The sequence below is a fragment of the Talpa europaea genome (assembly GCF_964194135.1).
Source record: "Talpa europaea genome assembly, chromosome: 11".
Classification (NCBI taxonomy): domain Eukaryota; kingdom Metazoa; phylum Chordata; class Mammalia; order Eulipotyphla; family Talpidae; genus Talpa; species Talpa europaea.
In genome coordinates this window covers 63969778-64041119 of record NC_140078.1, presented here as the reverse complement: position 1 = coordinate 64041119, position 71342 = coordinate 63969778, and the positions used below count along the sequence as shown (strand labels likewise).

Genomic DNA, 71342 nt, shown 5'->3' with positions numbered 1-71342 from the left:
AGTACGGAACCCCAATCACAGGGGGATGTGTGCATCGCTGGCCCAATGGCAGATGGCTTTTAAAAAGTCACTGATAGCAGAGAGGGCGAACTGCCCCCAAAGAGCTAACAAATCTAGCAGCGACTTGCCAAAAGCATTGTGAAATAAGCAAACTTCCCACCCTCATCCTCAAAAGCCTATTAGTGAATTATTCTGCCACCCACCTAATAATAATAATGAATACAGATAATTACCATTTATCAAAATCTAGGTGGTGCCAGACCCTGTGATGGAACTTTCTGATTTTTGCAAGGCAAGTATGATGAGTCTAGTATTCCAGATAAGGAAACTGAGGCTCACAGAAGGCAGTGATGTTCAAGGTCCCTGGCCTGGAGGGTACAGAGCTGGGATTTGAGCCCTGCCTGATTTCCAAGGCTGACTTCTTTTCTCTGCAGTTTTGACGGCAGTGATCATTCTCTCGGCTCCTCTTTCTTTTCTCTGTCTCAATCTCTCTCCCTCTCCCTGCTTATTTCTCACCTGTCTCTCTTTTACTGCTGTAGTTGAATTTCTTTTTGTTTTAGGATCCTCTCCCCCCATATAAGCATCACCAAATGGCTTCCCAAGTGCCACATGTGTCCTCAGAAATGTGTTTTCAAATTGAAGGAAGAGGGTGGGATCCCCTCCTGGCACTTGGCAGGTCTCTGGGCCTCGGGGTGCACTGTGCGGCTGCCACCTGGTGGTCACAGGGGGAGGTGCAGGGTGACTACTGTGGTGGTGGGCCTGAGATTTTTACGTTGCTTGGAGTTGGGCTGCAGAGGATGCTTTTCACATTCTGTGTAAATCACAGGGTCCTGTGCTCTGACTGCTGGCAAGCTTAGTTATTAACTCAGAGATGAGAGGCGTGCCAGGGACAGAGAGGCCTTGGCTCTCATTCCTCAAGGGTTGGATTGATTTCCAGTTCTAAGTTCCTCTGCGGGCCGATAGTCACTCACTGATGAAATTTTTCACCTCTCACCTACTTGCAAAGTAAAAACCCGAGCCTCAGGGAGGGGAACTGATTTGCCCAAAGTTACAAACCTAGAATAGGGAATGCATCTGAGGTCTGTTGGATAGCAAAGCCCAGGCTATTTTGCCTTGTAGCTTAGTTTTCGGGGGACAGATGGCATTGGGGGATGGATGGATACTTACAGTCCCCAGGCCACCATTTGGTGGCAGTAAGCGTGGGGCTGTGCACCACAAACTCCTGGGTGGCTGCATCGTAGGTGGCTGTAGTCTCTAGACCCTGAAGATTTGTTCCTTGGAAATAAGGGGAGGGGAGTTAGACATTGGGAACAGGAAGGAATCTCACCTGGGGAGTTGCTTCTAGGTGGGCCTGGAACTCTGGGCACTAGCCCAGTATGGAATGGGGACCGCTGCCAGCTGTACTCACAGGCATGTCTCTCTGTTCGCTTGTGCTCTTTTTGCGGGACCCATGACCAGCCTCTGACAAGGGACAGTTGCTGAACTTGCCTCCCTGGTCCTCACACAATCTGTTTATATAAACTAGAAAAGGGCATCCCTTCCTCCATACCCTTGACTATTACCTGCTGGATATTTTCAGATTAAATAGACAAACCCGTGACTACAGAGATGTCTGTGGGCCCTCTGAAATGGAGCGGTGTACATTTCCTGCAGCAGCCCTCACTTACCATGTCCCAGTTCTGTCTGGGCATATGTTGTGATGATCTGGAACTTCTTGCATAGTGGGGCCCATTTGGCAATCTGTTCCTCCGAGCCCAGGCTCTTGAGAGCATTCTGGAAGACGTTGTGTATAGTTAAGGCCAGGTCTCCAGAAAGGGCTCTGTGGGAGAAAGACACCGTGGCTGTGGTTGAGCAGCCCGTGGGACACATTGGCTCAGGCAGCCCGGGGTCCCAAACGCCTTTGTTGGGTGAAGACAGCTCATGGGCCTGGGGACTTTTGGGAGATCCAAAAGTCCTCTCCCGTGGGCTGTCCTGGGAGTGAGCACCTGTAAGCGTAACGTAATTCCTGACCATTATCTGGCCAGCCCAGGCGCTGAGCTAGCATCTGGATGTGGACTTTCTTCTGAATGGCAGCCTCGTAACGTTCATTCTGCGTCATGAAGTAATTATCCTTCAGATTTAACTGTGGGTCATCATGGATGATGCGCTCTGCCAGGGATAGAAAACAGAGGACTTAGGGCCTCCCTGGTGGTACAAGGGGTTAAGCACAGGACTATGAAGCTACCTGCAACCTCTTCAGCACAAGTTCGATTCCTGGCCAGCCAGGGAGCTACCCGCACGGTGCAGCAGACCTCTCCTGTCTCTCCCGCTGCTCCCCTCAGCAGTGTATTTCAGTCAGTCTGCCTGTTCTGTCCCCCACTCTGTCTCTTGTGAATGCTCTCACTCCTCATACCTCTGGCCTGTGTCCCAGTTCTTGTATGCATAAAAATAAATAAATCTTTAAAAAGAAAACAGAGGACTTAGAGGCTTAGGAGAGGTTACTGGCACTTTTAGATCTTCCCACTCACTTGCCACATGGACAGGCAAGTGAGTAAATAAATCAGACATTACTGTCATTTTACAGATGTGACAATTGCAGTCCAGAGCTGAGACAGTGAGTTGCCCAAGTGACAAAACTATGCAGGCGCAGAATAAGGACCAGCATCCGGTCTTCTGCTGCTGAGAACCCTTGTGTCCCTCAGATGGACCCAGGGAATGTCGACGAGTTAAAAACATGCCTTCACAATCCAAAGCAACGAATCTCTCTAACAGTGGAATTTTGAGAGCTGAGTTTGTGAGCTACAGGTGGAACTTCCAGAAAAGCCCGTGGGCACGTGGCAGACACTCCACTCTCCAGCCTCCTCTTACCAACTTTTCTCCGAAGTGCAGTCTGCTGGGCCCCTCCGTCGAGGATGTTGGTGAGCCGTTCCACATTGAAGGACCGCTCATACCTCTCGCTCTTTATGTCGGGGTGCTCTTGCCTGCTCCAGGTATCCCCAGAGGACACTCGGTGCACTGGGCTGCCCATCCTGACCTGGATCTGCCTGTTGTTTTCTGGCTTGGCTCTCTGAGGGTCTGAACCTTGGGAAATGCCACAAGCCTTTGTGGCAGACGGTGTCAGCCAGGGGCTGCTTGGTGGAGAAAATTCACCCCCCTGAGTACATGAGCACCTCTCCACCCTCACTCACCCCCCTGGAAGCACGGGCTGTGTGCCAGGCACCATCTAGGCCTGGTATCAGTAATTGTTTAGCATGGGCAGTTCATGTGTAAACCAGAGTCTGACCGCAAAGCACAGGCGCTGTTCGTGCTGTGGCTCTGCCATAGGGCCTTGCTGGGGAAACCTGAGGTCCCGTTCACCTGGCCCGAGTCCTGGGCCCCTTCAACCCAATTGTGGGAGCCCTGTGGGCTACTGTGCTGCTGAGGAAGGAGGTGTGCTTCTGGCCTGTGAAGTCTTCCCTCTGGAGCCCCTGTATCCCCCAAAGCCAGGGTGGACCCTCCCTCCTTCAAAGCAAACCCTCGGCCTCTTTGAAGCCCCTGTTCTCCCACAGCGAGGCCACCACCAGGTATGGTTCCTTCTTCTAGAATCCCTCTGATCCATCTGCCCTTACCATCCCCGGCCCCCACCCAGACCACCATCACCTTTCTCTTGGTGTCAGTGTCCCTTGTCTGTTCTCCTGGCTACCAGGGTGAGCATTTAAACTGCAAACCATGTTGTTTCCTTCCTCAGCTTAGAATTTGCTGCTTGGTGGCCAAAGTCCCTGGAAGGGATCCATGCTCCCTGGTGGCCAACACGCCCTGTGCCTTACTTCCCTGACCCGGACTGAGCCTACTCCCCTCACCCTGGGCCTCCTTTCCAGGACCTTCTACCCCGAGTCCCTTCCCCCTTCCCTGGTGTTCTCAGTGAGCGCCAGTCTCCAGGGGCCCCACTAAGAAGGCTTCCTGATAGCAGTGCCCTTTACTGCCCCGCCAAGTGCTATTAGAGTGGACAGTGAGGACCAGTTCCTTATTTACTTGAATGTCCCTTACTGCAGTGAGTGCTGGGGTGTGAACAGCACCGCTTTTTCTTAGGTCCCAAGAGCCTAGCTCACAAGCAGTGAGCAGTAAATTTTCTTGCAGACGGTCACTATTTTGATTCCCCCTCTCTTCTTCACCACGACCCTTCAATACTCCGCTGTTATTATAACCATTTTAGAGAGAGGGCAGGGACCTCAGGAAGGAAAAAGACTTTGTAAGGTCACACAGCCACAAAAGGGATTTATCTGCAGGCTTCCAAACAGATACCACAAGTGGGTGGCAGGGCTGCCCGGTATTAGTGAGGGGCTTGGTGCATTCCAGGAGTCCCTGTCATCTGCCCTTTGGATACCTGCAAGGCCCTCGCCTCTCCTTCTCCTGCCTCACTCCATTCCAGTTGCTGCTGAACACTGCAGGCCTCACCTCTCACCCCACACCCCAGCCTCTGCCAGTTCTGGTCCACTGCTTAGAAAACCCTCTCCCTTGGCCAGACAACCTTGTGGGCACCTTATTACCCCCTTCATGTCTTTGATCAATGCCCTCTTCTCAATGGGGCGATCACCCTCTTTAAAATCCAAACCTCCTCTCCTGGCAATCCCAATTCCCAATCTGCTCTGCTTTTCTCTTTTCACTTATCCTAACATACTAGATGATTTACCCACTAAGTATGTTTCTGTTTACTCCTGTCCCCTCAACCCCACCACTAAAAGGTAAAAACTCTAGGAGGGCAGGGATCTTTGTCATATTCATGCTATAGCCCTAACACCTAGTGCAGGGCCTGGCCTTAGTAAATAAGGGTGCTCAGTGGAAGAAGTAGTGCTCCATGACCTTAGGAGCATCCAGGAGGGTCATTGGGTGGTCCGGTGCTCAGGGTCTCCCAGCCCATTCCCCGCCTCCCCCAATCTGCCTGACTCACCTCTGCCCTGTGCCTGCTGGGTAGGCCTGGCTGGCCTCAGCTAGCTGCAGGCCTAGGTCTCTGACTGCAGGCCCTGGGCTGTAGAGGACGCGGATGGCCCAGCCCCTTTCTCCTCCCCCAGAGGGGCTGGAACCCGGAAGACTGAAAGCATTGCCAGACGGCTTCTTGCTCTCAGCTGTCCCTGCTAAGCTCCCTTGCGTGTTCCCTCCTGCCTCCCACCTCTTCTTCAGGGGTCAGTTTGACCTTGCCGTGCCCAACCCTGGGGCTGCCCTGGAAGAGTTGCCAAGGGTGGACTGGAAAGAGCTCAGCACAAGGCTGCCAGCCGGTGCAGTGTGACAGCTGTTAGCCTGCGTTGTTTTTTCTCTTCTTTTCCTGCTCATCCCGCCTCGCCTCCCAGAGGCTCCCCCTGGAAGAGGCAGTCGCTTTCACATACAAAAAGAAACACCACAACCCCCACCCAGAGACCAGGGTATAAATCTCGAGGTGTGACTCTGAGTGACTTCACCTTTTTAAGCCTCCCCCCCTCGTCTGCAACTCACAAGGTATGAAGGAAAACTCTTGGTAAACTGTCAAGCATGTAAAATCCCGAGATGTGTGTGTACCTGGAGATTATTACTGTTTTCTTGGTTCCCCATAAGAATTTCTTAATTCCCAGGATGGTGTTTCATAGTGGGATTTTAGATTCTGGGGTAGCCTGCTGGCGAGACACCGCAGGACCCACAGCAATCTAGGCACTGGGGTAGAAGCAGGGAGAAAACAAACCAAACTCAAAATTAGTCTATTGCCCGTAGGAAACTTCCAGGCTGTGTTTGGGCGGGGAGGGGCTGCTGGAGAGACAGATAATCACGGCAGGAATGGGCAGGGGATCGGGATGGGATTCTCACAGCCACTTGTAGTGAATTTATACCTTTTTGAATTAACACCTTCTTGCTCCTTTCCTGTTCCCTCTGTCCCCAAACTCCTCCTGCTCCCCCTGCTCAGCTCCTCTGTCTTTTCACCTCACTGTAAATGTCTAACTCTCTAGGGAAGTCATTCCAGCCTGGATTAGAAGCTTCTGCGCCTCCTTCTTAACTTCAAGCTTTTGTTTCTTGTGGCATAATAAGGAATGTATATTTGATCTTTGTTCCCAGTTCCTGGCACAGAGCTCCTAAGAAGCTTTGGGCTCTCCTGAGTGATAAGACTGTCTTTTCTCCTGTGACTGGGGAACCCACACATAGCTTCAGAATAGGGGTTGCTCTCCAGGAAGAGAAAATCTTAATCTAGGATTGAGACTTTCTGCTCCCTCTACCCCAATTTCAACCTCCAGAGAAGAGGCGTTGGAGACTATTAATCATCGGTGACCATAATTGAACACCAATTATGCCTACATCATGAAATCTTTATAAAAATCCCAAAATATAGGGTTTGGGAAATTCTGAGTTGGCAAACATGAGCAGGCTGCTGTGGGCTGAGATGGCATGGAACACCGCACTGCCCCTTACCTCCTATACCTGGCCTATGTATCGCTTCCGGCTGTATCCTTTGTAATAAACTTGTGAGCTTTAGTGAAGTGATTTCCTGAACTCTGTGAGCTATCTTAACAAATTATCCAAACCATGGAGGGGTTTTAGCAACCCCTGAGTGTATAACTGATTGTTCAGAAGTGGGGGAGCATCCCTGCTCTTTGTGATCGGTGTCTGAAGTTGGAGCTATCTTGTGGCGCTGAGTCCTAACCCTCTGGGGTCTGCACTGACTCTAGGAATTAGGGTCAGAATTCAACTGGATAGTTGAACACCCATTTGGTGTCAGAGAAATGGGAAATTTGTTGTTGGTGCGGAAAAGCACATATTTCATGTCACAAGTAGTTTTAGAAAAGGCGCCACACCCAATATAGCAGTGGCTTTTTTTTTTTTCTCCTTTAACCAGTGGTTTGGTTTCTATATAAATTCTCAGTGAGAGCAAGAACAGTGTTGCTCTGGATGCAGTCCTAGCTGCATGCAGGTGAATGAAATAACGAAGATTGACAGGAACCAGAATTCTCTATTCCAAGGGCATGAGCAAACTCAAGGAAGTGCTCTGAAGCTTTGACACTTTTTTGAAAGGGGTGTGTGTATTATGTGTGTGTGTGTGTGTGTCCACCTATTTATATTCCTTGCAAACCCTGGGATACCTATCCCTCCAATCTCAAAGCAAGGTATTCCTTTGGGACTCCTTGTACCAAAAAGCTGTATACCCAGCTGTTTCCAAAGAGATCCTGGTCTTCCTACCCTCTTTGCTGATCTTTCCTGATGGCTCCTGCCATCCTGAGCCTTTTAAGAACTCAAGCTGTTAGAATCGCAAGAGTTTAAAAGGCTCGTCTGTGAAAGGGTTGCTCTATTAAGGTGAATGTTTCCCCCCTCCCACTGTTTCTGCTCTAAAATTGGCTTGATAATGCTTAGCATTAGTGTTTGCACTTTCCTCTCCCTCATTTCCTGGATGAATACATTTGGAGCACCTGCTGAGCAAGCAACATTGTGCAGGGTAGGACCTAGAAGGGAACCAGGTCTTACTAAGTGGGTGAACTGTACATAGGTTTTCTCACCCCCATTGCATAATCGATGAATGGAAAGTCAATGCATCTCTGCATTTTGCAGCTCAGAGAAGTGGTGTCACTTGCTTGCATTTGCACAGTAAGTAGATTACAGAATTGCTGGGTCATATGGTAGCTCCATTTTTAGTAGACTCTGGAACCTCCAGACAGCTTTCCATACTGGTTGGACCAGTTTGCACTCCCACCAGCAATGCAGGAGAGTTCCTTTTTCACCACATCCTCACCAACATTTGTTGTTGCTAGTTTTTTTGATATGTGCCATTCTTATTGGTGTAAGGTGGTATCTTAGTGTGGTTTTGATTTGCATTTCCCTGAGTATAAGGGATGTTGAACATTTTTTCATATGCCTGTTGGCCATTTGCAGTTCCTCTTTGGAGAAATGTCTTTTAAGTTCTTCTGTCCATTTCTTGACTGGATTGTTTACTTTGTTTTTGTTGAGTTCTGTGAGTTCTTTGTAGATCTTTGTGATCAGTCCCTTATCAGTTGACTGGAATGCAAAGATTTTTTCCTAATCAGTGGGGTGTCTCTTTGTTTTGGTTACTGTCTCTTGGACACAAAAACATTGATTTAAAAGAACACCTGTACCTTTATGTTTATCGCAGCACTATTTACAATAGGTAAAACCTGGAAACAACCCAAATGCCCAAAAATATATGACTGGATCAAGAAGATGTGGTAGATATACACAATGGAATATTATTCAGCAATCAATCTGTCTGGGACAAAGGAAACATGAACACCAAGGCCAACAAGAAACAGGTTTAATGCACCAGTGCTGACTCAGCGGATTTGCGTCCCAAGGCTGAACCCTGTCTGTAGGAAGTCAGGGGCTTATATATTCAGTTTCTACAAGGTTCCAGGTGGGCTTGCTTTGGCAGCTGTACATGGTCAGATATGACGTGGCTACATACCAAGAAGTGAGTCGTATAGTTGCATATCAAGGGGTGAGTAAAGAGTCAGTAGTCATGGGACCCCTCTGGTCCATTCTGCCTCATGGTGGTACACGGTTGAACATGAAGCAAATTGATACCAGGGTCTAAGCTGCATCCTGGGAACTGGGCAAAAGGTTGTTACTAACGTCCCCAGGCTGCTTCTCTCAGGTCACCCTGCTTTAGTGGAAGTTTGCTTCTGAAAGAGTAATCAAAATGTGAATAATAGGGCTTGAACAAAGTTTCTGCATCTTGACAAATTCTGTGTGTCAATTGTTTCTTCATCAACTTTGTAGTCGATTGTGCCACATATTGGATGTGATTAGTTCAAATTTATTGCACCAAACTATGAATTTTCTAGCTTAAAATTTTTTTATTACGAAAAAATTTCAAACTTATACCAAGTGGAGAGAACAATATATGAACCAAACACACACCTAACACCCAGCCTTACCAATTGGCATCGCCATGTCCTGTTATTCTTTGTTTTTAACCTTTTATTTCAAAATGACTAGACTTTCAGAAAGTTGCAAAGAGTTTCTGAATGCCTTTCTCTCAGCTTCCGCCAGTGTTAACAGCTTACATGATTATAGTGCAATCATTGAAACCAAGAAATTAACACCAATACAATACGATTAACCAATCTTCAGAATTTATTTGAGTGTGCCAGAGGGCCACCAAGATCACCATCAGGCTTAATGATTTGTTAGAAGGACTCACAGAACTCAGAAAAGTTGTTATGCTCATGGTTATGATTTATTGCTACAAAAGGATATAGATTAAAATCAACAAAGGAAAAAAAGTGTGTCGGATAGAGTCCAGGAGAGACCAGAAATGAACCTCTGGTTATACTCTGCCAGTAGAATTGTGTGGACAGCATTTAATTCTCCCTTGTGACAATGTGTATGAAGTGCTGATAACTGGGGACGTTCTAGTCTCCAGTCTTTAGCTGGTTGGTCTTTGCAAACTCAGGTAATTGCCGGGGGTTTGGCTGGGGCTGTGCTGGCATCTGGAATAGAGGGTGTCCCAGGAACCTGTTGGGACAGGTGAACCCTGAACTTGTGAACCTGGTGCTATCTCTGGGTAGAGAGTGTTAGAATTGAACTGAGTTCCCCAACACCCTGCTGGTGCCTGACAATTGCTTATTGGTCTGGGGAAGCCTCCACAACCCCAGAGGAATTGGGTCCAGGAACTCAACTATAAATATTCCTACTTGCTTATTCTTGGAGGTGAATTTCTCTACTGGGCATTTATTGCCCTTGCTTTCTCTGCAATCCTTCCCCTTATTTTGGTAAGAGAATCCTTTCTTCTGGGATATACATGCTTGTGCTGCTGTTGTTCCTGCCTCCCTGAGGACATAGGGGTGGGCATATGGCCCTAGTGTGGCCAATCATAGTCTCATCTCGCTGGCCCAAAATGATTGGTTTGGAATGAATACATGATGCAAGCTGAGCCAATCAGAAACTCTCTTCTCTGACCCCTTACTCCCAAATCGTTCCTAACTGGGATATACTCATTCTGCTGTACCTACTAAGTTGGAAAATGGCCTAGGGGCTATTAGGAGTTAATCTCACCCCCACCTTAGAGAGAGCTTACCAAGAGTGAGAGAAGGGCGAAAATGACAGCTGATGCCATAAGTCCCTGGATCCAGCCATCCCTGTTGCTTGATTTATACTTTTGGAATATAAACTTCTTTTGCTACCAACAGTTTGAGTTATATTTCTTGTGTTTGCCACCAAGAGCCTTGACTAATACAGTTTCACTGTCAGAGTCTATGAGTATCTCGTGGAAACTTAAAATCTAATAAAGATTAAAACCTCCCTAGATTAATAGACAGTTTACAATATCAATTCATCTTCCCAACCCAGAGGAACACATTTGCCCACTTTTCCCCCATAGTGTCTAGTGTTTTAATAATTTTCTTTGAATAAGTTGTATTTTGAATTAAATTAATATCCATATAATTCACTTACTTGTTTAAAACGTTGTTGAATGTTATCCTTTTTTCTAGTTGTGCACGCCAAGGTAGGGATGCTTTTGCTTGTATCACTGTATTAGGTGGCACAGGCTGGACTATGTTACCAAAACGAGCCACCCCCAATATGAATAGCTAATCACAAGTGTACTTCTGAATGGTTAATCACACGTCACTGTGGACATGGGGACGGTCAGGGACATCTGTCTTCTGATTGGGACAGGCTGCCTCAACTTTGTGGCTCCTCTATCTTAACTAAAGCAACTGCACTTGCTGCTGAGAGGCAGAAGGAGACAGGATCCCCATGAGTCTTTCACTCAGCCCAGAGTGACCCTTATCACGGTCTGCTCCCATTTCCTTGATGAGAACTAGTTGCAGGACACTGTCTATAGGCTGGGGAGCTGGGGAACAGTCTTCCAACTGCCCAGGGAGAAGAGAGCCGGATTATAGGAAGCCATGGTAATCCTGCCATGCACATGCTCTTGTCTTTAGTGGCCTAAAGCAGAGGAGAAATTCTCAGGAGTTGTTTGGTGGTGCAAGGGGTTAAGACACAGCACTATGAAGCTATTGTCAGCTGCTGCAGCATGTGTTCGAGCCTGGCGAGGGAGCTGACTCACATGGCGCAGCAGACCTCTCCTGTCTGGCCCACTGCTCCCCTCAGCAGTGTGTTTCAGTACATCTGCCTGTTCTGCTCCCACTCTGTCTCTGGTGAATCCTCTCATTCCCCCACCCACCCCTGGCCTACACCCTAGCTCTTATATGCATAAAAAAATAAAATAAATCTTTTAAAAAATGATAGCAGAAAAAGGAGTAGATGATAAGGGGATGAGGAAACTGAAAGCACTCACCAGCCCATTCCCACTCACCTGCCTAAACCCATTGTAAAACCAAAACCATAAAGCCATGCCAAGGCACCAGAGATAGCTAAACTAGAGATAAGCTGACAGCGGTAAATAACTCCAGCAGACCCCTCCGGCAGGAGAGACCCACGTTCACTTCTGGCAGTAGCCTGACCTATAAAGACCCACTCTCCCCATTTCTGGGCATGACTCTCAGCCTGTAGGGGGGCGTCCCTCATGGACTTCAATAAAGCCCCCTTCAATCTGATAATCTTGGCCTCCTTTCTTTTCTAACAGAAGTCCTAGGGTGTACCCCCCACCCCCAAAAAAATGAGGATTGGGAGAAGGGCATGAAGTCTTGGGATAGCCAGTCACTGGGGAGGGACGGATGCTGCAAAAATTAGGCCCAAAGGATAATGAAAGAGGGGGAATCATACATGGAGGGGTCGAGTTAATGACAGATAACGGTGGAGTGGAACTACCCAGGAAAGGGAAGACAATAATAATTAACTTTTATCGAGTGCTGGCAATTCCCAAATATTTCATATTGGTTAATTCTGTTCTCTCAACAACCCATGAAGCTGGTAGTGTTGGAACTGTTCTTTTACAGATGATAAACTCAAGGTCATCCATCTGGCCAATGGCAGGGCTGGATCCCCTGCCCCACCCCCACCTCCCCAATCTGAAGTCCATCAGACTTTGTAGCCTGGGCCACCTGTCTTACTATTCTTTTTTTTTTTTTTTTAAAGATTTATTTATTTATGCATACAAGAGCTGGGGTAAAGGCCAGAGGTGTGTGTGTTTGGGGGGGGGGGGCGTGGTGAGAGGATTCACTAGAGCCAGAGCGGGGAGCAGAGCAGGCAGAAGGACCCAAGTACACTGCTGAGGGGAGCAGCGGGCGGCAGGGGAGGTCTGCGCGCCATGTGGGACCCTCCTCTGGTGGCCGGGGAGCAGCCGGGGATCGAACCGGCACTGCAGAGGCTGCGGGCAGCTTCGCAACCCAGCGCTCAACCGCTGCGCCACCGGGGAGGCCCTGTCTCACTATTCCTAAAGGGGAAAGAGAGAGGGAGAAGGGACTTCCATCCCTTGACGTCAGCCAGGTCCCGGCCTAGGTGCTTTGTGTCTATTCGCTCACTTTCTAGGCACTGCTAGGCAGTAGGTGCTCAATGTGTGTTTTTGTCTTTCCTGCTCCTCCCCAGGACTTCTGTGCCAAGGGAAGGCTGGTGGACCCTGTGTCCTATTTGATCACTGCGTTTTCTCAAAGCAGTGGAACTGAGATCCTCACCCACTCTGGGTGAGACTCCCTGGGCCTGTGCTGCCAGATTGGCGTGGGCCTGGCAGGGAATGAGGAAGGAGGAGCCTTTGACCTCAGTATGCCTGCAGAATGTTCCTGGCGACAGATGGGGAAGCATGAATGTGGGTGATTTGAAAAAACACCCTCCTGTAGCCTCCACCGGCGAATGCTGCCAGGATGGATGTGCCGGCTCCACAGTCAGACAGACGTGCGTCCACAGCTCACGTGTCCCGCCTGCTGACCACATGCGTTTGGGCAGTGGCTTTGTTCCTGCATTTTGGATTCTTCACTTGTAAAATGCAGACAGTGACTGCCTTGGGGGATTAAATGAGAGGATATGCACAAGGTGTTCAGCCCAGGCCCTGGTACAGACACTGAATATTCAGTAAGTTTCAATCATTAACCCACGGCACAGATGTGGAGGATGGGGTCCAGCAAGTTGTCTGGGCTCGTGACAGATACTGACTGGCTGAGCTGGGGTTGATGCCTTAGAAGAGGAACTGGCATTTTAGGACTGACACCAGAAAGTATGAGCTTGGGTGCCCTGGTCCTGTGGGCCCTTTGCCTCCTGAGGTTTTCAGTCTTCTCAGCTTCTCTTCAGGGCCCGTCTGCCATTGAGGATGGTGCTCTACACCTGGCCCAGGACTTGTGGTCTGGTGGATGTGAGAAAGTGTGGCCTCTTGACAAGCTGTTTAGGGTGGGTCTGATGTCAGAACTACACCCTTCTCCAGGGTGTCTGGGACTGCATAAATGGCCCAACTTTCTGCCTTCAGGGATGAGCTGATTCTTTGAATACCCAGAGTGTAGGAGTCACTCAGCTCCAACATAGGTGGTGCAGGCACAAATGTTAGTAAGGGATGGCCTACTGACCAAAGGGAAGCTTCTGGACTGAACAGACATCTCTGGGCCAGAGAGGTAGCAGGTTACTGCCTTTGGGGTTTTTATGATGATGGGATCATGAGGAGGAGAAAGGATTTCTCACTCATTCATTCATTCAACAAACACTGTTGAGCACCTACTATGTGTCCTGTGTCCTTTTCTTAAAACTGTGAGTGGGATGGGTCTGGGATCTTGTCCCTTGGGCCCACTCTGCCAGATTGGTATGGGTTGGGTCACCTGCTGGCAGGGAAGGAGGAAGCGGAAGAACCTTTGGGATTTAGCAGTAAATAACAGACAAAAATCTCTGCCCTTGTGGAGCGGACATTGTGGTTCAGAGAGACACAGAAGAAAAGTAAAACATATAATATGTTAGATGCTGATAATGGTAAGGAGAAAAAAATAAGGCAGGGAAGGAAGAGGTGGGAAGTTTGTAGACATTGAGATTTTAGATGTTTTGTTTTATTGTGAGTACTTTCTCTGACTGCCTTTTAGTCATCCTTAGTCATCCCTTTGAATGGAGGCCTCATTTAGAATGAGTAGGAATGAAGACCCAATGAATGAGAGAGAGAAAGAGTGGGCTGTGTGGCTCTCTGAGGGAAGGACACCACGGGCTGTGGAGTACAGGTGCACAGGCGCTAAGGGGTGCTGTGCCAGGTGGGTGCGGGGGGCCATGCTAGCTGGAGCTATAGGAGTGAGGGGGACAGCGGTGGCAGAGGTCAGAGGGAGCTGGGCACAAATGCCTTCTAAGTCTCAGGGAGCACCCTACCGGGAGCCAGAGCAGAGCCATGTGCAGAGGAGTGACAAGATCATGTCGGGTACCCTGTTGAGAATAGGTTGCAGGGCAGGGGCAGAAGCAGAGGGACCGGTTGGGAGGAGACCACTGTCTTCATCCTCCAGCTCCAGGCATCGCATCTTCAACCAAAGAAGGAAGGGGCAAGGAGGTATCACTCCCACTGTGTCCCGCTCGTGCCGTGATTCCTGGAACAGGGCAGGCACTCATCAGATACTTGTGAGTCAGTGATGCCTATCCTGTTCTCGTCTTGGCCATGCAGGCCATGTAGAAAGACAGATCCTGGCACCACTGCTGGGTTTCCTGTCCCGGTAGGTTCTGCTGGGGAAGAGGAATTTGGACTTTTGTACAGTCTGCAGGTAATTCTGAGCAGCAGAGTTGACCTTCTGTATCAGTTAGGAATGCTTTTGGCTGCAAATAATAAAAGCCAACCAACAATGGCTTACACAAAGAGGGTTTTATTTTTATTTACAAGAATTCTGGAGGCGGGTGACTGCTGGCATTGGCTTAGTTGAATGATGATAGGGTCAGTGTTTCTGAGTTTCTTGGCTTTTTTTCTTATGGTAGCAAGATGGTTGCTGTGGCTCCAGGTGTCGCATCTTCAGTCAAAGAAGGGAGGGGCAGGGAGGTGTCAGCTATGTCTATCTCTTTTATTAGATAAGCATAAGCTTTCCCAGAAGCCCTGATAGACCTCCTCTTAAATCTCACAGGCCATACCTGGTCACCCCAAACTACAAAGGAGACTGGAGCAATAAGAATCTGGATTTACAACCTCTGTGCTTGGAGATGGCTACAGAGGCATTGGGACTCACCACGGGTGAGTGATCAGGACTGTTTACCATGGCTCCCAGGTGACAGGGTGCTTGAGGTCCCTTCGGTTTCTGAGGCTTTTCTCCATGACTTTCTGCCTCCATGGAGCACCTCTGGGGACCAAAGAGTAAACACACCCCAAGCACTTCCTTGGAGGGTCCTACTCCATCCTAGACACCCTGTCTTGCTTCTCTTCACATGTCTTCACAACACACTGACCTGCCAGTGACTTCCTTGGAGGAGCTGATCGCCTTTATTTAGGGACTGTGCGTCTTTAGAGAGCATTACTCTCCTGGCAATTAAAACAGCCTTACCACATTCTCACTAAAATAGTCACATTCAGGAGCCTTAAAACTTGACTTGTACACACACACACAGGCACACACACACAGGCAGCATATCTATATTTACACCCTGCACTGACACCCCACAGGAGGCTTAGCCACCCCCAAACCCTGCAGTTAGTTAGGAGTAAGACCAGATAAACCCTTTCCTCCTGTAAGTTCCACCTTTGGTTCCAGGAATTAAATAGCATCCCAAACTGTAGTTTTGGGAGATAAAAGGAAATGCTTTTCTAATATTACCCTGTCACCTTAAATGATGAGTTTGCAAAGCCAGAGGCAGGGATTTTATTCTTTAGGGGAAAAGAAACAGATCTGATTTATCCTCTAAGTCTTTAAAAATGGTGCAGATACATGAAGTTAAAACATTGGGTCTCTTGAGAGACGGGATCTTTGAGGGAGGGTGAGTGAATTCCCTGGAGCTGGCCCAGCTGAGAAAAACAATTAGGGGTGGGTCTCAGGAGCAGGGAGTGGAAATGACTCAGAGGGGCAGTGGGATCTTCAAGCCACCGTTGATATTTCCAGAAGCCTAATGGACATCATTGTATATTTTCTCTCCCTAGGTTTTAGGAAAGGTTAAAAAATTATTTGGGGGGAGGGGGTTGGAATTGCATCATAACAGCAGGGTAAGAAATGCGGATTGGCAATTATATATGTTGCTGGTGAAAACAGGAGTCACATAACCAATGCAATTTGCTAGGCAAAGTCTACCCAGGTATGGAGTCCCTGGGGTGGAGCAGATGACAAAGAGCACTTGGGGCTACAGAGGCGGGGTGGGAGGCCCCAGAACAGAGGGTTCTGGGAGCGGGGGGGGGGGGGAGGAACAGAGATGGCATCAGGGTTGAGTTTTCTAATATTTAACAGCCCTGAATGCTCCAGCCTTGATCTTTACAGTGTGATCCTCAAACAAGCAGCCTGGGAGATGGTTAGAAATGCAGAATCTCAGTGCTCGCCCCAGATCTACTGAATCAGAAGCCTTATTTTAACAAGAGTCCCAGTGATTTGTAGGCACAGTAAAGTTTGAGAAACACTGGTCTAGGCCTCTGGGAACAGGAAGGTTGCAGCCCTGACTAGGTGTGGTTACAAGGTCCAGACAGGGAGGGCAACGGAGGGAGAAAATAAAAGCATGGGTGAGGGGAAGGCTGGCAAATCCTAAGGAGTCCTCCTTGTTAGGACCCTCTTCATCGGACACAACAGGCCACAAGCCGCCGGGGGGCTGCCCGGCCCTTCCTTGCCTCACACAGCTGCACTTGAACCACTGGCTTTCAAGCAGTGTCCGAAGATTCTCCAGTTAGCTGGCCCCTGCCTGGGGTAGGGGCAGGAAGTCCTCTGAGACCCAGGAACTAGGCTGCTCCGAGAAGCAGGGCCTGCAGGGTGGGGCAGAGTGGAAGGCTTTTCTGGCCAGAGAGGCACCTGCCCCTTCCCACCTCCCACTTTGGCCAGAAGCATCTTGGCAGGGCTTGGAAGACCTTTTGGGACAGGTGCCTTGCTGAAGGTTTTTGAGGCAGTGGCTTCATCTTGGAACTGGAGAGGTAAATGCTGGGAGGAGGAGGCTGGAACTCAGGATCCCCAGATTCTCAAGGAGGGCCAGACCCTCAGGGGCAGTGCAGTTGGACAGCAGCTAGCATGCACATCACGGATGGCCCAGGGCCCAGGCCACCAGATTCAGAAGGGCTGGGGTGGGTGTGAGGGCCAGGGTGGGGGCAGGGGCCAGCCAGCTCACAGCACTCTCTCTTCACTCGTCAGCGTGGCAATTCTCCGCAGGTTTTCCCTGACCTTAATAAATTCAGGGGCGTGGTCCTCTTCCTTTTCTGGTGGCTTTTCCAGCTGAAGGAGATATAAGCAGAGGGGTGAAGTGTGCGTGATTAGAGAATTCCTATTCTCAAAAGTCACTGGATTTGGACCAAGAGTCCTCTCTGAGGAAGCAGAACTAGGGATCAGTTTGGCCACCTGGTAGCTGGGCGGGGGCACAGAGCATGAGACCAAGTTCTCCCTGTGAAGCCCAGTTCCTATCGCTTACCTCATCTGGGCCTCTGATTCCTCATTTGTAAAGTGGCCATGCCACCTGGCTCGCAGGGCAGTTGTGAATGCAATGGGAATCGGCATGTAATAAATTGTATTGATGAAGAAACAGGTTCAGAGAGGGGAAGCCACTGGCCCAAAGTCACACAGCCAAATGAGTGGTAGAGTGGAGACTCAGGCCAATGGTAGACTCCTGGCCCCATCTTCATTCCCCTCAGCCTCCTCCCTCCTGCCAGCTGTGGCCACATGCAGAGCTCTTCCCTGCGCCCAGCTGGAGACAGCCTGGGAGGAGATGAGGGCAGGGCTGTGTGCTCCCCACCCACCTGGTTCAGCCTCTGCTGCCGTCTCAGCAGCTCCTGCTCAAAGGGGCACTGCAGTCGCTTGGCCTCCAGCTCCTCCTTCTTTTTCTTGATGAGTTGGTTCCGCCTGCGGTGCTCCAGGACACGCTGCAGCTCTGGTTTGCTGTCCACACCGAGGCCCCTAGGGTGGGGGGAGCTGTCAGGAGACTCCCTCTGCCGTCCACCCCAGTCTCAGGGTGGTGACCTGTGGTAACATCAACCTACCCCGTTATGTGGTGCAATTCTGGCAGCCCAGGGCCACGGAACCATTATTGTCCCATTTCACAGAGGAAGAAACAAGCTCCAGCAGGTCTTAGACATCAGTCCAAGTCATAGCTGCAAAGGGGCTGAGCAAGGATGTGGACCCAGGCCAGCCTGACTGCAGATACTAGGTTTTACATTATTTCTGGGTATTTTCTCAGGATAAGTTTCTGGAGATGGGATTACTGAGTTAGACTTTAAAAAAATTTTGGATACATATTTCCATATAGCCCTTAGAAAAGTTATCTAGTTTGCACTCTGTCAACAATGTGTAAGAGCATCTATATCTCCTCACCATCACCAGCTGATATTTTTATATTGCTTTTCATTTTTTTTTTGTTTGTTTCTATGATTACTATCCACATGGAACAGATTTTGAGATGTTTACAAGCCATTTGCATTTCTTTCGTGAGCTAACTATACATAACTTTTGTTCATTTTTCTTCATAGATTTATATATTTATTTCCATGATTTATATTACAAATATTTCCCCTCATTTATCTTTTAGGCTTTTGTTTTTTTATTGTGATTTTTGATGTTAAAAGGGATGAATCTAAAAGGCATTCAGATGTTTGCGATGTAGTAAGTGGAAGTTCCCTTGCACACAGCTGAAAACAAGGACGAGTCTCAGCCCTGCCAATACCAGAACGAGCCAGCAGAGGGAGCCGTGAAGGCATATGGCCATCATCCTGGTCCTGGTGAGCGGGGAGGTATTTCCCAGGCCTGGGAAGGTAGGGAGGCTCAGCTTCCCTCTTGCTTATTACTCTGCATCACGCAGTTCCTGCATCCCAGCCCTGCCATCTTACATCTGTCTCTCTCATGGCATCTCAGGCCTCCCTGCCCCACTCACGCCCTTTCCAGGATTGTAATATCCTCACATGAGACCCTTTCCTGGTCCACAAGTCTCCTCTGCCCTACCTCACAACATGCTTCAGCCACCCTGAGCTACTGAGTTTCAACTTCATCGCATATGCCCCTCCCTCTGCTGTGAACATTTTTCCTTTTACTAGTGAGTGCCCACCTCTTCACCTGGCTCACTCCTGTCCATCTTTCAGATCTGAGATGAAGCATCACTTCCTATGTAAGGGCATCTTGAATTCCTCCCAAGGGCTTCCTCTGGGGTATCAGGCCCATTTATGCTCAGAGCACCCATCATACCACCTGGCTATGCACCTATTTCCCCTGTGAGGGTAGCTGCCCCTATGTCTGGGCACAGTGACTAGTACATAGCAGGTGTTCATTAAATGCATGTGGAAGGCAGGTGTAATGTGTGTATCTGGGGGTTAGGGGCCCACTGGCAACTGCTGGTGACCGCAAAAAGAACCTTCAGCCCTCCTCAGCCATCGGGGCTCCCACAGAGAACACTACCCCAGCTCCCAGCAGGTCGAGGAGGCGCTTGCCAGACCATGTCCGTGAACTCCATTCCCACCTTCTGTGGTTCATGAGCAGCTCTCGGTGCAGCTCCTGGTGGCTCCGGGATGCCTTCACAGGATTCAGCAGTTTCTTGGGCTTAATGAGCTCCGGGTTCCACTCTCTGTACTCTGGCCGGGCCATCAGACCCCCGATGTCTGCCCGCTCCCTCTGGATCTCCGAGTACATGGAGGCTGTACAGATGGGCAGTGCATGAGCTGATGAGAGCAGGGTCCATGGTCTTACCCACCCTCCAACCCTGTGGGCTACCATTTAAGGGCAAAGGCGCGGGGTTAGATGGCCCTCCGCCTCCTACTGTTGTGCAGCCCTGAGCAAACTGCCTGACTTTCTGAGCCTTGCTTTCTTCACTGTGATACGAAATGACTGAGCCTGTGTGCAGTATGGTTGTGACGACTGGGGAAGATGCTTGTGAGGCAAGCAAAGAGGTAAGTGCTGCTGGGTCACAAAATCTGACAATGACATTGTCATTGGCCTGACTGTGAGGAGACAGTCTACCCCTCTAAAAAATGAATTATGTTTGAGTTTGTTTTTCAATGAATTTGTATCAGAAAAAGAAAAGATTTAAAAAGAGTCATGGGTACTTGTTAAAGATGACTTGGATAAAAGGAAAATAGCAGCCCTTATGGTCCAGATTCCCTATCCACACTTCCAGGTTCCTCCTGAGGAGGCCAGCTTTTCACTTTTTCCAGATAAAAGAAGAGAAGATGAAATCTGGGGCTGTTATGTTTCTTATTACAAAAGGATGGTTGTCATCTTCAGTGCAGATATCCTTAGCACTTCCGGATGACCACAGCAGCTGAAATTTGTCAGTTTACTGGAAATTCAGGGAGGATTCTCTCCTCTGTGAGCTGGCCCCCTACGTCTTGAAATGCCCAAAAGTGCAGGTATGTGGTGGGGGTAGGGGAGGGTTTGGCAGAGAGAGAGATTGAGAGGGGGAGAGGGAGAGACTTAAGAAAAAAAATCTCAAGTGAGGGTGGACACTGACCATTAGCAGCTTACATATTAGAGTGAAAATTTAGACATTGCTTCTGCCCACTTTGTAAGTGCTGTTTTTCTGAGGCTGAACCTTTATATATCAGGTCCTGGCAGACTCTGGTCTGATAGGCAGTAGGTGCTCAGTAAATATTTGCTGGTAGAAACATTTGTTGTAGAAATGAGGAAGCTGAGACTCAGGTTGGTCCCATGCCTTAAGGCAATTGGTTTCCATGTGGCAACTGAGGGGCTTGTCTGCACCTCGCCCACCCTTGCTTCTGCCCACTGAGAAGAGGATGAATAGGGCTTAATGGATGAGTCAGAGTTCTCTTGGTAAACTGGACAGGGGTGGTGGTCTGTGCAAAAGTCTGGAAGTGGGTAACAACATACTGGTGTTGGAAAATACAGGGGGAGAGGGCTTCATGGATTATAAATTGCAAGGGCCTGCAGGCATCAAAGGAAAGACTAGACTTTGCATATGATGTCATGCCAGACACATGTTCGACATTTCTGTTAGTGCCTACCGCAGGGCGCTGCTAAGAGGTTTAAGTGAGACCACATTTGTAAAAGTGCTGTGTAAACCAGAAAAAGTGTTAATTATTACAGGCTATTTTGGATGTAGTCAGACTGTGTCAGAGCATAGAGATCTATGCTAACCTGCTTCATCTTTTTTCTTGAATTCACATTCTAAGAACTGTTTAAAACAAGAATTCTAATTAATTTCCTTTCTCCTCAGCTTTTAAAAATAAAACTGTTTTCCGGTTATTGCCTTCCTAACTATCTTGCCCTAAATAAATGATGGTGATAGTATTTGGTGTTATTTAAAAACGGGCACTTGACGAAATAAAAGTGGTTCTATCAACTACCTCTCCTTACAAAACTCTGGATTTTAGCTTGTGGGATCAAGTTGTCTGAGAGTCAGTGCATTACATGACCCCCATTCAGATTAGAGTTTTTGGAATTTCTCCCCTTCTGCTATCTATTGCCAGATCTTTATCTGAGTAATTATCGATATTTCCTATTTCCCCAGCCCCCATCCACTCCAGGCTATTATCACACCATGCTTTAGTCCGTTCTTTAGTAATTGCAGCTTTGTCATTCTTTATCTTGCCCTTAGTTTCCTTGTACCACAAACCTTCCAGAGCTTCATAACTTTCTTTAGCCATAAAGTCTTTAAAAGAACTAACCATGTTGCCAAAGTGATGTCAGGAATAGAAATAAATTGTATAACTTTAGGAAGAAGACATGGTGAAGTAATAGATGCATAAGGTGCTGTTACATAGTCAGAATTTCCAAATGAATGAACAGAAAAGCATTTGGAAATAATGAGATAATTCAATAATGTGGCCAGATACAAAGTAACTACACAAAACCAAGAATTCCTGGGCAACATGGATGACCATTGGCAAAATACATGATGATAAAATCATGTTACACAGTATGTTCCTGAATTTCCAAGAACTATGACTAGATGCTGGTCACATAAAAGTGAAGTAAGAAAGCAAGCAGGGGTTCAGCTCTGACGTGCTGACATTCTATTAGGGAGGCAGACAATAAACAGGTACAGAAAACAATAAAAATTAAAAAATTGAAGTGCACTGAGGAACCAGATGGACTGTGATAGAGATTAACAGGAGGATCCCCCGTAGGCTGGTTACAGGGAAGGCCTCTGGGAGGAGGCAACATTTAAGATCTGATGGTTGAGCAGAGGGAACAGCATATGTGACTCATGTACCTTGAACAAGCTTGATCTGTTCAGGGAACAAAAAGGCATAGTCTGCTGGTGTGGCGTGAGCGAGTGATGGGGTGTTATGAGTGAGAGTGGAGGGTGGAAGGCTCAAGTTGGGCAAGATTGCGTCTGATCTCATTTTTAAAAGGTCATTCTCACTGCTATGTGGGCAAAAAAATCTGTCAGCAGATTTTGGAAATTTTTTATTTCACTTTGGTTTCTTCCACTTCCGGTGGACAGTGTCTGACTCTGTATCCCATTAAACTCCAGAGGAAAAACATCTGATCGGCCAGCTGAGAACCTTCACCCCATAGGTCACCAGCCAGCCAATGGCTGCTTTGACTGTGGATCCAGTCCCACAGCTCTGTGTTTAGAAGAGGGGCCTTGCAATTTTGGGAGCCAGTTCTGCCCTCCAGGTCAATCGGTGATCAGCACCGGCTCAAGTATCTGCTCCAGACCTTTTTCTTAGCTTTTAAAAAAATTTAAGTCTACAGTGAGCTGAGGAAGGAGGGCAGTGGTGTGGTGGTTCAGGGAGGAGAACTGGTTCTTCAGTGCAGACCTGCAGGCTGGGAAAACTGTTGCCTTTGCCAGTCAGTGTGCTGAACTCCAGCAGACAGCACATGTGAGGGCAGTAGGCGCATATTTTGGGGAGCCCCAGGGCTTAGAGAACTGCTGAGCCAGATTTCCAGCCTTTTAGTTTAATTGAAAGGATTCCGAGTAGAAGAGACTCACACAGCTGCTGGAACATAAGAGACAGCGCAACAAAGCACAGGTATTAAGCTGAGAAAATGCAGGCTCTCCTGGAGGTTAGCTGGGTCTCACGAGCAGAAGTGGGGTCCTTTGCTGAGGTTGCTCTGTCCAGTTCTCTGAGGCTGCTGGGGGTGTCCCAAGAAGTCTGAGACTCTCAGGGAAGTGCCCATTGGGGCAAAGAGGTGAGGTGAGTTTGGACAGGTGAGTTCAGACAGAGATGTCTGAAAAGAAAAAGATGAACACCCACAGGAAGAGCTGGCAGTCCAACCCAGGATAAAGTCAAGTGGCCAGTGAGCATCCTCCACTAGTTGTCAAAGAAATGCAGAATGAAGCAGAAGTGTACAGATGTTGGAGCTCTTTAGACTTGGATTTGAATCTTGGCTCTGCCCCTCCTTAGTCTTGGGCAAGTTTACCTACCCTACAGCCTTTGCACCATATCAAAGCCCTTGCAACACAGCTATGCCACTCATTACTTACGTCTGTGGCTGCCTTCCACTACAACAGCGAGTTGAGTAGGTGCCCTGGCTACTGTTGCTCAACACCTTCCTTCATGAGGTTGTTGCAAAATAAATGTGGTGATCCTTGCAGGGTGCTTGGCAAGTGTCTGGCACAGAACGGAGTGCTGTTAATCCTGGGGCCAGGGCGGTGCACCTAGCAAGGCAGGTTGTGAACCACACACCTCCAGAGTGTCACACCTGTAGATGAAACTACAAGTGGGACTGTTCCCTTAGCAGTTGTTAACAATCACTATGCCTAAATCCCATTCCTGGTCTTGGACTGAATTTTCTTGCCCCTACCCCTTAAAAACTGCTCTGGTTAAATCAGCGGATCTGAACCCTGGCTGCAAACTGATATCTCTAGAGGAAATTGTAAAAATACCAGTTAATGCCTGAGTTCTACCCTGGAGACCTTGATTTAATTGGCCTGGGAGGTTGCTTTGGCTTTGGGCTTTTAAAAAGGTCCCCAGGTAATCCCAGGAGTCTGCCAACTTTGCAAACCATGGAGAAAAAAAAAAAAATTAGCTTCTTTGCTTTGGCCTATGTGATTTCAGCTGACTGGATAGCCCAGTTATTAGTTATTCTGAGCAGGTATGATTAAAGTCACAGTTCTGAGCAGCTCTGTACCTCTGGCTGGGTCTTTAACCTCTGGGGCCCTCCTTCACTGTAAAATCATGATACTGTGAAGACTGAAAGAGCTAAAGTGCTTGGCATGGAATAGAAGTGGCCAGTAGGTGGCAGCTAAATTCAGAGGTGTGCATGACTCCAAGATGGGCAAGTGATCTCACTTAATATGCAGACTGCAGGACTGACCTCATCTTTCATGGCCCCGGGTAACAAGAGATTGGAGGAGAGATTGGGAGTTTTTCACTTGGTTCGTCCTCAGTTCTGCAGATGACCTAAATGTACCACATTCCCCTAGAGACTGCAGGACGTCAGCTCCACTCTAGGCAAGACAGAGCAGGAATCCCTTCTCCCAGGAGGAGCTCACTGGCCCCACAGGGTATCTGTGGCTAAAGTTAAGGGTGCAGCTTTGAAACTAAGCACTGGTGCCTCCTGGTGGCAGAAGAGCGATGTGATGAGAGGCAGGGAAGGGGCCCTGATGGAGACCAAGTCCCAGTTCATATGGAGAACAGTTGTGAGAGCCCAGGCTGTCTAAGCCTTAATGTCCCCTTCATCTGTTCTCTCCCCTGCTCCGGTGGCTTGGATTCTTTGATGGCATCAATTATAACAAAAGACACCTGAGTCAGGGTTAAAGCAGTTGTTCAGAGAACAATTAGGTTTGAATCATGGCAGCATCCCTTCCTAGATGTGTGATCTTGAGCAAATAGCTTATCCTTTCTGAATCCTTGTACAGTGGGGATAATGGCAATACCTAGTCATGTGGCTGTTTGGAGGATGAAATGATAGGATGTGGTTCGTCCAATGTCCGGCAGAATGATGTTCAGTGAAGGCAAACTGTGGTTCTGCTGTCCTCAGAGGACCCGTGGGAGCACTTGACATTTGCTGAAGCCACACTCACCCCAAACTGGTTCTCACAGTTGTCTCTGGAGGCAGCTAATGGTACCATTTTATTATTCCTATTTTGGAGATGAGAAAACTGAGGCTCATAGAGACCAAGCTCCTTGTCCCAAGATAGTGCTCTTTCTACCACTCCACTGTCCTCGAGGTGCAGAGTGTCTTTCAGTCAGCAAAGCAGATTTACACTCCCTTTCTCTTTCTGGATGCTCAAGAAGCCCCAGTGAAGAGTCAGTGTGAGCCCATTTTATAGATGAGAAAAGAGAGGCTGGTAACTAACTGCAGGACTCCTAGCCCACATGAAAGACAAACCCTCACTGGGGAGCCCCAGCTGGACCCAGCAACTTTGAACTGAAGCCAGAACCCACAGGCCTGTCTGCCCATGGGCTGGCCTTTGTTTAGGAGGAGACCAGCTGGTGGCCTTCCCTCCCCAGGGTGTTGGTCAGAGCCTTCGCCCCTCTGCCTTCCTCCCCCTGCCCTTGTTCCCCATTACTGTTCAAACTGCTGGGTTCTGAATATACCCGAGACCTTCTTGGGTCAACATTTCAAGGGGGCGGACAGAGGAAGAGGGACTTTTAAATACCCACTGGCAAAGGAGAAAGAGGCTTTGAGTTAAAGTGACAAGCGTGACCACTGGATTTCCCGACCCTTCCTGCTTTTTCCTCTCGATGGAGAAAGTGCCCATTTGTATTTCCCTGGCTAGCAACCAAGGAACAGTCTATTTGGGAGCCACTCCAGATCTCCCAGCAGCCCGTGGCTGATGCCTGGAAGACCCTGTCTGAGCTTCTTGTTCATTTGGATGCAACCTCCCCACCCCCAGGAGAAAATGTCTCAAGACAAACTTCCTGAACATCTTGCCCTGGGTCCACTGTGACTTACTACTTGTGGGTGGGCATTTAGGGTTTTGAATCGATTGTATAGCAGAGCCCAGGGCTGCACATGAAGGGTCCTTAGTGAGGTTGGTAGAGAACACTGTGTAGTCGATCAACGAACAAGGGTCGGCAGACCAGATATTTCTGCTGTCCCCCTGGTGGCAGAATGCCAGGCATCCCACTGGGCAGATGCCTTCAGGGAAAAGCCCATGGCAGGTACTTACCCCACCAGAGCTAAGAGCTACTCAGGATGCCAGCTACAGGAGACACGGGTCCGGGGCTGCTTCACAGCCAGGAAAACATGGGGCTTTGGTAAGAGTTCCAACAAGTGACACACCCAATTCTCTAACCCCTGGTTCCTGGCCCAACCCCAGACTTGCCTCGTATTGCAAGGTGTAAAAACCAAATTCAGCAGAGAGGTGAACAGCTCACATATTAACGTGCCCTCGCTAGGGGGCACGCACTGAGCTAAGCACTGCACAGCCATATGTCATGAAACTCTCACAACAGACCGAGGAGGTGGGTACTGATGTTACCCCTTTTAACAGGTGAAGAAGCTGAGGTTCTAAGGGTCATCTGATCTCCCCAGGCCAGTGAATGAAGGAGCCAGAACCCGAGCCACGCTCTGTCTGACATCAAAACCCGTGTTCTCTCATCTGTGCCGCCCTGCAGCGCTCTGGCCGTTTGTATCCCCGCTATTAAGACAATCCCAATCCCCATGCTGTGAGATAATGGGCTTAGGTGAGGACATAGCACGCATAAATTCAGACTCATCTGCGGATTTAGAAGAAAGAGGTCACCAAGAACACAGTGCATTGCCCCCTGCACTTTGTCTTGTATCCTTTCCCCAAACCCAGGCAGGGTGCCAGTCCGCATCCCCAAATCCTTTCATAGACGGGGCCACAGCCTGGACACTCCGCTCCCCTGACCCACCTCAGGGCTCCCAGGCCGCCCCCCTTCCTCGCACCTCCTCCCAGCACAGCACCCAGGTTGTCAGCAGGGGGGAAATAGAAGAGAAGCAGCCTTACTTCTGGCTGGGTCCTGGGGAAGGGAGCGCAGGAGCAGCGCTGCCGGGTCCTCGCTCCACCGGGAAGTCCCAGGCTAGCGAGGAGGGCCGCCTCCAAAGGGCGGTTCTTAAACTCCTGGGGATTGCAGGCGACTGAAACGTGCCAAGAGTGGGGCAGCTTCGCATTCCTGTTTATTCTGGTGTCAATAAAAAGGAACTGTTACTATAGTAACGGATATTTTACTGGGTACAGGGCCACTTCCACGAAGCAGAACACCGTGTCCGAGCCATATGCTTGAAAGGCGCAAGTAAATACCTATTTTGTCGGATTGTTGAGGACTGAGAAACATGCCAAGCTTTGTTCTGAGCAAGGCGGCTCAGGCCGAGGCATTTCCCTTGTTTCTCGTGGAGGTTCCTGGGCAGAGAGTGTTCTGGCACACTTGGGAGGCCACTTCCCGTCGCAGGCCTGGCCCAGTTCAGGGTTGCATGGCAGCCACTCCGCGCAGGGCAGCTCTCGGTCCCCCACCGTGGGTTGAAAACACCCAACATACTGTTTACTCCGTAGCCTGAACTTCATGTGGACTGCAGGGAGCCAAGCACACAGGAGAGAGCGATGGGGCGGGGAAGCTGACCCATGCCCGTCCCCGCTTGGGACTCAGCCGCTGAGAGCCCCTGGTTTCTATGTTTGTCAAATGTGGACAAGAGCAGCGCGGCTGGGAGATGACATAGATGAGATGACATCGGTGAAAGCAGATAGTCGATGCTCAGTACCTCGGCCTTTTCCTGCAAAGACCTCGGTCTTCTGTGCCTGAGGGCAGGGCCCCAGCATGAAGCACCGTATTCCATTAAATTTGGCCCAGGGAGTGAATGTGTGAGTGTAAACATAAAGAATTGGGCAGGTGCCGATGGCCCACCTGCAGCAGATAATGGGGGTAGTCTTACAGTCAGCATTCACTTGAGAAGCGGAGATGTTTTCTAGCTTTTATCATTATCTTTTGTCTCCTAGCAAGAGTGTCAGCTAAACTTGACCCTCGTCCCAACTTTGTTTTCTCACTAAGGGTTGGCTGATTGGAAGGCACCGAGAGAGGCATTAAGGCATACATTGAGCTTGAATAGAGGCATTAAAGTGCAACTTTGTCTTCTTTTGCCTACCTTTTTCTCATAGCTGCTCTTTACTGAGAACCTCCTGGCACTGTTCTGGAGAGCCTGGCAAGTGCCGTGGAGTCAGTGTGATGGAGACATATCCCTGAGTGTCTGGGTCAGTCAAATAATGAGGAAACAGGGTCTCCCCGGGGGCGCAGCGGGTTGAGCACCACGTTGTGAAGCTGTCCGCAGCTTCTGCAGCACGGGTTCAATTCCCGGCCGGCCAGGGAGAATCCCACATGGCACGGCAGACCTCTCCTTCCTCACCCACTGCTCCCCTTAGCAGTGTTTTCGGTCGTCTGCCTGTTCTGCTCCCTGTTCTGTCTCTGGTGAATCCTCTCACCCTCCTGCGCCTCTGACCTGTACCCCAGTTCTTGTATAAATAAATAAATCTTTAAAAAGAAAGAGGAGACAAGGAAATATTCAGCTGTGATGAGTGCTATGGTCAAAGTAAGACTGGATGAGGTGATAGGAAAGGGCAGTTTAGAATGTGGACACTGAGATGATGTTTTAGGGAGGCCTGAGTGGTGAGGAGTCAGCAGACAAAATCCATAATCCAGTTTGCTCCAGAGAAGACTCGGAGTTCCCATAGGAATCTCCCATAGGAGAACATTCTAGGAAGTGCAGACAGCCAGTGTAACTGGCTTAGGGTGGCAATGAGCTGGGTATGATGGAAGAAGGCTGGTGGGGCTGAAGATCTGGGTGTGGGTGTGGAGGGGAAGACAGGGCGAAGAGGAAGGAAGAGGGGGGAGGTTGTACAAGTTCTGGGAACCTTGGCCAGGCTTGCCATTCCGGAGCCATTTAAACTCAGAGGGCCTTAAATTCTTGGGTATAAAACAATTTTCTGGAAATATCATATGGTCCTTTTTGTTTCTTTTTCCTAAATTCTGCTTCTCTTGAGATACTTTGAATGGTAACCTGGTGTCCTCCCCCAGCTTCCGCCCTGCTGTGGCTTAGCTTCACTGAATTCTGATGCTGCCCTCGTCCCTACCCACATATCCTGCTCCCAGATGACTCTTTTGGGCATTACCTGTGGCCATAGTGCTTTGTCTGTGCCAATCCCAATGCCCCCTGAGTAGTTGGAGGAATAAGGCCTGCTGACAGCTACAGCTCAACCCCTGGAGAAGACAAAATCCATAATCCAGCTTGCTTGGAGGAGACTCAGAGTCCCCATGCCAATAACAACCTCCATTTACACCTTGCATTTCTTTTACGGGGGTCTATGATAGCAGCCTCAGAGCAATCAGGGGCCCAGAAGAGCTGGGCAAGAACCCCCTGAAGTTGAGTATCATTTTTCCCAGGCAGGTGGGACTCACCGTACTTTTTCCACTAAAACTCTTCTCACCATCCACCTTGTGTACAAGCCCATCAGGCTCTCTCACCAGACTGCCAGCCTGCGGGTAGGGACCTCACCTTATCATTCTTAGTACCAAGTACTAGTACCAAGGTGCTCAATAGCTATTGTTGACTTGCAGACACAAAAAACATCAATAACCTTGAGCTTGTGATAGCACCACCTTGCTCTGTGTGTGTCTGTGTGCACGTGCACATGTCTGTGAGGTCACCAGTGACCATTTCCACACCACATCCCATCAGTGAGAGACTGTGCTCCACCCCATAATGGGATACAGGTGATAGTACATCTATTTAATGATCTTAAAGATGCCCACTACATATAACATGTGATTGTATTTCAAGATAGGTAAGTTAGCCTACCCATGGAGAATCAGTCTGGAGGCATATGCACTGAGCTGTTAAGGGAGATCAGTTCTAAACGACTGTATCTAAATGTCATTATTAGACATCATTTGGAATAATGCTAAAATGGAATGAATCACTTGGAGGGCTCCAGGAATCTGGATTTTTAACATGTCTCTCTGGGGATTTGTTTTTATTCGGGAAGTTAAGAAAAACACTATTCTATATAGACTACTTTAAGTCACTGTATTTGTAACTTAACACACACACACACACACAGCTTTTACTGTTGAAAAGAGCAATAGAGATAAAACAAAACCAAAACCCACAAGCAAGGGCCACCTTTTCCAATCAACTATAGTTACAGTACTAGTCACACTGGGTTCTGTTGCATTCATTTTGCAGATTGCAAAATAGAGACCCTTTGGGCAAAAGAACATTTTAGAAGTTTCTTCTGGGTAATGGCTGAATTCAAGTCCCACTTGCTGCCTCCTTCCAGTGCTGGTCTGTGTGGAGGCCATCCCAGGAGGCCTTCTCAGTCTCCTAAAAGGAAGGACTTTGGAATAGGAGGGCCCTGGGGATCCGAATCCTTGCCCAATACCATGGAAGGTTGAAGGGGGATTCTAGAAGCTGGGTACACTCCTCCCACACTCCTGCCCCTTTGAAGTTTGTTTTCTTGAGAACTAGGGGAGTCAAAAGCAGGGGATATTAAAGACCAGGAGAGGAGGTCATGAATGGGAGCTGGGGATATTCCTGTGTCTGTACTGGGCTGGAGCCGCAGCTTGCATGAAAAAACTGCAAAAACATCTTTCCTTTCATTTTTGTACCCCCTTCTCTAAGCTGACAGGCGCCAGCTTATCTGGGTCCAGAAACATCAGACAGAAGTTTCCATGGCAACTCAAAACTTCCTCCTTGGCCTCATATTCAGTCTCAATCTTCAAGGCCCCTTTTCAAGGTCTCAGTGAGGTTTCTGAGAAGCCACCCACAAAACAGCCCTAGCATCCGACCTTCTCCCCACCCCCAGCATGCTCTGCTGAAAGGGCATGGGGGGGAGAAGCTGTACTGGCAGAAACACTTGTCATGGGATACTTGGAGAGATTATGAAAGGAATGAGAGTTGCCGTTACAACAAGTTTGAACCAGGAAGAATTTACCCAGTAGAGGGATTTCAAGTGTGAAAATGGGAAAGTGTGAGGGAGTGGGGAATAACTAAGAGTCTTGTTTCAGAAAGCTGGCTCTCAACCCAGCTGCAATTAGGCATGGTTAATCTGGTCTCTTAGCAGCAGAAGGACCTCAAGTTATCCACCCCCGCTCAGCACATTTCAATCCACTCGTAACCAAACAAAAGATGGACAACAGATCTAGGGATGGGGAGAGGGATATTAGCGTGGGGGTGCCTGTGGATGCGCGTGCGTGTGTAGAGGGGTACTTGGGTGAACCACAGTTTGTTAAGTCAAGCAAGCTTCCATGTGTCCTGCCAGTGGGGTTGCCAGATGTGGCAAATAAAAATGCACTTTGCCCAGTTAAATTTAAATTCAGATAAGCAATATATTTTTTTAATTAAGAATAAGCATTTTTAGGCACAAGCACATTCATGCAACATTTGGGATATATTTAGACTGAAATATTATTTGTCGTGTATCTGAAATTCCAATTTAAGAGCACACCCTGTATTCTGTCTGGCCAGCTTACTTGGCAGGCAGGCATGGAGGTGACAACTGACCTGGCTGCAGAGAAACACAGTCACTGCTGCTCCCAAGAACCCAGGAAGGTGTCCCTCTGTCCATGCTGCAGAGAGGTACTTCTCTCCCTGCCAGGAACCTGGCCTGAGTTGCAGGTAGGACGTTGGTAATGACCTTCAGGGGGACCTTTACTGCAGTGCTCACCAGGCACCGCCACATATGGGTGTTCCCCATGGGTGACCCTTCATCCTCAGTGGTTAGCGCATGGGTTATGAAGTTAAGGCAGATAGCCATCCTCTGCTGGGCACCCAGGACCTTCACCTTCCCCTTTGCTCAACTCTATGATGGAGCACATGTTACTTTGAGGACTAGGGGAGATATAGCATAGACCACCTTTCCATAGTGCCTGGCACAGAGTCTGAGCACCAGAGCAACAACAACCTATTTAAGAGCACTAAAAATGTTCATCCAAGTAAAAAAGGTGAGATTAAAGATGATACATCTCAGGGCCTCCCCTGTGGCGCAGCGGGTTGAGCACAGCACTGTGAAGCTGTCTGCAGCCTCTGCAGCATGGGTTCGATTCCCAGCCAGCCAGGGAGCTACCCACATGGTGCAGCAGACCTCTCCTGTCTCGCCTGCTGCTCCCTTCAGTAGTGTTTTCAGTCATCTGCCTGTTCTTCTTCCCACTCTGTCTCTGGTGAATCCTCTCAGCCTCCCACACCTCTGGCCTGTACCCCAGTTCTTGTATAAATAAATAAATCTTAAAAAAAAAAAGAAATGACATCTCAGCAATGTGCAAACACACAACTACATGTACAAATTATGCAGAGCCAGAAAGAGATGTCTTTAGTGGGGTAGGAAAGCTCCCTCAGACATCCAAGGGGTGGGGGTGTGTGGGAACAAAATGGGGAGAGCACCATGGACTGCGGCAGTAGACTATGGGTGCTTTCATGGTGGGTGGGCTATGGAGACTGCACCTGGGCTGGGGGATCCTACACTAACAAGATACTAACAACGATGTGGACCAATGGCACGTCAATCAAAATAAAAGAAAGAAAGAAAAAGCGATGCAAGGGAAGAAGGGAGGGCAGCTCCCTTGCAGACCAAGGGAAAGCTAAGTAAGCTATCTGAGCCCCAGTTTCCTCTTCTATTAAGTAGGGAGGACAATGAGAAGTGACCTTGTAGGGTTCTGAAGGCTGAACCGAGGCAGCCACAGTCCCTAACATGTGGCAATTGCTTTCTCCCTGGCTTGTAGCTGAGCGTGGCGTGTTCCTGGGCAAGCATGTAGTCACCCGAAAGAGGAAGACAGGCCTGCTCTGCTGGGTGAGCTGAGAGCCAAAAATGTTACCTTTTGAGTGAGGCTCATAGCCAGCTTTGGGCTGGAGGGAACACTATCTTCAGATTAGGGAAACTTCCTCCTTGTTTTTTTTTGTTTTTTTTAAGATTTATTTACTTATTTATACAAGCACTGGGTACAGTCAGAAGCGCGGGAGGGTGAGAGAATTCACCAGAGCCAGAGCGGGGAGCAGAGCAGGCAGAAGGACCGAAGAACACTGCTGAGGGGAGCAGCGGGCGGCAGGAGAGGTCTGCGCGCCATGCGGTTGTTTTTGTGGAAGATAGGAACAGGGAGGAGAAGCTGAGGCAGTGTTTAGTGGGGAAATCTCTGAAGCTGGCAGGTGAAGTCAGATTCACTTGCTTATAGACTCCTCTCTTTCTGCACCCCCTCCTACGGCCAGATTTAGGGCCCCCTCATGAAGGCACCACCTGTCCTGAAGTCCTGGCTGTTGTTGATTTTAGACTTAGAGGACATTTGTGCCAATGTTCCCAAGTAGTAACTTTGTGCTTGGATCTTCCCAGCTCAGAGCTAGTTTAAATAAGGAAGACAGTCAGCCCCGAAGCAGACCCTGTGCAGGCTGCAGGCACTTTCTAGGCACCCCCAACCAGCAGGGACTCCTGCAAGAGACCCTTTTTCACGTTCCCCAAATGTCTCTCTCCAGAGTAGGGAAAACCAAAACTGCAACAACAATGCCCCAAGCACTTACTGCGGGCCTGCTTTTTCTTTCTTCTCCATCCCTGGTTTTCCACATTATTTTGACAGTGAGCATATATTATGTTCGTGTCATTTTTCTAAATAACGAGCCTCTTACCTGCCTGAGTAGAAAGTAGTACACGCACACTGCAAATTAGTAAACAAAAAGACAGAAATAGAAGAAACATCTGTCATCCAACACCCATCTTCAAAAGCAGCCCCTGAGTGTTTCCTTCCAAATCTTGCTTCTTCTTAAAAGGGGGTGGGAAAGAAGGGGAAGGAAAAGTGAGGGATGGGGTTAGGGAGAGAGACAGAGACAGAGACAGAGACAGAGACAGAGACAGAGACAGAGATCACAAGTAAGAAGAAAGCAATACCTGTGAGGATAGAACTCTAAAAGGAAGGATGTAGGCAGGAAAGAAAGAAAAAGGACAGGGGGAAAGTCACTAAAAAGAATGAGAGAAGGGAGGAACGAGGGAAGAAAAAAGCAAAGGAGAAGAGGAAAGCGAAGCAGGGAGGACCGCGGTGCCCAGAGGCTGGTGAGGGCCAGCGCGTGGTGTGCCCGCCCTGTGGTCCTTGCGCTCACCCCGCGGCGGCTGCGGGGCTCGGGTGGCGTCGCCCCACTTACCCGATCTGAGCAGCACCGCCCGGTAGAGCCCAGTGGCCTCGGCGGGGCCCCGCGCCCTCTCACCCAGCCTCTGCGCCATGGGCCGGGGCGCCTGATTGCCGAGCTGCACTGCGGGGCCGGAGCGCGCGGCGGGAGCGCAGTCGGGAGCCCGGGCGCCACGGCGCAGGGACCGGCCTGGAGTTCCCAACTCCGCTGCGGGTCAGGTTACCGCGGCGGCTTAGCGTGGAGTCTCACACCAGGGGGGCAGGGGGTGAAGGGGCGGTCCAGGGGCAGTGGCAAAGGCAGGTGTCCCCGCCCAGGCAGCAGACTGGGTGCAGGTGAGCGCTGGGAGGGAGCTGTCCTGATCCTCGGCTCCAGGGTGAGAACCTGGTGTCCTGATTTCCAGCTTCCATCTTCCACCGAAGCGCCTCCATTTTCCTAGTTGCTGGCCTCACTGAAAGCTACCAGCAGGTGTGGGGTCCTGAAATGCCATGCTTGCTATCTGATCCCAGTGCCACCAATTAAGAGCCCTGTGACCCCATGATTTAATGGCCCACCTTGCAGTCTCAGTTTCCTTAACCGCAAGGTGGGGATAATCATAGTACAAGTCCTGTTGGATTGTGAGGATAACCCACTTGTTATCTATCTCTCATCTATCTATCTATCTATCTATCTATCTATCTATCTATCTATCTATCTAACCTCCCACCCAGTGATCTATCCTCTCTCAAGTGTGATTAGCACAGAACAAACACTATATACTGTGTTAAAAAAAAAAAAATTGTTCCAAGGCATCCTGAGTATGCCTGAGTGGGTAGCTCTGAGACATAGGGAGAGGAAGGTTGCTGTGGGATTCCAAAAAGTGGCTATCTCTGGTTTTGCCAAGCCTCTATAGCCATCAGGGATGGGAGAACCACACAAAAGAATTGAAAGGAAGAACAATGTTAACCAGGTGGTTTTAGAAGATATTAAAAAAATGATAATTTTGCTAACTTTGTGTCTGGTACTGTGATAAGTTTCTTGTCAAATAACTAATGATTATGGTGGGTCTTATGTCCTATTTTGTTTAATTTTCCAAACCCTATGAATTAGGGTTTATTGGGATTTCAATTTTACCGATGTGTAAACTGAGGCTCAGAGAGGTTAACTGACTTCTCTGAAATCACAGTGTGGAGCTGGGATAAAGCTCAGACACTGGCACTCTGTTCTGCTGCCTCTTTTGTCTCATCTGCTCTTCAGAATCATGCTGTGGTGTTATCTCCAGTTTAGTGATGAGGTAATTGGGACTCAGAGAGATGAGGTGGCTTGCATATGCTCATAGAGTTAGCTGGAGGACCCAAAATCCAATCCAATTCTCCACCCACTAAACTAGTGGCCCCCCTCATTCCATAGACCCCACCCCTATGGAGCTGTCCAGGGTACTGGATGACCTCTGTTTAAGGCTCTGCCTGTGTGGGTCAGAGGTTCTTGAGTTGGCTGCTGGAGCCTCTGCTTCTGTGTCCTCTCCAGCCTTGGTGCCTCCCTGGCCAAGTGCCAGCCAAGCACTCTATGGCTGGTCATTGGCTATGGCCCAGGCCCAACTCTATTCTGACTGAAAGGTCCCTGTACTTTTCTGTTCTTCAGACATCACTCAGGGTCACAAGGACCCATGAGTCACACTTTGATCTTCAGGGACTTCACTGATTGGCCAGACTGATTAGTCTCTCATCAATAACCAGCCACCATGCATGCCAGGCACGATGCCAAATGCTTGGAATTTACTAATTCACATCCATTTTTCAGAGGAAGAAATTATATCCAATTCACCATTCATCTCATTTAATCCACTCAATTGTTCTTTGATGAAACCATGGTTTGCCTCTTTTAGAGATGAAGAAAATAAGGTTCATATGCCTTGCCCAAGAATTTGTGGAATTTGAACTCAGGGGGTGCCAAAGCTTTTACTGAGAAGGGGGTGGGGAACCAAGTCAGCTGTGGAGCATGGTGATGGTTCAAGACAATTATGACTAAAGAATGGCTTTTACAGAGCATCCCAAAGGATCTAGTTGTGCCTCTGAGGAATTCTGGGTAGGTCTGACTTACCTGGGCCACTTACTTTCTGCTTTGCATTTTCAGTATCAAATCTGGCCTGAGGAGAGTATTCTTTCTGTGAACAGAAAGTAGGTGGAGGTGAGGACCCTCTGTTCCTTGAAGGGGGAAATATTCATAGTGTCCTTCATAGGACTGGTCAGAGCCAAGTCCTCTCCAGAGAAACAAATTACTGTAGCGCTTGGAGGGTGTGGGGGAGGATGTTGGGAGGGAGACATTTATGAGATTCATGCTCCTTTTTTTCCCCAAAAGGTGAATTTTTAGAATAGTTTTAGATTTAGAGAAAAATTGAAAAGATAGTCCAGCAAATTCCTTATACTCTGCATGCAGTTTCCCTATGATTAACTTATTACATGCATGTAGATGTACATGTACTTAGCTTGGTGCAGTTATTATAATTAGAACCAATATTCATTTATTATTATTCCAGTTTATACTTTGTTTCAGGGTTTGGGTCTCAAGATCAGTTCTTAGGCATCTTCTCTTCTCCATCTGTACTCTCATAGCTTAGAGAAAGTCTAGTCCAATTCACCATGACCCAGAACTCTTGATCACCCCACCCCTAATTTATTCCTCTCTTGCCCCATCTGGGCAAGTGGCTCAGGCAGGAGCCTGGGAGTCTGCGTTGTCCTGTCTTCCTGCAACCCCACAGTCCTCAGGCACCAGGATCACAGTGAGTCTCTTCAGTCTGTCCTTTACTCCAGACACCCCACCCTAGTCTAGGCACCACCACTGCCTGCCCAGAACCCTGCAGTAGCTTATCCTTTTCCAAGCTGTTCTCCACAGAGATGCCAAACAAACTTTTGAAATATAACTCAGACTCTGATCCTAATCTAATTCAAATTCTAATTTAATTCTAATCTAATTCTAATCCTGATCTAATTCAAAACACTTAGGTGTCTTCTCTTTGCATTTAGAATCAAACTCACATGAATCCCCCTAGGCTACAAGGCCTCTGCAACCTGGTCCCTCCTGCCAGTCTTTCAAAATCCCATCTATTTGTTCTTTCATTTATTTAAGGACTAGGAATGCCTCAGAAAAGAAAACAGACAAGGCTTTTGTAGTTGACATTCTAGTGGGGGAGATAGACAACAGGCGTAATGAGTAGGCAAAGCAGATCGTATGTTATAGATACTACGGGAAAATGAAAAGTAGAGGAGGAGGAGGGGCACTTCATGGTCAGTGGGGCAGTGTGGTAATAAATGGCGGCTCAGAGGGTCCCAAAGAGAAGGTGAGATGAGCACAAACCTAAAGGGGCAGGGCAGTTAGCCCAAGAGAGATCTTGAGGAAGAGTGTCTCAGACAGAAGGAGCAGCTAGAGCAAAGGCCCTGAGCTGGAGGGTATAGGAATGCTCAGGGAACAGCCAGGCTGCTGGTGTGACTCAAGTGGGGGGCATGCAGGGCAGTCACATGGGGGAAGGTCAGCCAGGAAGCGGGCACCACCCTCCCTCACAACCACACTCCAACCACTAAGACTACTGGGTTCCCAGAAAGCCATGTCTTTTCTCTCCTTCCAGCTTTTCTACAAATGACTTCCTCTTCCCAGGGTGCACACCCCAATTCTGCCTGGCTAGAACTCCTTATCCTGGAGGCCTTGGCTGAATTGCCATTTCCTCAAGGAGGTCTCCCTTGATCATGTATCTCCAGAGCACCCAGGATTCCCTTATATTAATATTCATCATGAATGATGAGTGTTGGAGCCCTATTTTCTTCGCATTGGGGTGGTGGTGGGGGTGTGCTGGGTCCTGTTTATAACCTGGGGCTTAGTGTAGATTGAGTTTGATGCCCAATAATGATTTATTTGAAAAGAGAGATTTACTACACTTGATCTTAGCCAAAAGGCTGAGAAGCGATGAAAGGAGAGATTTATTGAAAGGGGGGAGAGAGAGACAGAGAGACAGAATGAGACAGAGAGGAAGAGGAAGGAGGAGGTGGAGGAAATGGAGGAAGAAGAATCCACCTACATGGGGCTCTCTGGGCTGTGTAGGGAAAAAATAGGTAATTCCCAGCGTATAAACCAGGGCCAAAACCCAGGGAGGCCTCCTTGCTGCCTGCCCTGGGACTATTGTGAGGTAGAAAGAAAGGCTTGGGACCCTGACATTTCCCCTGAGGGCCCCTATTTTGAACTCTGCCACCAGTGAGGGCAGAGAAGAGGGAGGGTGTGTGGGCTTTGGCCCCCTTTGTGGTTTTTAACAAAAGAAGTAAGAGGACAAGTAACTTAATCTGTGGAAGAAAATTCCAGGACATAGAAAAAGGACCTGCTCTGGAGGGCTTGAAGAAGATCCAGACTTCTTCTCACATCTCCCCACACAGACCTGGGAGGTGGGACTGGGCCCCAAGGGTGACATTATTAGCATCACAAAGCCAGAATTTCATAAGGAGCAGCTCTCAGATCTGAAGTTCAAAGAATTGTCCCTTGCATGCTTGCCAATTCCCTTTTGCATGAAAGATTTGTTGGAAAATAAGGCCAAACTTTGTCCAGCAAAACCCTGATGACTAAGGCAGAGGCCTCTCTCCTTCAATGACAAGGAACTTGGTGAGTGAGAAAACACTCTATTTGTATGCAGCCACTTGTGAAGGCAAAGCTGATTTGAAAAGCTGCCTGGGTCTTTGCTGACGTACTACTGGTAATGGATAGTCTTTCCTAAGGACCTAGTTAATAAATACAGCCGGTTTTCATTTGTTCAAGTCATTTAGAGATGGGAAGATCTTGGCTTCATTATAATTTTAGTTAGTGGACGTTAACGCACACAATTTCCAGAGGAAATGCTATTGTATATCGTGCAACATACCTGACTATGTCTGAACACCACTCAATGTTGACTGATGCCAAAGACATTTGCATCCTTCCTATGGCTACCGCCTGTTTCTCCTTCCTGCATACCCTGATTGTTGAGAAAAATGCCTTAGGGTTGGTCCTTGATGACCTTCAATGAACCTATTCCTGGAGGCTGATGCCTCTACTTCAGAAGGATGGAGGAGAGCATGGGCCCAATACATGACAGCCTCAGTCTCCCCCACAGCATGCATGCACCAGGTAGCTCTTATGGAACCTTGCTTTGTAAACATATTAAAAATTAAAGCACAGCATACATCTATAAAATGCACTAATCTTAAATGTGCAGCGCAGTGAAGTTACATTTGGGTTCACCCACAAGACACCACCTCCAAGATCAAGATAGAAACATTCCCTACACCCCAGCCGTCTCCCATGTACCTCTTCTCATTCAATACCCACTTTCTTCCAGAATAAACACCATCTGACCTCTATCACCATAAACTTGTTTCTCTTGTTTTAGAACTTTATGTAAGTGGAATCATAAAATTGACTCTTTTTCTTTCGACTTCTTTTACTCAACAGAATATTTGAGATTCACCAGTGCTGTTGCCTGTGTCCACGGTTTGTTTCTTTATTGGTAAGTAGCATTCTACCTTGTGGCTTTGTCACTGTGAGGTTGTCCACTCCCCCGAAGATGGACATTTGTGTGGTTTCTAGTTTGGGATGTCTGTCACTAGTCAGCTGCCATGAACACTCGTCAGTGAATTTCTGGGTAAACACACATCTCATTTCTGTTAGACAAATACCTGCAGTGGAATTTCTGGGTCACAATGTTTAGCTATAGTAAGAGCGGTCAACTGTGATTGTATCAATGTGTGTGTGTGTGCTTTTGATGTCTCACAACAGCGGTATTGTTTTGACACTTTGAGGTGACTTTGATGCACAATCCTTATGGCGTTCTCTGTTTTAAAAACAAGAAAGGAAATTGAGGCCTCCAGCAAGTTAGCATGCACTGCTGGCAAGTTGCAGTCTTGCCAGCATCCCCCCTTGCAGACATTCTCATTCAATACCCACTTTCTTCCAGAATAAACACCATCTGACCTGTCTGCAGGGGGATGTCTGACTTGAGGGCCTGCAGGTTTACCCACATTTACAAATTAGGTGTTTGTGTGTGTGTGTGTGTGTGTGTGTGTGTGTGGTGTGGGGGTGAGGGTTGCAACAGCCTTCATTCCATTTTACGGAAGAGGCAAGTGAGATTAAGAGACCCTTCTCTTAGAGAGATTAAGGCACCCTTCTCTATGGAGCCAGCTGGGCCAGCCTCCTTGCCAGGCTATTTCTTAAAGGTGGAATATTGTAGTGAAATGTAGATGCTCAGGCTTTTGTGCCGTTGGTTGGCCTCTGTGGCTATTACCTACGGCCTTGAATGCAGGAAGTGCTTGGGAACATGGGCTCAGGGTACGCATGCCTGATGGTGGACACCTGGAGTATGGTGTGCGCATGCGTAAGTGGGCACACCTGAGCTGAGAGACTGAGCTTATAAAGGCGGCATCACAGAGCGGTGTGCAGTACAGGATCGTGAGGTGGAGTGGGTGGAGAGCGGCAGAGAACACCAGAGAGCCCCATGAGAGTAAAGATTCATGGGGGGCTAGCTAGGAGGCTCCCCTGCCTGTCCTGCACCTGGTTACCTTACTACAAATGATGTAGAAAGATCATTAAAAGCTTGAAAGCGCCATGAAGAGCTCCTGGACTCTCCTTTACCTGCTCTGCCCTACTGCCTGCCTGCACTGCAATTGGCGTTGGTCAGCAGGATTCAACGCAGACAGGTATGGAGTCCTCTGAAAACCTTGGGAGGGACTGAGAGGTGGTGGGCGCGAGCTTATAGTGCTGGGTGGCCGGCCTCCTCTCTGTGGGTGTCTCCCGAGTCCCCGCTGCAAGTGGAGAGGACTGCACATGGTGGGGAAGGCACTGGACAGACATGGTGCCTGCTCGGAGGCAGGGCTGCAGGTTGAGTGTTCCCACACAGCCCTGCAAATGGAGTCAAGGACAACGCTGGAGGCGCCATGGCAGCACAGGTGGTGACTAAAGTCCAGGAGCTTTGAGAAGCGCTAAAGAGGCTGCAGGAGCACTGGAGTGGACAAGGTCTGGGAGATGCAGGACAAAACCTCGAGTGGATTTGAGAATGGTCTGTGAGGACCACCCATGACTCCTCGCACCGCAGACGCGTCAGGGATATAAGAGGACCACGACTCGTCATTTGGAGCTCGCCCTGTGCTGATGCAAGGATAAAACTGATGGACTTATAATTCCACCAGAAGGCAGGGAACTTTGGCAGGTTAATGTTATATCTATGGGACCCTGAGGGTGGATGGGATCATTTGTATACCTCAGGAGATGAAAATCAAGGGGTGGCCTAAAGCAGCCTTGTGTGAAGTTCTCTGCAGCCAGGCAGAGGAGATGTATCAAAAAAGCCAACTAAAAAAAGGCAAAAGCTGGTACCAAGGTTAGGAAGCCCTGGGTGGTTATTATGCAGCTGAAAGGATGTTACAGAAGACATTAAGTCTCTTGAAATCACCTGTGCCCTGTTGACTTTTGAATAAGAGTGAGGTGCTGAGGAACCTATCCTTGGGGGATAGGTGGGGAACATGGTTTGTGGTGGGGACCACAGCCGAAGAGAAGACCAAGGAGGCCACGTGTGGAGCTTGTATCCATGGGCCCCAACCCATGTGCGTGTGCAAAGGGTTGGCTATAGTACTGGGGTCTGCATGTCACATTGGTGGCTATGAAAGCCGAGTGTTGGGGACAGCAGTGAGTACCCCTGGAGATTGGGTGATTACCCGCAAAAGAGTATAGTGTGTCGCCAGTCTCAGAGTAAGCGCATCCTGGGGCGGTGTGGTGTATGTGGTTTGTGGCTGAGACCCAGCCAGAGAAGGCCAGGAAGGCTGGTGTGACGGCAGATGCCGTGAGTGAATAGTGGATCTCCCTCATATAAGTAGTGCCTTTAGTAGAAAACTTGATGTATCATCTGCTGGTGCCAATAACTGTCTTGTCTTTTCTGCCCCTAGGTTGGTGCCTTGCCTGGGCTTAGTTGTATTCTGTTGTGTTGCTGTATTCAGTTGCATTCTGTTTACTTTTGTGGGTCATGGCTGCAGTGTTCCACATTTGCCAAGGGAAACTTGTGTGTAGATCATACAGAAAAAAACCTGAAGGGGTGGGTTGTAGGGTAAATGAAGAGGGTCAGGATTTTGTGGATTGGCCTCTGTGGCTATCACCTGTGGCCTTAAATGCAGGAGGCACTTGGGATCGTGGGCTTGAGGCATGCATGCGTGGTGGAAACTTTGAGTGTGGTGTGGGCACACCTGAGCTGAGCGACTGAGCATGTAAGGGCAGCATCAGAGGATGGACCGTGGCAGAGGACCGTGCAATGGAGCAGTCGTGAGTGGTGGAGGAGCAGCTCCATTTGCAGCCCTGTACTGGTGTTGGGTTCTGCCATTGCTGCGGTGAGGTGATGAGGGCGTTGACTTCAGTTAAAGGAAAGTTTCCTGATTCCTGTCTCCAGTGTCTTCTTACTGCGCCATTCATTTCAGCCTCTTACGCCTTAGACCCAGGACACTGTGCTCCTGGAGCCCAAGCTTAGGCATTGGGGAGGAGACAACCCCCCCAACCAGGAGGCCGAGGGGCAGCCTGCCTCTCTCCACCTGGGCTTGTGTGGGAGTACTGTTTAATCCTCCTTAAAAGCTTGCAAAATTGTTCACATAAGTAATACATACATCCTTTGCTGCTTTAACACTCGCAACAATCCAATTGCATATAGTGCTAGGCCAAGCGTACAGATATTTAAGATCTTATCCAATGCTGCCACATTAGCCTTCAGGATAACTATCATTTCACATGCCACCATGGGGGTCTGCTCTAACTGGATTATCTAGATCCTTACCAACTGGATGTAATGAAATCTTTTAAGTTTATCTACCAAAAACAAATCTATGGTATTAGAAGTCAGGATAGTGGGTCCCTTTGTGGGTGATAATAGAAGATGGTAAGGGACAAGAGGGAGACTTTGGGGTGCTATTGATATTGTTTCTTGTTCTGCATAGTGGTTATGCAGAGGTTTTCAGTTTCTCAAAATTCATTGAGTGACAGGTACACTATTCTATGTGTATATTATTCAATGAAAAGTTCAAACTATTCTCACCTTCCACTCTCCAGTATGATGGTCACAAAACAGCATTTCATGATGATTTTATTTTGGAGGTGGAACCCTCTTTTGCTGTTACACTGGCACTTCTGGACTTCCTTTTGGTTCTTTTAAAAATAGGAACAGGGACTTGATCATCCTTGAGCACTCACAGGTGCTCACAGCAACCTTTCAGGATGGGTACCATTCACCTCATTTTATAGACAAGGAGGCAGGGGCTCAGAGCAGTGAGGTGACCTGTGCAAGGTGGAAGAGTCTTCTGGCTATAGGGTCCTGTTAGCCTGCTTTAAATTGTTGTGTAACAGGCATTGAGCTAACTATGCAACAAGCATGATCTCAGTGACCCACTATAACAGCCCTGTGAAGAACCTATGTTGTCATCCCATTTTACAGATGAGAACACTGAAGCCCAGAGAAATTAAATTTGCTCAAAGTAGTAAGTGGTGGAGCAGGGTCTGAGCCCAGGTCTGCTTGATTCTAAAGCTGTGGTAACACAGTACTATCCACTATGATGTTCTGCAGTGATGAAAGAATTTAATATTTGGGTTGACAGGATGGTAGCCACTTGTCGCATATCACTGTTTAGCACTTGAAATGCAGCTAGTGCTACTGAGGAACCACAATTGTAGTCTTATTGAATTTTAATTTATATAAGTGTTGGACAGTGGGACTCTAAAGGAGTCATTTCAGGAGAAGCAAGAACCCACAGAGCACAGACATAGAGGTCAGAGCAGCTGCCCAGGTGGATAACAATACAGTCCACTGGGAGGGCCCACTGGTAGGGGTCCTGGCAAAATCTACATTCAGGTAGGTCTTGTTTCAAGTACCAGAACCAGGACTTTGTATAGAGATGTGCCTTTAACCAGCCTCTTAAGCTAATTCTCAGTTTCCTCATGTATCAAAATAGGGCTGGTTTTAAGATTAAATGAGAGAATGCACAGAGCCTGGCACATAATTGGCGTTCATAAATTAAGTCACATTATTAGTTATTATTGATCATAGACTTTTTTTTTTAAAGATTTATTTATTATACATACAAGCACTGGGTACAGTCAGAAGCGCGGGAGGGTGAGAGAATTCACCAGAGCCAGAGCGGGGAGCAGAGCAGGCAGAAGGACCGAAGTACACTGCTGAGGGGAGCAGCGGGTGGCAGGAGAGGTCTGCGCGCCATGTGCGACCCTCCGGTGGCTGTGGAGCAGCCGGGGATCGAACCGTGCTGCAGAGGCTGCGGGCAGCTTTGCAACACAGTGCTCAACCGCTGCGCCACCGGGGAGGCCCTCATAGACTTTTTTTTAAAGGTTTATTTATGCATACAAGAACTGAGGTACAGGCCAGAGGTGAGAGGGGTGAGAGGATTCACCAGAGACAGAGGGGAACAGAATAGGAAGATTGACTGAAATACACTGCTGAGGGGAGCAGCGGGTGAGTCAGGAGAGGTCTGCCACACGGTGGGTTGCTCCCTGGCCGGGGATCGAACTTGTGCTGCAGTGGCTGAGGTTAGCTTCATAGGTTGTGCCTTAACCCCTTGCACCACCAGGGAGGCCCCTGATCATAGACTTTTAAACTTAAGGTTTTTCATTATAAAACCTTATGCATATGCACAGTAATAATGTGAACAATACAGATGAGTATATAGTGTGACTTAGAATCTCCAAATTCTTTAATCCCAGATCTCCATCCAGATGAAACTTTTTTTAAGCTTTATTTATACAAGAACCGGGGTATAGGCTACATGTGCGGGAGGGTGAGAGGATTCACCAGAGCCAGAGGGGAGAGCAGAGCAGGCAGACTGACGAAATACACTGCTGAGGGAGCAGCAGGCGAGACAGGAGAGGTCTGCCGCACCATGTGGGACCCTCGCCGGACGATCACTGGCCAGCAGGGATAGAACCGGCACTGTAGAGGCTGCAGACAATTTCACAGCGTGGCACTCAACCACCTGCGCCACCAGGGGAGGCCCCAGATGAAACTTTTGTGAACAGTTTTCTATGCGCCCACCTACAAATTATCTCTGCTCCTGTAAACATCTGAACAATTCTGATCTATCCTTTTGAAAAGTGCAAAAGGAAGCCTGCTATGGGCACTATAACTTGGTTTTGTTGCTTTATGATATCTGAAGGGCACCTTTCCGAGAGAGCATATTCAGAGTCATTGCATTATTTTACTCTTTGCTCGAGGTTTCCTGGCAAAGGTCATTTCATTACTTATTTTGCTGATGGACCTTAAGGTTGTTACCATTTATTTTGCTGTTGTGAGCAATATTTAATGAGCAGCTTATATATAATGTCTTTCGGTCGATTGGTAAGGGCACCTAGCTAGGTAGAAAATTCTTACTAGTGGAATCTCTGGATCAATAGTTGGATAGTTGGGTTGTTTTTTTTTTTTTTTTTAAAAAAAAAAAAAAAAAAAACAACTGAGAGATCTGGGCCTCTCGTGGTGGTGCAGCGGTTGAGCGCTGGGCTGCGAAGCTGCCCGCAGCCTCTGCAGTGCCGGTTCGATCCCTGGCAGTCGGCGAGAGTCCCACATGGCGCGCAGACCTCTCCTGCCGCCCGCTGCTCCCCTCAGCAGTGTACTCTGGTCCTTCTGCCTGTTCTGTTCCCTGCTCTGGCTCTGGTGAATCCTCTCACCCTCCCGCGCTTCTGACTGTACCCAGTGCTTGTATAAATAAATAAATAAATCTTTTAAAAAAAAAAAAAAACCAAACTGTGAGAGATCTTGGTATATACAATTTATTTTAAACCTCTCAGGAATGCTGGACTTCAAATGAATGTTCTAGTAGATACTTCTGAAGAGTCTGCTCAAGTCATGCTAATAATCATTCCTGCAATATATTTGCCAGGTGGGTTTGGAATTTTGGAGAAAACAGATTTACTTTCTTTAAGCAGATCTGATTTCTGAAAGTCTCCATGGTGTAGGGATGTGGATGGGACCAGGTGAGGGGACTTAGCAAGGAGGCACCTGGAGGTTATAAGGAACTGGATCCCCGCTAATCCCAGTGCTGGCTGGCTGCTGGGGTCTAAGGGCAAAAGCTCTGCCTTCCTGGGAGGCCAATCCCTCTAAGAAGCAGAGCTTTGAGAGCTTATGCAATAACACTCCTGGGGAGCTACTGGGCCCGTGGCTCAAGGGTCGGGAAGGGAGAGGGGACACCCAAAAGGGTCTTGCCAAGGACTGGACAATGGTAGTTTTCAGCTGGTGAAACCCAAGCATATTGCAAACGTAAGAAAAGATGCCCCGTCTCCCCAGAAACCAAAGACATACACACTCAAGCACAATGAAGTATTTTTTTTAATTTATCAGATTGGCAAAAATAAAAACAAAATGATATTTAATAGTGGAGTGTTGCTATCTGGTGTGGGGAAACGGACACTCTAGTGCACTCCAGGAGGGAGTGTTGCTAGCAGGGTCATCCGGCAGGGAAATAGGTGCATTCCCATGTGCTTGCTCATTCATTTCTAGGCGCTTTTAAAAGGAAATAAACATGTTCACAAAGGCACATGCTCATAGATGTGCATTAACAGGTATTGTTCAAAATATAAAAATGTTGGCAATAAGAGCAGTATCCAGAGAGAGAGAGGATTGGTTAAGTGAGCTGTTATCTCAGTAAAATATAACAATTTATGGCTAAAATAATGCTGTGTTTGGAAACAGGGAAGATGCTCACTATCTACATAGGAAAATCAAGTGAAAAAAGTTATAGAACATGTACTGATTCCATTTTTTATAATATTGATTTTGGATATTGTTACATATTATAGATTATGATATAGTCAGTGTTTTATGTGCACTAAATATAAAATATTATGTCTATTATGTAACAAGATATTCATGTGCAAATATGTGTATGTGTGTTTATGTATGTGTATATGGTACTAATGTATGTGGAGAATGTTTGGAAGGATATAAATCAAGATATCCTCAAGGATTATATTCAAGTGGTAGGGATTTTACTCATTTTTTATAATTCTCTGCAATTCCTGAGGATTTTTTTGGGCAATGACTTGCATTGTTTTTGTAAAAAGAAAAATATAGTATTAATTTAGGAAACAAGAAAAGCTGGTAACTGTCTCAACTGTATTAGCTGGTCTTGATGCTGTCATTCCCACACCAAGATTATCCCGAGTTCTTGTCCACATCAGAAGCCCCCTTGAGCTAGACCTGCCCATTTACTGAGCTCACACTGTGTGCCAGGCAAATGCTGGTCCTTCATATGTGTTCTTTCAGTGAATCCTCATAAAAGTCTAATAGGGTTTTTCCCTCTTATTTCCTAGGAAATGAGTACTTTTGTGCAAGTGATTTATGGAGGGAACACTCTCATGGGGAATATGTAAAGAAATAAGGGAAGAAAGTGGGGTGGGGCAGGAGAAGAAGGACTAAGCAGGGATATGGGTTCAGGTAAAGCTTAGCATTGGCCTGACCTTCTGGGCAGTTCTGGAGTATGAATGACCCCACAACATTGTCTTACTTTGAGGCAAGGAGACTGGGCTTTTATTCATATCGATTGGTTATTGGTTATAGGACAATGGAAAGGGATGAGCAGGGAGCTGGGGTCAACCACCTATATATATCTCTGGATGAGATATCTCTTGTCAGCCAAGGGCAATTGTTTTGGAAAGAGTATAACTGTTAGCAGCCATGTTCACAGCAACTGGGGGAGTGGGCATGCTGGACCAGTGCAGGGCATCTGGGTAGAGCACAAATATCCTACATATTAATATCCTTCTACATTGCACAGATGAGGAAACTGGTTCAGAGAGGTTAAGTAACTTGTCAAAGGTTATCCAGCAAGTAAGAGATGCAATAGGTTTTGAAGTCAGGTCTGAAGCCCATGCTCCAAGCCCTAAAGCTAGTCTGCTGGTAATTTTTCAGAGGGTAAGGAAGTCAAGGCCACGGGTGGATACTCTTCCAATGTCCTCTATGCCACCAAGTGCCCCCTCCATCCCGGGGTTGTGAAGAAGGGAGTCACAAAAAGCCTTTGTGTTTCTGCAAAAGTCCCTGAAGGTTGTGGTGTTGGTGAAGCTGGTTGCTAGGAGATATTTCTTAAGAAATGTCCCCTTGGAAAATGAGCTCAGTCTCTACCCACAGCCCCATGTTATTATATCTGGAATAGAGACTTCCCTGAGTGTGCTTCCCCCAAAGAATTAGAAGTAGATCTAATTCCTTCTCCAACTGGTTATTCCAGGCCCCAGCTCAGAGTGTATCTTGGCTGAAAAACAGTTCCTGTGCCAGACGAACTCAGAATCCTGGAAAGAAAGGTCCTTTGAGATGGTCTGACTGCCCTCCCCATTACATAAATGAAGAAAATGAGGCACAAGGAGCTGAGGGATCACACATTGAGTTAGTGGCAGAGTTAGGGTTAGTCTCTATCATTCCTGCAACAGGCAACTCCACCTACCTCACCCCACTCTTCAAACCCCATATGGTGAGAGATCAGGACCTCAGTATGTGAGCACTGGGATCATTTCCCTTTATTAATCCTTGGGTTTCAAAGCCTCTGTATGTACGTGTGTGGGGGGAGAGGATAATTGATTGTTACTCAAATGGCAAAGGGCAGATGGCATTTACTCAGAAACTGCTAGATCACAAACATTGGAGTAGGTGTTTTAGGCTCTTATTCTGCTAAATCTCACCTCTGGATCCTTTTGAGGTCAGTTTTTACTGTTTTTTCCCTTGACTAAGGATGACATTTTCCCTTTTCTTTGCATATGTAGCAAATTATGAGCCTATGCTCGATGTGTGTATATGAGATATGTTGTATAGACTTTGGATTCTGTAATCTTCTGAAGAATTTTATTTTAGCAGGCAGTACAGTTACTTGCTGGTTCCTCTGAAATTCCATGGAATTTTGTTATGGAGAATGTATGCAAAGGACAAGCAATTCCCCAAGTCTCCCTAACTTTATTACTGCTTAATAACTCCAAACTTCCTCCTCTGAGCACCTAGATGGATTTGACTTTAGGCCTTGTTAGGGCAGGTCTGGAGCAGCCCTTGCACTAGGACATGGTCCTCACTCCTAAGACACATCCTTTCTGGTGTCAGCTCTGTGTCTGGGGAGAAGGTTTCTCCAGTGCTCCACAGCATTGCTTGATTTGTAGAACCTCAGTTTGCTCTCAACCCTCTAATAGCTGCTCTCTAGTAAACCTTGGATAATCTCACCCTGTGCATACATAGCCCTGCACTTGGGCAAAGATTTGTGGGTCCTGGGGGGATCTACAGAGAGACTTCTGGGTCCCTCTCCAAGGTCGCGTCCTGCAGTTCCCTTTTTGTCTCCGTTGTCCCAAACTCTGATCTCTGCCTCCTGGGCTCGGAGGGACTGTTATGGTCTGTTTGGGCTCCAAGGCCTTGTGCCCTGCTTAGGAAATTGTCCCAGGATGAGTGCCTGGTGAGTATGTGAGTTTCCCTGCCCTCAGGATCACAGTACTATTGTCCACTGCTTGCTCACAACTGCCTCAAAACAGTTGCTTCTTATTTTGTCAAGTGTTATGTTGTTTTAGTATGAGGGCTGATCTGTATTAGGTTCTCCATCATGGCCAAAAGTAGAAATCTAGCTAATAGTTGGACACTCTATATATTATCCTGGTATACTCACAAGAACCCCGAGAAAAAGGGATTAATATCCTTACTTGACAAGTGAAGAAACCAAGGTTAGAGGGTTGCAGTAATCTACCCAAATGACAAAGTGTTGGAGCCAAAGCAAGTTTCAGAGTCCATGTTTTATCCCTGTACTATCTTTGCTTTCAGTGGAAAAGCTAAAATCAAAACAAATTTCATTTTCATCTTCACCAAGACAGCAGTGTTTTTTGAGCCGATTTATGCATTTTCCTGTATCCCATCACTCTCCATGTACATTTATTCTTGTTTCTACCATTGCCCCCTGGACTTGGCCATCATCACCCTTCACATGGATGATTGTAGGCTTTTCTGAGTTTCCTCCTGGTGGGTGAGGGTAAGGAAACTAGTGGGGAAAAGAGGAGCTGCCATGGTGAAAGGAGAATGAAACACCCTGAAATCACCCTGTCTTCTGTTGTTCATGCCTCGGTTTACACCTCTGGGTGTGGGGGGACCTATGACTTGCTTCTAATTTGCTTCTAATAGAATATGGCAAACCACTGGCATGTCACTCTTATAAGTATGATAATATATGTTTTAATGTATAATTGTGGATGTGTTTGTGTGACTCCATCTTGCTAGTATGCACTAACAAGAGACTCTCCTTGCTTACTGGATGAAGTGAGCATGCTGAAAAGTCCACGTGGCAGAACTATGGGGTGGCCCCTGGGACCTGAGGACAGCCTCCAGCGAATCACCAGCAAACATCTGGGCCCTCTGTGTTACAACAGTGGAAATACTGCCAACAACTTGAATGAGCTCAGAAGCAGATGCTTCCCCAGTTGAGCCTCAGGTGAGAGTACAGCCCAACTAACCCCTTGTTTGTAGCCTGAGAACCTCTGAGCTGATGGCACACCTGAGCTTGGCCTGGACTCCTGCCCATGAAAACTGTTATTAATGTGTGTTGTTTGCGATACTTTGTTATTGCAACAATAGAAAGCTGGTACAATGGGCTTTGGAGAACTGGGTTAAATTTCTGTCCCACATACCAGTTGTGACCTTGCATGAGTGACCTCTCCCCTCTGGAGCCCAGCTTTCTCATTTATAAATGAGGTGTAAACTGGAAGAATTAGAGCTAATGAATGGAAAGCACCTAGTGTAGGACCTGGAATAGTGTGTGCTCAATAAATCAGAGCAGTTATGTCTTACTGTAATTTTTAATTTTCTTCATTTACTCTCTAAATTTCTAGTATTTATCATGATCACTTTGATAAATAGAAAAAGTAATCTTGCTTAAAGTAATTAAGGAGAGAATTGACTTGTCTGAGGGGATAGAGCTATTCAGCAGCAAAGCCAGAGGATAGCCTGAGAATCTTATATCAGGGAACCTTCCAGAAAAGCCCTTTCCTCGTACCTGGGATAGCAATAATAACTACCATAAGAACCAGGCCCTTCACCTCTACTAAACTTGCAAGATGGTCTAATTATCCCCATTTCTCAGAGGAAGAGACTGGGGGTCAAAGAGTTGAGTCACTTACCTGAAACCCCACAACTGTTAAGTGCCTGAGCTGGGATTTGCCTCTTGTACCTGGAAGGAACCACCTAGTCCACACCATCCAAACCTGGCTGGGATTCTCCCTCCCTGTCTTAGAGGTAGCATGTGGGACACCTGGGCTTTCTGGAACGGGACAAAGGCAAGGAAATCAGCCCCAGATCCCATTACGCCAGGGGAGATCACATTTCCCCCATTCTGGCGCCGTGAGCAGGGCAGAGAAGCGGGCAGGCAGCCACTTCCTTGGTTATTCAAGTAGAAAATTACAGGTGCCCAAAATAGCCAGGGCATTCTTTTATTTATGAATAAGCAGTGAGTCTGTGGAACTGGAATGGGCGGGGTGGTTTATGTGGATCTCTTTCCACTGGTCACCTTCTTGAAATCTGCAGGGATCCATAGCTCTCAGGAGATGCTCTCAGAAGCTGGGGGACTGGGAGGAGTGAGCAAGACCATTTCTAGGGCCTGCTCATAGGAAAAGGGGTGAGCAGGTCTGACCATGAAGGAGCCGGAAATGGCCTGAGGCCTCGAGTTCCCAGGGGTGTAGGAATGGGGTACAGCTAAGGGTCCATCCCAGCCATCTCTCTTACTGTGTGACCTTGGGCGAATGGCTTATCCCCCCCGGCCTTAATTTCTTCTGTAAAAGGAGATGAGTCTTAAACTCATAGAAAAGTTTTTTCTCTTTTGATCATAAAGTTAGTACTTGCTCATTGTAGACAATATAAAAAGTGCCAAAAGGACACAAAAATAGCCATTATAGACGCCCTCTCCCCCAAAGCCCCTTCTCAATTAAGATAATCAGGATTAACATTTGGTGAATATCCTTCCAGTTTTTTTCTTTCTAAGCACATATAAAAAAATGACTGGTTCAATCACTGTGCTTCACAAACAAAACCATCAGTTATAGTCAGCAAAAGTTAGCCAACAAATATTAATTAGGCACTGCTCTAGACCCTGGGGTGTTATGGGGGTTCTCCAAACACCCTTACATCCTCTTTCTCTTTCTCCAGTTCCCTGGCAAGCACTTCCCTGCCCAGAGTACTCACTCAGAGTCACCTGTAACGTGCAAATAGTCAAAGCGTTGCCGAGAGGATGACATTAGGTAACACAGATGCTAGCACAGGCACAAGCAGCACTCAACGAATCCCACTGTTAATTGCTCTTATCACGGATGTTAATCCAAGAGGACTTACTGAATTTACCTCTTTCCACTTGGGTGAGGGGACCGAACTGTGGCTGGTTTAGCTCAAGAAAACTCTGGCCTTGGCATTTGGAGTTGGCTGCTTTGCCCCTGATGATGCTGCCCCCAGTTGGGCTGCTATGGACAGAGAGCCCCTCCACTCGCATCTTGGTGGTTGATGGAGAACAGGGAACAATTGCTCTCCCCCTTCCTACACTCCCTCCTCCATTCCTGCGCTCCAATTACCACCTCTCTGGAAGGACACTCACTACCAATGGCTGGCAGCTCCATGCCTCTGGCCGCGACTCCCCACATCCGCAATCTGAAGGACCTGACTGTCTCTTTGACCAGATAATAACAAAAATAGTAGCTATTCATAGAGCTGCCAAGCCTTATGTTTGGTAGGTTCTTAGCTGAGGCTGAGAGGTTGAGGAGGTGGCTAGTGAATAGGGGAGCCAGGAGTCAAAGTGAGGTTTGCATGACTTCACATACCTGCTCCCTTTGCTGTACTAGAACTGACCCTAATCAGCTAACCTCAGACCTTCCATGTCAAGCTCCTTGGTGTGGTTCCCTAGAACCCAAGACCTCAGCCTTTCCTGTCCTTTCTCCTGTAGCTCTCACCTTTCCCTGCCTCTGCCTCCTCCTCCACCCTGGCCAACTTGCTTGCAATTCCCTGGGTGGCAGCAAAGCCTAAAACCCTTCCACCTTCCTCTAGAAGCAAAGTCACCCCTCTCTTGGCCTGGCTCATTCCTCTAGGACTCTTAGATGGCACCTCTTCTGGGAAGCCTTCCCAGCTACCCCCTCCCTAAGATTGGGTACCCTAGGGCCATTACCTCCCTGTGAAGGGATAAGCTTGGAGGAGACCCAGCTTGCTGGGGGAGACTATCCCCATCCAGCACTCCTAGGGAGCTCAGCCTCCCATGACTGCCATATTCTTGCTCTGAGATGATGAGACTTTGCCAGGCCAGAGGCAGAAGATTAGAAACTTCAGATTTCATGGCCTATCCTTGGTCTCCATGTCATGTCTGCGCAGACAGCCTCCTGGTTCAACTACTGCATGGACCATGGTTCTTCAGCCTGTGGCTCCCAGGCATATAAGCCAGAGCTCAGAAGCCAAGAAGTGCCTGGTTATGGGCAGAGTGGGCCAGGGGCAGAGGGCTACCTGCTGGTACATCAGCAAAGTGATTCTGGTACATCTCTCCCTCTCTCCAAAGTTCTCCTGGCTAAGCCTGGATGAGAAAACCTGGGTAAAAATCACCATTGGAACTTTCTGCTGATTCTGGCCTGGCTCTGGAATAGCAGGGTTCAGAGGAGAGAAAGTCTATGGTCATTCAGATCCTAGGCCTGATGCAGTGTCTGGCTCAGAGTGGATGTAATCTCAGGAAATATTTGCAGAATGTAGAGGTGAGTTCCCTTTATGGCTCCCTGGCCAATCATTCATTCATTCATTTTCTCTTGCCTGTCATGTATCAATCTGTGCTAAGCACTGAGTATCCAGAGTGGTGACAGGGCCCTGTTCTCATGGAGCAGGCACACTGGCTGGGAAAGCGAGACATGAAACAGTGAAGGAAATAACCAAATAGCCAACTGAATAATTTCAGTTGGTGATGAAGACTGGGAACCAAGATGGTCCCCAATACTTTAGCTGGACGGGTCAGGGAAGGCCTCTTCTCTCAGTCCTGGGAAGAAGCAGGAAAGGGTACACCACGTGGAGGGAGCAGCAGAGGCAAAGGCTCTGAGGTGGGAAAGAGGTTGGCCTGTCGGGAAACACAGGGAGTCCAGGCTGGTTGGAGCAGAGTGAGGGAGAGGAAGCGTCATAGGTAAGGCTGGAGTGAGGTCGCAGAGGGCCTGTTGGCTGTGGATTTCCTGGTAATTGCTCTTCAAGGGTTTCACTCTGGAGAATAGAGGATCAGATTCTGAATCAAAGTCGCTCATTCAGTCTCTCCTGTGTGGGAAACCACTGCAATGAATGGAGCTAAAGTGAACCGAAGCTCCTGGAGAACAGCCAGCAGAGGACGTGGGGTTTCACTGGCATGATGTCTAACTTCAGGTGCCTGGAGGGGTCCAGGTCCAGCAGAGCAAGGTCACAGTGATGGGTGAATTGTGTCTCCAAAGACATATGTTTGAATATGGTACCTGTGAATGTCGCCTTATTCGGAAAGAGGGTCTTTGCGGATGTGACCCAAGTTAAGATGAAGAGACTAGGGTGAGCCCTGAGCTTAGATGCCTGGTATCCTGATACGTAGAGAAGACACATAGACACACAGACAGACAATCAGACAGACAGGACGAAGGCATGTGACCATGGAGTGATGTATCTACAGCCAAGGGATGATATGGATTGTTGGCAACACCAGAAGCTTAGAGAAAGGCATAGAGTCACCCTTGGAACCTTCAGGTGGACATGGCCTTGCTGACACCTTGATTTCAGATTTCTGGCCTCCAGAACTGTGGGAAAATAAATATCTGTTGTTTCCTGCCACTAGGTTCGTGCTAATTGGTTATGGCAACCGCAGGAAACTAATGTCACTTCCCAGGACCCGGCTGTGATCACAGAGTCACCACAGGGCCTTCACAGGCACTGATTGCTTTGGGGCCTGCAGGGCGTCATGGCAGGACTCTGAACTTCTATCACATTGTATGCTCCAAAATGACACCAAGTTTTTCCCAAGAGCTGAGGTAGATAAGGAAACCCCCCCTGGGTGATATCTCAGAGTAGGGACCCCTTCTGATTTCTGGCTGAGTGCTACAGATCCTGGAGGTGACACATTTCACAGGACATGACAGGTCCCCTTCCGAGTTTCCCTGGGAGCAAGATATCACCCAGGGACCAAGCCAGGCCTCCCAACTTCCCTCACTGATGTTTTTGGCCTCCTCTTAGATTTAGATGATAGAAGAAAAGTTCCAGCTCCTTGCCCTTTCCCTCTACCCCAGCCCTGAGATTTGATCTCTCACTTAAACAAAGCCCCTCGTTCATGTCACTTCAGGAAACACAATGTTCTGAAAGCAGATCCCTGGGCCAGTGAGGGAGCTGGGCTTTTGGGCTTCTGCCTTCTCAAAAGCCAGCTTTTGATTTGGCCTCTCCTACCCCACCTCCAAGCCCTTTCACCGTGGAAATTAAATTCTTCTGAACTTTAAGGCCCCTCTTCAGCGCTGCTCCCAGAGGGCCACCACCGGCTAGTAACTCTACCCAGCAGGGTGAAGGTTTATTCTGGCTTGAAAGACACAGTTTCATCCTGACACTTGAAAAACAAGTCAGTGAGAACGTGGGCTGTGGCGTCAGATGTATCTGGGTTCATGTCTCGGCTCTGGCACTTGATGGTTGTGTGATTTTGAGCGGTGAACTTATCGTCTCTGAGTCTGAGTTTTTACCTTGGTGAAACGGGGACACTGATGTATTTGTGGCCAGATTTGTGAGGATTCTGAGAGAATTCAATTATTGAAAAGCATTCTTATTTTTATCTTCAGGAAGTGCGTAGTTTACAGATGAGAAAGATCATCGCCTGAGAGGAATGTGACTCTGTAGGGTGGCCTCCGTTTGGCTTGCAGCATGGGCCAAGGTTGGGCAGTGCTGTGCAAGGTCTCTACAAGCTCTAAGATTTTGGTGCATTTGGGAGGATTCTGAAGCCCTACTTGCATTAACACAGCGATCTGACCCCACCCTTTCATGGCCAGGCTGCTGAGAGGGGCTAATGACAGCACATGCTTGAGGCCCTGGCGCTGCATCTTTTGGGGGATGACTGTTCCACACTGTCTGTTGTCTCATTGTACCCCTACATCAGTGGGTACCAAACTCCCAACGCTACTTTGACAGGATCCAAGTGCTTTGACATTTAGATCCCTGAATGGGAGAACATCTTTGGAGGCCACTCAGGACCTCTGAGGTGAAATCTTTTGCATGGTCTTGGGTGGGGAAACCTTCACTAAAAGGAGAAGCTTGAACTAAGGGAAGGGAATGAAGGAAATATCCTTCTCTTTGTCCAGGAAAGGAGATTGGCCTTCTATGGCCTGAGGATGGGGCGAGGGCAGCCATCTTGACTTCTCCCCCTTTCTTCTTCTAAGGCATTAAACACCTTGGAGTGAAATAGAGGCCCAGGTGCGTACCTGAAGAGTATGGGGCACAGGGGATAGGTCTGGGAGGGCAGCTGGGGGTTTCCTCATTCTTTTTCCTGAGTACTTTCTCTTTGTGTCTTTGTGTCTCCTTTTTCCTCTTGGTTACTTTTTCTTTTTCTCTCAGCTCTATTTTGAACAATTGAGAAAAGGAAAGAAGAAACAACAACAACAAAAAGAATGTTGTCTCAATCAAAGAGTCTGAGGCAGATCCATAATTGGGCTTTTTTGGGAGGGATTCCTGTGGCAGGGCAAGTGGAGAGGTAGGTGGGAGTGTGGGGCATCAAGACCCCACTTGAACCAGTTCTGTGGTAGTCCCAACCGAGAACCAGGAATTGGGAGACCCCATTAGACTTGGGAAGGGGAGCTAGTCAAGCGGTTCTTTCAAGTCAAGCGGTTCTTTCAGTTCCTGGGATATGCCTTTGGGCCTTCTAGATCCTCTTGTGTCTCTTGTAAACCTTTTCCATCTGCCTGACCAGTTAACCATTCTTCAGACCCCAGTGTGGGCATCTGGGGGCTCCCTCAACTGCTCTTACTTTGTGCTCCTGCCCCACCCACTTCTGTGCTTACTGTCCTCTGTGCTTCTCTTGTCAGGGCACCCAGCACCTGCCCTGTCATCGCTGGTGACTTGCTTCTCTCCTGCTGGGCTGTGCATTGCCAGGGCAGGCCTGAGACCTACCTGTTCACTGTTCTCTGGTCTGTCTCCCAAGTGTGGGGTCCTGGTGCCCACTAGGTGCGCTGTCAGTGTTTGAATCAATGATGAACAATCAATGAGGGATTTGTATTTGGCCAGGCAGTTGCTCAGGTGGAAAGTGTGTGTGTGTTGGGCAGGTGGTGGCTGAATGTGTGTATGTGTGTGCGTGTTGGGCAGGTGGAGGCTGACTGGGACATGAAGGAATTTGCCAAAGCATTAAACCTTTAGAAGGAAAGGAAGGGGCATGAGGGAGAAATTGAGCGGCCTATACTATGTCCTTTCCTCAGTCTGAGGTTTTGGTGGATCTTTCCATGAGCCTGGCCTTTAACCCTCAAATTCCTTCTTTGGGGACTCAGCCTCCCTCTCACCCTCCCTTCCTTCCTCAATTTTTGGAGCACCTATTATGTGTAGTACTGGGGACACAATGATGAGCCAAAAGTCAAGTGTCGTCTCTGTCACCTCGTGGATTAAATCACTGCACCAAATATGAAATTACAGCCCTGGTCCATACAGTGGAGACAATGCTGAGAGCATAAAGGTAGAGTCAGGGGCACTTGTGCTGTAGGGTCTCTGAGGGAGCTCCCCCCTTCTAATCTCCCTGGCCTCTTCGCTGTTCTCCTTCATAATCCTTCAGGCTTAGTAAAGTCTGTGGCCCCAGTTGCACACATGTGACCCCAGACAAGCTTGCACCATGCCCACCCCCCCTTCTCTAAGCCCCTGCATAGACATTTGAGATCCTTTCAGAGAAGCCTTCCTAGAAGCACCAGCTGAGCTGGCATCTTCCTTTCTTTCTATTTCTTTCCCTCCCAAGCTAGGCTACCAATGTTAGGAATTTTTTTGTTGCTGCTTTTTTCTACCAACCCTTGGAGCTTAAGAATTGAAACAATGTTAGTTTTGGGAGAGGTGATTGTAGGGCCGTGAGTGGTGACACTGTGAAGTAACAAGCTCTGTTCCTTCCTCTGGGCAGCCCTGGTTAGCACCTGGGCACAGACCCCACCGGCAGAGGCTAAGCTGTATTCCCATCCCTACTACCCATCCCTCATCTCCTCTGTGCAGTAGACAACCTGCACATCTGTCTGAGGCAGCCTGGACATTTAACCTCTGAACCCACCTTGGGGAGGCCAAGGGCAGAGAACAATGATAGTCCCATTGGGAAACCTGGGGGAAGAGGAAAACAGTGCCCTTTCCCTGCTTCCAAAGACCTCTCTGCCTGCCTTCAAATACCTTTTCAGCTGCTGCCAACACCATGCCCCCTTCTCACCCTACAGGAAGTGGGTCTGGCAGCCTGTACTGCAGCGGGGGAATGTTGGGGTGTTGGAGGGACAGAACTCAAAAACACCTAGCAGAGCAGCATCATGGCTGCATGTGTGGGTGCTCAGGTCTGACCCCCACATCCTTACTTTCCCTCACACCTTGATGGACTATATGTTGGGTGCAAAGTCAGAGCCCCGTGCACACCTGGCTCCAGAATACTTTTTTTTTTATTATTAATTTCAATGGGATTGCTGAATCATATGGCAGTTCTATTTTTAATTTTTGTTTATTTACTTATTTTTAATTTTATATATTTTTTACATCATTTTTCATTTTTGCTCAATGTATGCATTTTCATCTTGGTCATAGTCCCCATACAATTCCCTCCCCCCCGCCCCCGCTTGTTTTGATCCTACTCCCTCCTCCATTCCCATAGTGTGTCTCTTGTTTATAGTTGCTTGTTGATTTTTGATTTTTGCTTTATTATAATTAGTCTTTTTCCTAGACCCTTATTTAGGTTTTCTAAATTCCTGCTATGAGTGAGACCAGCCAGTATTTTTCTTTTTCTTTCTGGCTTATTTCGCTGAGCATGATCCCTTCCAGCTCCATCCATGTTGCTGCAAATTGCATGAGTTTATCTTTTTTGAATGCTGAGTAATATTCCATGGTGTATATGTACCACATCTTCTTGATCCAGTCATCTATTTTTGGGCATTTGGGTTGTTTCCAGAGCTGAGCTATTGTAAATAGTGCTGCTATAAACATAGGGGTGCAGGTGCCCTTTTGAATTAATGTTTCTGTGTCCTTTGGGTAAATACCTAGGAGTGGAATTGCTGGATCACATGGAAGATCCATCTTTAGCAGGTTGCTGGCTCCAGTATACTTTTAGGAGCAGGTGGTGGGTGCTGGGTCTGGATATCAAGATGTGCTGGACTGTGACCAGGGAGGCTGTTTCAGAGAGGCACCTGGTGAGGCGCTGGGTGACCCTAGGAGCTGGGTGCAGTGAGGGGGCTGCTGGCAGGAACAGAGGATCAGCTCTTGTTGGGAGTGAAAATGAGGCACCTGAAAACTTCCTTCTGTCCCCCAGCTCCATATTCTGAGCCCAGGAGTTCTTTGGGAACCCAGCTGTGGAGGCCACAATGCTGAGGAGTGGGGAATTTGGACTCAGTTCCCCTCAGAGAAGAAGTCTGAGGTGAGCAGAACAGAAGCGAGGAGGGTGGCACAGGTGGCGGCAACCTCCTAACGAGGTCCTCACAGCCCCCTGAGCTGGGCCAGGGTAAGTGGAACCCTCCTGGGCCCTGGTGCCAGGCAGGCCCATCCATCTTCTGTAGGGATAATTGTTTAGAAAGCCAGTGGGCCCAGCCAGATGTGTGCCTTTTGGGTTCCGTAAGAATGAAAGCTCCCTTTCAGGCCATTTATCAAATTTAGCCGTGGCTCCCATATCTTCCCCCTTTTGTTTCAGTCAGGGAAATTTTCTTCTAATGAAGATGAATGCAAAGCAATGAGCATCTTAGCAAACATCAACAGAGTCAGAACACAGGATCCACTCAGGGAAGCGGAAAACCTGGATGATGACTAGGTTTGGAGAAATGTTTTAGAAAATGCTTATGTCCACGCCTTTGAGGGGTTACTCTAATAAACTTGGGGGTGCAGACAACTCCCTCTCTGCAGAAATTGCACCTAGCAGTGACATTACCAGCACCATTCCCTGAGTGCCTAATATGTGCCTGGTACCTCACCCCTTCCTGGTACGGGAGGTGAAATCATTTTCCCATTTGACAGATGCAGATGAGGAGACTGAGGCTCAGAGAGATAAACAAGTAGCCCTGATGGGGTCCTGGGTGGGATTTGAACACCCAGCTTAAAAGCCCACCTTCATGTGCACTGCCAGAGGAGTTTATTGTTAAAAGGTCAGGCTCTCTTCACAGCTCAAATCTCATCTCCACCACTTACTATCTGGGTGACCTTGAGCTTCTTGTTTAATCTCTCCATGCTTTTGATTTTTGGGGGTGCTAAAATTCCTACCTCCAAGAATTATTTAAAATTAGTGAGAAAATTGATACAAAAATGACAATGCAGGGCGGAGCAACATGGCGGCGAGGAGACGCTGCGAGTAAGATCTCCCATTAAAAAAAAGTTAATAGGGAGGAAAAGCGGCAGGTCCCAGTGAGAACTGGGACATGGAAGATAAACGGGTGACTCCAGCAAACTACCCGAAGAAGAAAGTGGCCATAAAAGAGGACTAGAAGGGAGGGAAGCGCAGAACCCTGCTCCCCTCCCCCGCCCACAGAGGCAGCACTCTCCGACCGGCAGAGAGGAGGAAAACAACAAACCAAAACGGCCACCAAGAACAAACGACGCAGCAAGCGGGACTGTGAGTGGAAAGGAACTATTGCAGCCACCACACCCCTTGAACGGGAGCTGAGGCGAACCCTGCAGGATTCGCCGCGGCGGTGAGCGAACGGCTCCGGGCGCCATTAGAGAAGAACAAAGACCCCGGGAGACTCGCACACAGCCCGGGCTGCTGATGACTCCTGGAGGAACCAGAGGGGAAAAGAGAAGCCCACCCAAGATGCCGGCCAGTCCCAAAAACACAGTGTCCCAACGCATACGGCAAATTAGAAAACAGACAGTAGGGAGGAGAAGAACCACACGCAACCTAGCAACTCTCCAGAGAAAAAGCACACCACAAAAAGAAAACCAGCCCCCAGATTGCAACGACAGTAACTTGGAAGAACTTCTGAGCCTTCCAGAAAGAGAATTTAAAATTGCCGTGATTAAAAAGCTGACAGAAGTCATAAAGGAAAACAATGATAAGGGAAAAATAATCAACGATCAGAAGAATGAAATTGAGTCCCTAAAGAGGGAAGTAAAAGAAATGCAGGAGATCAAAGAATTAGTGGAAGAACTAAAGAATTCTGGGAAAAGCAATGAAAGCAGAATTGATGAAATGGAAGAACGAATAAGTGCTCTTGAAGACACAGAAATAAAAAGAACCAAAACAGAAAAGGAAAGAGAAGTACGAAGGAAAAAGAATGAAGAAAGACTTCGGGAACTATCTGACTCCATGAGGAAAGGAAATATAAGAGTTATAGGAATACCAGAAGGAGAGGAGAGAGAAGTAGGAACAGAGAAAATATTCAAAGAGATAATTGAAGAGAACTTCCCAAATGTGAAGAAGGAGCTGAAAATTGATATACAAGAAGCAAGAAGAACACCAAACTTCCACGACGAAAGAAAAAATACAGCAAGACACATAATAGTAAAGCTCCCAAGAATCCAGGACAAGGAAAAAATAATGAAGCTGGCAAGAGGGAAGAAACAGATAACATTCAAAGGAAAGCCAATCAGGCTGACATCAGACTTCTCCGAAGAAACACTACGGGCAAGGAGAGAGTGGAGGGACATAGTCAACAGACTCCAAGAAAACAGATGCCAACCAAGAATACTCTATCCCGCAAAGCTCTCCTTCCTCTTTGAAGAAAGAATATGGACCTTCCCAGACAAACAGAAACTCCGGAATTTCATTGCAACTAAACCCCCACTCCAACAAATACTACAAGGAGTCCTAAAGCCAGAACCTCAGAGGGACGAATAACAATGAAAGAAGGCCAAAAAAAAAAAAAAGTTATTAAAAGAATAAATAAATAAAATCAAAGGAAAGACAAACACAATGGCAAATACAGATGTTAACATATCAATATTAACTCTAAATGTAAATGGACTAAACTCTTCAATAAAGACACAGAGTTGCAGCCTGGATTAAGAAACAAAACCCAACCTTTTGCTGTCTCCAGGAAACACATTTAGCTACAAAAGATAAAAATAGGCTCAAAGTTAAAGGATGGAAAACAATCCTACAAGCAAATGGACCAAAAAAGAAAGCAGGAACAGCTATACTTATATCAGATAAAACAGATTTCAAACTCAAAAAGATAAAAAGAGACCCCAATGGTCACTACATTATGATCAAGGGGACAATACTTCAAGAAGAAATAACACTCATTAACATATACTCACCAAACGAAGGAGCACCAAAATATATCAGACAACTGTTGTCCTCTCTGAAAACAGACATCAGAGAAAACACATACGTAGTGGGAGACTTCAACACACCACTATCAACAATGGATAGATCAACAAGACAAAAAATAAGTAAAGAAACCAAAGCTCTAAATAAGGACCTAGAGCAATTGGGCTTAACAGACATCTATAGAACACTAAACCCCAAAAAAACGGAGTACACATTTTTCTCAAGCGCACACGGATCATTCTCCAGGATCGATCACATACTGGGGCACAAGACAAACATCAACAGATACACCAAGATTGAAATCATATCAACCATCTTTTCTGACCATGAAGGCATCAAACTAGAAATAAACCATAAAAAGAAGGCAAGGAACTTTCCTACCTCATGGAGATTAAAAACCACACTACTGGAAGACCACTGGACTAATGAGGAGATCAAAGAAGAAATTAAAAAATTTTTTGAATTGAACGACAAGGAGGACACCAATATCCTAAATGTATGGGATGCAGCAAAAGCAGTAATAAGAGGAAAATATGTAGCAATAGAAGCTCACATCAAGAAACAAGAAAGAACTCAAAGAAACAACCTAATCTCGAAGCTCAAAGATCTAGAAAAAGAACAACAAAAAAACCCCAAAACCAGTAGAAGAAAAGAAATAATAAAAACCAAAGCAGAAATAAATGAAATTGAAACTAAAAAAACAATCCAAAAGATCAGTGAAACCAAGAGCTGGTTCTTTGAAAAAATCAATAAAATAGACAAACCCCTAGCCAGGCTCACAAAGGAAAAAAGGGAGAAAGCACAAATAAACAGGATCATCAATGAAAGAGGAGAAATCACAACGGACACAGCAGAAATCAAAAGAATAATCAGTAACTACTATGAACAGTTATATGGAAACAAGTTTAACAATCTAGAGGAGATGGACAAATTCCTACAACTCTACAATCACCCAAAGCTAGATAAAGAAGAAATAGAACACCTAAACAGACCAATTACCATTAGCGAAATTGAAATGGTAATCAAAAACCTCCCCAAAAACAAAAGCCCAGGACCTGATGGATTTACAAATGAATTCTACCAAACATTCAGAGACGAATTAGTGCCTATCCTTCACAAACTCTTCCAAAAAATTGAGAAGGAAGGGACAATACCAAACACGTTCTATGAAGCCAACATTACACTAATACCAAAACCGAACAAGGACAACACAAAAAAGGAAAACTACAGGCCAATCTCCCTAATGAACACTGATGCAAAAATCCTCAATAAAATTTTAGCCATCAGAATCCAACAATGTATCCATAAGATAATTCACCACGACCAAGTAGGATTCATTCCAGGGGCACAAGGATGGTTTAACATCCGAAAATCAATCAACGTTATCCAACACATCAACAAAAAGAAATATAAAAACCATATGATAATATCAATAGATGCTGAGAAAGCTTTCGACAAAGTGCAACACCCATTCATGATAAAAGCCCTTGAAATTCTTGGGATACAAGGAACATACCTCAACATCATAAAGGCCATCTATGACAAGCCAACAGCCAGTATCATTCTCAATGGTGAAAAGCTGAAAGCAATTCCATTACGATCTGGAACAAGACAAGGATGTCCACTCTCACCACTGCTTTTCAGTATAATACTGGAAGTCCTAGCCAGGGCAATAAGACAAGAGAAAGACATCTAAGGAATCCAAATAGGAAAAGAAGAAGTCAAACTATCACTATTTGCAGACGATATGATATTATACATAGAGAACCCCAAAAACTCCACAGAAAAGTTAATTCAACTCATCAATCAGTTCAGTAAAGTGGCAGGATACAAAATCAACATGCAAAAGTCAGTAGCCTTCCTATACACAAACAATAAATCTGAAGAAGAAGAAATCAAAAAAACCATCCCTTTTGTTATTGAAACAAAAAAAATCAAATGTTTGGGAATAAATCTAACAAAAGAGGTAAAGGACCTATACAAAGAAAACTATAAAACACTGTTAAAAGAAATAGAAGAAGACACAAAGAAATGGAGAGACATCCCCTGCTCGTGGATTGGAAGAATAAACATTATTAAAATGGCCATCCTTCCAAAAGCAATATACAGATTCAATGCTATTCCAATCAAAATTTCAATGTCATTCTTCAAAGAAATAGAACAATTATTGATGAAATTCATATGGAATCACAAAAAACTCTGAATAGCCAAAGCTCTCCTGAAAAAAAAAGGGAATGGAGGCATTACACTCCCAGACTTCAAACTATACTACAAAGCCATAATCATCAAAACTGCATGGTATTGGAACAAGAACAGACATACAGACCAATGGAATCGAATAGAAAATCCAGAAATAAACCCACAGATTTATGGTCAACTAATCTTTGACAAAGGAGCAAAGACTATGCATTGGAGCAAAGAAAGTTTGTTCAATAAATGGTGCTGGGAAAACTGGGTCGCTACATGCAAAAGAATGAAGCTTGACCACTACCTCACACCATACACAAAAATCAACTCAAAATGGATTAAAGAACTAGACATAAGACCTGAAACCATAAAATATATAGAAGGAAATATAGGCGAAACACTACGTGATCTGCACATCAAAGATATCTTTACAGACACATCACCCAAAGCAGTGATAGTGAAGGCAAAGATAAACAGCTGGGACTACATCAAATTAAAGAGCTTCTGCACAGCAAAAGAGACAATAACAAAAACAAAGAGAAACCCCACCAACTGGGAGAACATTTTTGCACCCAACACTAATGATAAAGGACTGATCACAAAAATCTGCAAAGAGCTGATGAGACTCAACAACAACAAAGAAAATAATCCAGTCAAAAAATGGGCAGAAGAGCTAAAAAGAAACTTCTCTGAAGAGGAAATGCAAATGGCCAACAGGCATATGAAAAAATGTTCAACATCACTTGCCATCAGGGAAATGCAAATCAAAACTACCATGAGATACCATCTTACACCAGTGAGAATGGCACATATTAAAAAAACTAGCAACAACAAATGCTGGCGAGGGTGTGGAGAAAAAGGAACTCTTCTGCACTGTTGGTGGGAGTGCAAACTGGTCCAACCACTGTGGAGAGCTGTGTGGAGATTTCTGGACCTACTAAACATAGAGCTTCCATATGATCCAGCAATTCCACTCCTAGGTATTTACCCAAAGGACACAGAAACATCAATTCCAAAGAACACCTGCACCCCTATGTTTATAGCAGCACTGTTTACAATAGCTAAGCTTTGGAAACAACCCAAATGCCCAAAAATAGATGACTGGATCAAGAAGATGTGGTACATATATACCATGGAATATTACTCAGCATTCAAAAAAGATAAACACATGCAATTTGCAGCAACATGGATGGCGCTGGAAGGGATCATGCTCAGCGAAATAAGCCAAAAAGAAAAAGAAAAATACCGGATGGTCTCACTCATAGCAGGAATCTAGAAAACTTAAATAAGGGACCAGGAAAATGAATAACTATAAGAAAGTGAAAATCAAAATCAACAAAAAACTATGAACCAGAGACACTTTTAGGGGGGCGGGGGCGGGAGGGGAGGGATTGGGGTCAGAATGGGGGGGGCTGCAATTGTATGGGGAATATAACAATAAAATTTATAAAAAAAAAAGGCAAAAAAAATGACAATGCATGTGCACTGTTATCAGTAATATTTTCTTTTTAGTATCAGGATGTCATTTAACCTCATTTGGTAGTTTAATATCAGGTAGAATTAGGATCATGGCCTGTGGTCCTGGACTTGTCCAGGAACAGCCCAGGTCCATGAAAGGCCTGTCCCCTTCCTGGGGGAGGGACATTGGCACTGAGTGGTGTGCTTGGGGTAGAATGCCCAGATCCTGTTGGTCTCTGAATCTTCCCCATGGAGTTGTTTTTCCTGGATGCATTGCTGTCCGAGGACCTGTGGCCTCCTTGTGTAATGAGGGCTTTGCCCTGTGACAGGGGAAAGGGCTAGGCCTTGAGATAGGCATGGCTTTTGACCTGAGTGCTACTTCTATACCAGTTGTGCTAGGGTAGTTATGGATGGTGTGTGAGAAGGATTCTAAGGTAATCTAGATTAATGGGAAAGATGGCAGGGATTGATTCGTGATGTCTGCCATGGGTGAGGGAGTTGGGAGAAGCAGTACATGGGTTATATTTGGCCATTCTTGGGCTAGATCTTGCTAGGGTCTTTTCTAGGACTGGTCTCCAAGGTCATTTCCTCCATATTCACGTTCAGCAGATAGGATCTAGAGGCTGAGCTCATTCTCTGCTGGGAGGGGGGAGGATCAGGAAGAGTGTTCTGGAAGAGGGGAATGGGTGTGGCCAGACTTCAAGGCAGGACTGGGAAGGTAGCTCTGGGACCCCCTGGGTGGGGTAGAAGGAGGGTGTTGTGTCAGATAATCTACCAGCCCTGATCCCTAGCTGGTGGCCCACACTGACCCCTGCAGGCAGGAGTGAGCATTGCTGGTAGCAACAGCCCCAGGATATCAACCTTTTAGGACAATGTAATTCCGGGGACTTTGGGGCAGGCAGCACCCTCCAGGCTGGACTACATGTGAAATAAAGAGAGGCTGAAGTGGAGGCCAGCACAAGGAGGCCCATGGGGGTTATCTAGCCCATCACTCTTCATTTTGCAGGTGAAGTTCAGAGAGCTTCCTTCATGGGGCCCATAATGTATTTTATTTTAAATTTGAAAAATATGGGATGGGCTGGGTCAACAGAAAGTTTAGAGCCAAGCAAAACAGTCAAAATCCCACTCTCTCCTCCACTAGTTGCATGACCCCGGCTAAGAAATCACTTCTTGTCTCCAAACCTCAGTTTCCTACTCTGTCATATAGCTCATCAGGAGTTGTTTAAGGCCTGGAGATCCCTGTTTATTGGGACCCCTTGGGTGTCAGTGCTAAGCACTATGCAGGCACCATCATCTCATGAAACCTCCTATGAGGCCATGGGAAGCAGCCCCATTTTACAGACAAGAGGAGCCAAGATCCAGAGGGGTTCAGTTTTTCCAATGGTAGGGAGCTGGGGAGCGGGCACCTGGGCATCCTGACCACACTGCTGGGACCACAGTGTTGCGCCCTGTGGACCACAAACATGTATGAGAATCCCTGGAGAGCTGGTGAATAAATTCACCTCCCCAGAGACTCTGAGCCAGGAGTTCTAGGTGACTATTCAAGTAGGTGACTATTCAACAAGCCCCCTCCCTGCCCCATCTTTGAAGCCCACACAGGGATCCAGAGACCACACTTTCAGAAACACTAATTGTTGGTGCTGTCTGCAGGCTCCCAGCTGAGAGTTCAGATGCAGAAGGTGATGGATGAAAATAAGTAGAAGTCTAATAATGACAGCATAGCTTATATAGCCCACTGTGTACCAGGCACTGTTTCAAGCACATTACTGATTTCCATTAATTTCATTCTCACCATGACCTCTGAGGTAGTGACTACTCTCCCCATTCTATTGGTGAGGAATTTAGAGAAAAATGCCAATAACTTGCCCGCAGCCCTACATCAGGTAACAGCTAGTTAGCCAACTTCATTAGAATGAGCATTATTTTTCATCTAGCGCCTGCACCCCTCTGTGCCCACACTCCCCTTGTGTAGGGAGCTGGGTGGTCAGGGAGTCTGTATGCAGAGCAGTAGAGAGGTTTGTGCAGAAGACTTGAGCCTTAGAGACTGGGCAGCTCCCAGGTTTGTTCTGGGGGCTCTGCCCTGAGCCCTAGCCAGACTTCTAGATACAAATCTTGGCTATTCTCTCAGGGAAGGGGCCCAGATGGGTGAGCCCCTCCCCTGAGTAGATCCAGTCTCCCTTCCCAGGTCCAGGGCCAAGCAGGACACTCGGGGGACTCCTACCTTCTTCCCTTGGGCTGCTCCCATGGCACGAAGTGGGCGCTGGGCCTGGGTGGGCCTCGGAGGGCCAGGCGAGGGGGTCTTTTCTTCTGGTCCTGATTTCAGGAGGGGCCCAAGGGGTTCCCCAAGCTAAGGGCCCCGATCCTCTCGCAGCTCATTCTCCTTGGGCACAAAGACGGCTTTCACAGCTGCTCCTAAGCCCAGCGCTCCTCGGGCAGGCTTAGGGTGACTGATCCTGACAGAGGGGCCAGTGTCCCCAGAAGTCCCACGTGTCCTCCTGTGGTCCCGCAGTTCCTTTCTTCCTGGACCCCTGCCTCTCTCAGGAAGGGAAACTGAGGTGGCCAGGGTGGGGGAAAGTCAGGCAGTACGCTCACAACACAGTCCGCAGCTCAGCCTGGCCAGTGACCTCTGTCAGCCCAGCGGGCTGGACTTGGCCTTCTCACCAGGCAAACAGGATCCAGACAGTGGAGGCTGCGTGGGGCGGCGGGTGCAGGGCGGGAGTGCACAGGGCTGTAAACTTCAGCTGAACAACTATGTTAATAATGGATCTTTGAGGACACGTGGGCCTGGGGCTTTCCCAGAGCAGAGACTCCGAGAGCAGAACACTTCATTCACCCAGGCAGTGTATCGGGTGGGAGGTCTCGAGGGCCTCTGGTCTGGGCTCAGGCCAGGAAACTATCTGAAGGCCGATTCCACGCTGAGGCCAAGTTCTCAGAGTCCTGCCGGCAGCCACCCTCCTCCTCACTGGCCACCCCCTAACTTCTCTGTTGCCAGTATGGAGTCAGACTGAGCCTGGAATCACCTTGGTCTTGGGTCAGACTCTTCTTCACATCTTCACAGTTGTGTGATCTGGGGGACATGCTTTAATTTGGGTCCCACTTTCCTCATCTCTGTGTGTGTGGATGGTGGGTGCTGAGAGTGAAAGGGGTGGGGTGTGGGTGGCTGAAGCCAGCAGTTAGTTAAAGCATGAATCAAGTCCTGTCATTCCCTGCTTGAAAATCTTCCACTGGACTCGAGGGGGGATAACAGTGATCCCCACCAAGGGCTGCAAGGATGAAATGAGGTAATTCACGTAGCTCTGTACACAGCATATTTGGACAACAATGGTTCTCCATAGAAGTTGGGTGCTGCGAATACTGATGAGGCTGTTGATACGGATGATAAATCCACTGCCCGTTGGCGAGTCCAAAACAATCAGTTTTGGGGACAACCAGACACTGCAGTTGCTCAAATAAATGTGGTTAGAGTGGATGAATAAATGATGGAGGATTAAATGAAATAGTGTAAGTATGAAGAGTGCTTAGCACAGCCCTGACTCCGAGCAAATGCTCACAGCATGGCGATTAATGCTGTTACTATTGTTGCTGTATTTCCCCATCATCTAAGACCCAGCTAAGTCCCCCCTCCCCCCCAAAAAAGGCTTTTTCCTGCTGCCCTTCTTTTGGGCTCACCCTTGACTTTCCTATTCTTGACTTCCCCATTTTCCCCTCTGTTCCAGATATGACCGGGATGCAGCTTCCAATTTCCTGCATTCAGGTGAGCACCCATGAAATTATAAAGGGCAAGGATTAATTGGCATTCAGCCAGAAGAGTAAAAATGCCGTAAGTCACCCCTGAAGATCAGACTCCTTTGGCAGCTGTCCCATAATTATCCACCAGCTTGGCTCTTGGTAGGGTGGGAGGAGAGAAAAGGAATTTTACGCATTTATTCATTTTCTCCATCTGCTTGGAGTCATGCTGAAATAAGACTTATAAGCTGTACCGAAAGCCTGGTTGACTGGAGGCCTCAACTGGCTGAAGGTATGAATCTTGATTTCTGGTGGGTTATGGGTCCCAAATGCAACATTTGAACCCTGTGCTGTGGGCAGAAGGAATGGGGGGTGGTCCCCCGCCCCCCCCACCCTGGAGCCTAGTACAGTGCCTGGCACAGAGCAGGTGCTTTAAATACGGACACAGATGAATTATGAAGTGACAATTGGTGAAATGACCAAGTGTTCTATAGCCACTGTGCCCTGTCTTTGACACCCCCCACCCCCCACCACCAGTGTGGTCTGGGCACACCTCTTAGAGTCTGCAATATGGGTATGAACCACCACTTGGTGGAAGGAAGCAAGGCATACAAAATATGAGAGGGTTTAGAAAGAGAAATTCCAAATCTCCCAAATCCACTGCATCTCCATCTCTTCCAAAGCAATGATGGCGAAAGTTGAGGATGCTGGCATGGAGGTCCTGAGCAAGTTTGAAGAATCTTTGGAGGCATTCGGGAGGAGAAAGAGAAGGCTGGGAGGAGGTGGGGCAGTGAAGTACTTTAAATCAAAGTAGTTTTAGGGCCTGTGTTTCTGAGTAGTTCTGATTCATGTTGTAAGGGAAACAAGACAGGCATTCAGTCTTTATTCTGTGGCTCCTCAGCTGTGTGACTTTGAACAAGTCACTTGACCTCTCTGAGTCATTTTCCTCGCGTGTAAAAGGAGGTAACAATGGCTTCACCCCTGGAGCTGTGAGGATGAAATGAGGTAATCCACGTAAAGCTCTGTGCAGAGCATATGTGGACAGTAGCGAGTCACCACAGAAGCTGGGTGCTGCTCTGAAGCTGTTAATAATGCTGATGATAAAATCCACTGCCCCTGGCAAGTTCCAGGTACAGTCCATTAAGTACAACCACCACCCCTTCCTTTCTAGCTTGGGCTGCCACCTACTGGCGAGGACAAGAATGACAGCTGTTGCTGGACCGATTTCACTGTGCCTGAGGGAACAGAGACCAATCCCTGGACAAAGACAAAACTTGCAGGCAAACCTTTAGATCTGAGGCTTACAGCAGGGGAAGGTGAGTGTGAGGGGTCAAAACAGGGGCATAAAGAGCACAAGGGACTACGGTGTTGGTCATGGATGTCATGGTGGTGGGAGAATTATGGGGTCTACACCTGAGGGGGAGAAATCAAATATTGTACAAAAATGAACAATGATGTAAGAAAATAAAAAAATAAATTTATATATTAAGAAATCAAATCCCTAATCACCACCCCATCCTCATGCCTGGGAGGGAGGGGTGGCATATTGACTAGGAGGGGGTAGAGAAATACAGGACTCAAATTCTGAGCATACAAGTAGCTTTCAGAGATCCCTGAAACTTTGTCCATCCTGATGATGAGAAAGTCAGTCCCCATT

The 71342-nt window shown here is 47.5% G+C and overlaps 2 protein-coding genes across 3 annotated transcripts in view; both read right to left on the bottom strand.

Annotated features, from left to right (window-relative positions):
- Nucleotides 1-3007, bottom strand: part of ACOX2 (acyl-CoA oxidase 2) — a gene marked incomplete at its 5' end in the record, with an annotated part of 25900 nt that extends 22893 nt beyond the window's left edge. The window contains 4 exons of the mRNA XM_084247675.1: nt 1168-1275; nt 1668-1819; nt 1986-2148; nt 2848-3007. Coding sequence (XP_084103801.1) covers nt 1168-1275; nt 1668-1819; nt 1986-2148; nt 2848-3007 — 583 coding nt within the window. The remainder of the gene's footprint in view (nt 1-1167; nt 1276-1667; nt 1820-1985; nt 2149-2847) is intronic.
- Nucleotides 3008-17051: 14044 nt separating this feature from the next.
- Nucleotides 17052-68204, bottom strand: FAM107A (family with sequence similarity 107 member A; the record flags this gene model as incomplete). Of its 2 annotated transcripts, XM_084247577.1 has the most annotated exons (5): nt 17052-17159; nt 17678-17834; nt 19384-19558; nt 35970-36033; nt 68181-68204. In XM_084247577.1, 5 exons carry the CDS (start codon nt 68202-68204, stop codon nt 17052-17054), a joined length of 528 nt encoding a protein of 175 aa, XP_084103703.1. The 2 variants fall into 2 exon arrangements, with proteins under 2 accessions (XP_084103703.1, XP_084103704.1); XM_084247578.1 differs by lacking the exons at nt 35970-36033; nt 68181-68204 and adding an exon at nt 33909-33987.
- Between the last annotated feature and the right edge of the window lie 3138 nt (nt 68205-71342).